Source organism: Calonectris borealis, chromosome 15 (genome assembly GCF_964195595.1).
Source record: "Calonectris borealis chromosome 15, bCalBor7.hap1.2, whole genome shotgun sequence".
Taxonomy (NCBI): domain Eukaryota; kingdom Metazoa; phylum Chordata; class Aves; order Procellariiformes; family Procellariidae; genus Calonectris; species Calonectris borealis.
Window position 1 is genome coordinate 230,684 of NC_134326.1, and position 72,089 is coordinate 302,772.

General features: G+C 45.3%; 3 protein-coding genes across 3 annotated transcripts; all 3 read right to left on the reverse strand.

The window, feature by feature from the left end:
- Positions 1-2,070: 2,070 nt before the first annotated feature.
- On the reverse strand, positions 2,071-3,127 carry LOC142088926 (E3 ubiquitin-protein ligase RBBP6-like; the record flags this gene model as incomplete). The annotated part of the gene is given in 2 exon segments (XM_075164800.1): positions 2,071-2,260; positions 2,262-3,127. Coding segments are annotated over 2 exon segments (1,056 nt in total), but the record flags the coding sequence as incomplete, so codon positions are not given.
- Positions 3,128-27,430: 24,303 nt separating this feature from the next.
- On the reverse strand, positions 27,431-32,438 carry LOC142088927 (E3 ubiquitin-protein ligase RBBP6-like; the record flags this gene model as incomplete). The annotated part of the gene is given in 5 exon segments (XM_075164801.1): positions 27,431-27,620; positions 27,622-28,485; positions 29,993-30,050; positions 31,518-31,655; positions 32,342-32,438. Coding segments are annotated over 4 exon segments (1,116 nt in total), but the record flags the coding sequence as incomplete, so codon positions are not given.
- Positions 32,439-53,322: 20,884 nt separating this feature from the next.
- Positions 53,323-54,379, reverse strand: LOC142088929 (E3 ubiquitin-protein ligase RBBP6-like; the record flags this gene model as incomplete). Its single annotated transcript, XM_075164802.1, is given in 2 exon segments — positions 53,323-53,512; positions 53,514-54,379. Coding segments are annotated over 2 exon segments (1,056 nt in total), but the record flags the coding sequence as incomplete, so codon positions are not given.
- Between the last annotated feature and the right edge of the window lie 17,710 nt (positions 54,380-72,089).

Sequence of the window (72,089 nt, forward strand, 5' to 3'; positions counted from 1 at the left end):
CTAAACGGAACCATAAAACTAACCCTCACATAACACCGAACCCCTAATTCTAACCGTAACCCTAATGCTAACTCAACCTCAAACCGTAATCTTAAGACATCACCACAACCCTACCCCTACCCCTACCCCTAACCCTAAAACTAAACCCTAACCCTATCCCCTAACCCAAACCCTAACCCTAACGCTAAGCCTATCCCTAACTGTAACCCTACGCCCTAACCCTAACGCTAACCCTAACCCTAAAACGAAACCATAACCCTATCCCTAACACTAAACCTGAAACATAATCCTAACCCCAACGATAACCCTAGGCCTAACCCTAACCCCAACCATAACCCTAACCTTAACCCCAACCATAACCCTAACCTTAACCCCTAATCCTAATTTTAAGCCCTAACCCTGATGCTAATCCTAACCCCGACCCCTAACCGTAATCCCGAACCCTAACCCTAACCCTGAACCCCAACCTGAACCCTAATGACCCTAACCCTAACTCTAACCCTAACCCTAATGCTACCCCAAACCTAATACCGTAACCATAACACCTCACCCTAAACCTAATGCGAAACCTAATCCTAAAATTAAACCGCAACTCTAAACCTAAACCCTAACCCTAAAAATTAATGCTACCCCTAACCCAAACTGAAATCCTAACCCATAAGCGTAAACCCAATGTAACCCCTAACCATAACACTAAGCCCTAACCCTAACGCTATCACAAACCTAATACCATAACCGTGAGACCTCACCCTAACCCTAATGCGAAACCTAAACCTAAAACTAAACTGCAACCCTAACCCTAAACCTAATCCTAATAATGCTAACCCTAACCCAAACTGAAATCCTAACCCATAAGCATAAACCCAACCATAACCCCTAACAATAACACTAATCCCTAACCCTAACCCTAACCCTAACCCTAACCCCAAACCCTAATCCGTATCCCAAACTCTAACCCTAACCCTGAAGCCCAGCCCTAACTCTAACCTTAACCCTAACCCTAACCCTAATGATAAGCCCTAACCCTAATGCTAACCCTAACCCCAAACCCTAACCCGTATCCCAAACTCTAACCCTAACCCTGAACCCCAGCCCTAACTCTAACCTTAACCCTAACCCTAACCCTAATAAGCCCTAGCCCTAATGCTAACCCTAACCCCAAACCCTAACCCGTATCCCAAACTCTAACTCTAACCCTAACCCTGAACCCCAGCCCTAACTCTAACCTTAAACCTAACACTAACCTTTACCCTAACCCTAACCTTAAAACTAAACCCTAACCCTAAACCCTAACCCAAACGCTAACCCTAACCCTAAACCTAACCATAACCCTAAGCCCTAACCCTAACCCTAACCCTAAAATGAATCCCTAACCTGATCCCTAACCCTAAACCCAAACCATAATCCTAACCCCAACCCTCTCCCTAACCCTAACGATAACCCTAAGCCTAACCCTAAACCTAACCCTAACCCTAACCCTAACCCCAACCCCTAACCATAACCCTAATGATAAGCCCTAACCCTAATTCTAACCCTAACCCTAACCCATATCCCGAACTCTAACCCTAACCCTGAACCCCAGCCCGAACCCCAGCCCTAACTCTAACCCTAAACCCTAACCCTAAACCCTAACCCAAACCCTAACCCTAACCGTAACCCCAAGCCCTAACCCTAACCCTAAACCTAACCCTAAAATGAAACCCTAACCCGATCCCTAACCCTAAACCCAAACCATAATCCTAACCGCAACCCTATCCCTAACCCTAACGATAACTCTAAGCCTAACCCTAAACCTAACCCTAACCCTAACCTTAAACCTAACCCCTGCCCCTAACCATAACCCTAATGATAAGCCCTAACCCTAATGTTAACCCTAACCCTAAACCTAACCCTCACCGTAACACTAAGCCCTAACCCTAACCCTAACCCTAAACTTAATCACAAACACTATAACTGATGTAAATGAGCAATATCAGGGCAGCAAGTCAGGTTCTTTAAATCCTTGCTTTCTCTCTTCCCTTCTCTCTTCTTGCTTTCTCTCTTCCGTTCGAGGAGAGTTCCGTTCGAGGAAGCTTTAGCTAGTTTTATTATATTGTCTGTCTTAGGAGGAACAGCCACTTCTACTTTCCGCTTTGTCTTGTCAATTTTTGCTTTTGGCTTATCCTTCTCTTTTTTCTCCTTTTCAGACATCGGTTTGAAAGCAATAGAATCTGCTTCCATAGGCTCATCTCTCACAGGGGTGGCATCATCTCTGCTTGGGCCATGAACAGGAGTCCATTTTAACGTCTTCTGCTGGAACTGGCTCTCTTGGTTTTCTCGCACCTGCTAACAACTCAGTATTGGGAAATCCTTCATCCTCATCCCTTTTTCTTCTCTTTTTATGCTTATTTCCTTGGCCATCTCCTAGTGGATTTTTCACCTCCTTCTCTTTTGATTTTGTAGGATCCTTGATGCCATGGCTCTCTCTTTCAGAAGGTTTTTCAGGGTAATTTCCAGCTAGATTGTGATTTTGGTGGCTCTGCCAAGCAGGATAATCCTCCCTACGTCCCCGAGCATATGGTGAATTCTCTTGTCTGGTCCCAGGTGGACCAAACCTACCTGGAGAAAAGTTCTCTCTGTTTACTGGAGGGTGAGGTTGAGCGCCAACAGCATAGCCCTTGTAAAACTTTCCATGCCATTCTCTGTAGTTCCTTTCCCATTCCCGGTACCTTGCCTTTTCAAATGGATCTCTAAAGTCAAGAGATCTGCCATAGTAAGCTTTCAGATCATATGGTGGAACTTCTCTGTATCTGTTAAAATACTCCCTTCCTCCTTCCCCTTGAGGTATAGTCTGTTTAGTGGGAGACTGGCCTCTAAATACTGGAGACCTTGACCGTGAATGGCATCTTCTGTATGGGGGTGACCTTGACCTTGAACGCTGATAACCGTGTGACCTTGACCTAGAACGATAGTTACGCCTCTTCCCTTTGCCTCTTCTTGGATACGGCAGCAATCGCGAGTAGGAACGAGAATGGGAAGGACTAAATGATGGAGAGTAGGAGCGAGTGCGGGAAGAACCTGATCTTGATGTGGAGCAGGTAGACGAACTTGTAGAGTAAGGTGAAGCACTATAAGGAGACTTGGACCTGGAAAAAACCACAACACACAGAAAAAGAAATGAAGTTAATTCAAAACAGTCATTCTCCCCAATTTTTTTCCTCCCAAATCTGGTTTGGGTTTTTTCTCCTCTCCATACGCTTATGTCAAAGCTTCTTTCAGCTGCTGACATAATGCTACTGCAAATTGAGGAATTTGATAACATTTTTCAATTCCATTTGTCTTGTTTTAGTTATGCATGCTTACTATCTGCAACGAAAAATTCTATTGGAAAAAACACTGTCATTTTTCCTTATGTCAGATGCACTTTAGTGTAACTGCAGTCCGATATGCTGTTGAAATACAAACGTGAAAAACAAGGCAACTTCATTGAGCCAAATACTTCCTCCTCTTTAAGTCTCCGTTGTTCTCTGTAAAACTCCTCCCTAGATAAGGGAGGCCAATGGCATCCTGCCAACTTAAGCATTTTTCTCCCTGCTTTCTGTTCTTTAGAGACTACGCTCATTTCCTGATCCTCATACTTGCCTTCCACATCCTCACCCCCAACAGTTCATTCAGTCTTCTCTCCTTATACTCAGCTTTGCACCTGTGGATGGAGGCTGCCCACACTTGAAAGAGACTCCCATCTCCCGTGGGCCAAGTGCCCACTGCTCCTCTGCCACTCCTTGATACACTTAATACATCACACTTCTGATCTTCCAAGTACTGCACAGATATTAACTAATCTTCTCTGGAACTTCTTTTAACTTCTTCCACATACGCTTCCTATGTTGTTGCCTCATCATGAGGTATTTGGCCTGGTCCTGTCCCTGAATTGTTGTTTTCTTGCTGACTGTATTGGAGATATCAGACAACCTGTGGGATGGATCCTGGTTTTTCTTTTGATTTACCTTTAAGATTTTATAAACACAATGCACTCTTACAATCTGTCTATAACAAACATATAGCGAAAGGAAGGACTAGCTTGACGCTGCAGTAATAGGTAAAACAGACTCCTCTCTCTCCAACTGAGAGAAAGCGTCTTGGCTATGTGAGATGACTAAATTGAAGAAATTCAAAATTGTCATAAAAGAACAGTGTTGACTTTTCCAACCATTTGCTCATGCAGTATCAACTAAGTTGTTAAAAAAAGAATGTTGGAGGCTGATTCCTATTGGGAAATCAATTTCTTCAGCCCTATTTAGCCAGTAATGGAAAAGGTGGCTTTCCATCTGATCCTTTAATTATCTTTAATTTTTATAGGCAATTATGGTTTCCTCAAAAAGCGTTCATTTCTCAGAGTCCTGTTTTCAGTCATGTACCGGAGTTTTATTTTAAATAACCTTAGTGGAAGCACAGATGCCCTTTGTAAAAGCCAATTCAAATGAAGCCATTTAAAAATTAATTACCACTTGGATTCTCCACAACTATCTGTGCATACTTGCTTCATTATAAATCAGCTGTTGTATAAGTTATGCGTTATACAGCCTCTTTTAACAGGTGACAGGAGTCATCTATTGAATTTCTGTAGAATACTTACACTTCCCAGCCTGGTCTGCCACCTGCTGAGCGAACTGGACTGGCTCTCATTGGATGACCTTTTGGAGTGGGGAGAGGAAAAAGAAAGAAATCCCATTCAGTTCCTCTGAAGGTAATTTTTTTAAAGAAATTCTGAAGTTACAGTTACTTACCAGTGTCGTGGTTTAACCTGGCAGGCAGCCAAATACCACGCAGCCGCTCACTCACTCCCCCCGCCCCCCCAGTGGGATGGGGAGAGAATCGGAAGGGTAAGAGTGAGAAACACTCGTGGGTTGAGATAAAGACAGTTTAATAGAACAGAAAAGGGAGAATAATGATAATAAATAATGATAGAATATACAAAATGAGTGATGCACAATGCAATTGCTCACCACCCGCGCTGACCGATAACCAAGTAGCGATCGGTACTTCCTGGATCACGCCTACCGTTCATATACTGAGCATGACGTCACATGGCATGGAATACCCCATTGGCCAGCTGGGCTGGCTGTCCTGATTATGTTCCCTCCCATCTTGTGTACCTAGCTCAGTCAGTAGGCACGGGAACTGTCCTTGGACTAGGAGGGCACTTAGCAACAACTGAAAACATCAGTGCGTTATCAACATTCTCCTCATACTAAATCCAAAACACAGCACTAGGAAGAAATTTAACCCTATCCCTGCCGAAACTAGGACACCAGTTGTGGGTATTGCTTGTCCTTGGGGGCCCAGAAGACTTGGTAATGCTGGTTGTCTTTGTACGGGAACCTGATAGACATCTCAAAAAACCATTAGTAGGCTTGAGTTCTGAAGGTTTTAACCAACTCTCCCGTGGAGAAGAATGTGGATTAAATGCCTAACTATCCGTTTGTTGCAGACCACAGTAAGTCACCAGAGTTGGCTATATCATTTTCTATGAGAGAAATGAATCCCACCTCTCCTTTGCCAGAGGGTAAATGTAAATTGCAGGCTCAGGGTAAAGTTCGTCTCCGAGTAACTACATTTTATAAATGGAAGAAGTCTATTTCCTACAAAACGAGATCCATGACAGAAACACAGAAGTGCTACCAAGTGCGTTTTAAAACAGCCACTCCTGTCAGCACACAGCAGTATTTTCTTAGTTTATAGCAACAGGAAAACTTCAGTCTGTTTCACACATGGGATTTGATAAAAGTCAGAGGGGGCGGAAATCTCAGTCCAACAGCTACTTGTTAAATTTTGCAAGAAGCCTTTGAAACATAAACCAAAAGCAAAACGAGCTTTCAGAGAGAACGACTCCACTGCAAACACTACTGAAATGTTTTGCAGAAATACAGATTCTTAGCATACCACACGTTTGACCAACTTCCAGGGGCACGAACAGCAGGACCACCCTATTTTAATATTCAAAAGTATCACAGATTCTATGGTTAAGCACAATGACAGTGCTTCCTGCCCCGTAATTACAGATGCTGGCCAACTTGGTTGCACAGCCACTCAGACATGCACGCGTGGTTTCTCTCGCTCACTTTTTGGCCAGTCCAATTAATTCCATACTTATGCATTAATAGTTGGTATTGCGTATTTTCCAGTGTTTGTCAGCATAGCACCCTTTGTATTGGGGTCTTTCACCTCCATCATGAAACTCCTTGGAATTCCTGTGCTCTTTAATTCTGGGAACAGGCTCAACATTTTTGTCCTGTTAAGAAAAGAAATGCAGACATATCTCCTTTTAAGACCCACACTTAAAATGACATTTCAATGATTATTTTAAGCAGCAAAAGCCTTTAATCCTCTCCTTTTACCCAGCATAAGGGTTGCTCGACTAAAATACTTATTTTCCTAAATGAATATAGCCAGGATGTTCCAAAGGCTTGAGCAGTGTTTTGAACTCATTCCATTCTTTGGCTTAAGTTCAGGTTCTTTAAGGGTGAAATATCCCTTAGCTCACCATCCACTCAGAAAAGAGATACAAACCCGCTCCTCCTCCAAAGCGCAATTCAGAGCACAAATATTCAATAGATGGGGTCAACAGAAACATCTTGGTTTTACATGAAATACTAAAAACTGTGAACTGTCATTAAACAGAGTTAAAACCAGAAACATTTCCAGTAATATTGAAATATATAAAAATATGCATGAAAGTTCACAGAGCAAGATCTGTGGACATACTTAATGTCTATGACCTACAAAAAAGAAAAGTTTACATTTATAATGCCAGGTTTCCCTTGGATTTTGAAGGGCTTTGCAACATTGCCCTATGAACCTCTGTCTTTCACCCCAAGAGAAACAATTCTTAATATGAGTATTCATGGATTTGTTACGTAACTGCCAAGGTAAACAAATGAAAAGCTAAGGAACACCAGAAGTCCCCCACAGTCTTACCCCATTTGTTGGGCAGTTCTTTATACAGTCGCCAGGTTTTCCGCAACGAAAGCAAGCAGATGATGGTGGAGGTGGACCCCAGGGTTTCTTCATGTAACTAAAAGGGTTTGGGGCAAAGAAGAAAAAGGTATGCACGTGTCTCTCTCGTTAAAACAAACTTCTCTACAATTTTTCCATAATCTTCAAAGAACAGATTTGACATTATCAACACTTACTTGATTGGATCATATTCCTGGCAAGACTGTAGCATCATAGCTTTTATTTTATCTTCTTCGGAAGCATTGGCTTCAGCCAGATTGGCAGTCTGTTTAACAGGTAATTATTTGACACATACATTAGAAACACATTTAAGCCCACACTGCCAAAGAGAACACCACTCACCCAACCCTGTAAAGAGCAGCACAACGCCAGCTGAGGTTGCATGAAAACAGCTGCTTATATGAAACAGAGTTGTCCAAAAGATGTTCTGGGGAGTCCTTACATCATCACAGGCTGTTTATGTGCCTGTTAACCAACTTGAAAAGAGCATTCCTGGGCACTCAAAACCTTAGGCTCTTCATGTTCCCCCCCACTAACTTCTTCATAGGAAGCAAGTTAACTACAATAAGCAAAACCTGCAGTTTTTTTCCAGTTGACCGTGTCCTTTTAACATACAAATTGTAATATAAATGTTATGCAGAACTGGATCTTCAAATTATTGAAGCCAGCTGATTTTTTTAAAGTAGTATTTGTTCAAATGTTTTTATTACACACTAGTACAGATACAAGCAGGGTCTAAGGGAGTGACTGTAAATGATTTGGACCCTCAAGCACCTATCATTCAGATCAACCACTCATGGTTTTGGTTTTAGATGCATTCATTCACAAAAGCAACCAACTTGTTTCAGCATTTTGTTAAAGGGCTGTTTCATATACACAGCCTTTTCTCAACTGTAACATAATCCAGATCGACATCTATGAAATCATTTCCATTAACATTTACAGAAGACTTTACAGATACTTGACTAATTTGTTTGAACCCAAGCCGTTTACAAAACACATCCAAAACCCACAAGACATTACTAGGAATAGACCAAAATTCAAGATGGCATTTAATGCATAATAAAACAGAAAACTTTTTACAACACATTGCCTCCATGCTAAGCCAGTCTGCACTGAGGAGGTTAGAGTAAGGAACTGTTTGGAGCTGCTTTATCCTATGTTCCTCTATTTTTCTGAAATACTTACATTTTCTCAAAAGCTTAAATGTGTACACCACTTGGACAGTTTTTCACATTTTAGAGTAAAACTTCACCTGAGTTTACAGAACCAAGGACATGTTTAGGGACAGCGCTAACAGAGACCAATTTCTCCTGGTGGCTACCTTCCAAACTATTTTTTTTTTCTTACCAAATGTCCACAATTTAATTTCTGCAGTGAGAGAGGGAAGAAGTTACCAGTGGGAAGAGATTTTTCTTTCTGGGAAAGGAACTCCAGCCTTTATTTTCAGAAGAAAGGACTAGCTCCTCTGCATTAGGCCCTGCCTTCTCTAATCTTTGTAACTTTAAAGACTAGTAATTTAATAGGCTAGCACTACGCCTTTTCATAAAGTGCAATCCCTAGTGATTTCCCAGACAAAGTTACATGTTGTTGAGCAAAAAATGCAAGCAGTTCCATAGCAAAACATGGCATTACAACAGTTTCAGAAGGTCACGTTTGCTAATATGCCACACATACGCATCAGTATTTTCCTGTAAACAATTAGGTGCATTTACACAATTTACACAGTCTGCGATCAAACAAATTAGATTGTGTTGTCCACTGTATATATACTACAGCGTATGAAATTGTGCAGCATTCAAAGCATGGATCTATAACTGTAGCGCCTAGAAATTCAAAAATAGCCATGCAGTTGTCCGTGTTCCAGAAACGCTTCTATTTTGGCTCTTGCAAACCCCCCTGAAATGTCCGTCACTTACAGCCAATTAAATTCTTCTGTGAAAATTGTGTTAGTTTCCAATGCAAAATGAACGAAAAGTATGAAAAACGGTAAACAGCTTCTGAAGTGCTTCTTCTTTGTGTCTTGAAGATGAGTAATACTGCAACATTACGTTGCGGCTGATAAGGTCCTCCCCCTTCTATCTTCCCGAACTGGCAACTACTCTTTACCAGGATAGTATCAAAATATACACACATTTTAAAGTTAAAAGAAATACTTTAAATTATTAAAAATTAAATTAAAGGTTTGTTCACATGACAACAGTTCTCCAGCTATAGATCACAGTATAAGATTTAAACATACAAAGCAAACACTTTTTTTTAGGAATATATATGTACCTTAGTCAGCTGGGCCAGAGAAATAGATGCAGAAGAGTCATCAATCTGTTCACAAAAAATTAAACTCACATTCAAGTTCTACAATCAAAAACAGAGCAATAGTTAACCTCTACTGTAGTCTGACAGTCTGCACTATATCCTCCGAGTGTCACTGAAAGAGCCATTTCCAACCTAGTGTAGTTGGTACTTGTTCAAAACAAAGTCCAAACCTGTGACAGCTTAAGAGTGCCTATGTGGTTAAGGAGAAGAAGCTAAACTAACCAAACCCGCTGGAGATCAACTTATTGCTCCAGAATATCTCAGAGAGGGACCCTTGTCAAATGCTCACAGCTGCTTAAAAGTCGAAGGGGTAAGGAAGCTATCAATTTTCAGCTAAAAAGGATTTTTAAAAAATATTTATTTGAAAAGGAAGCATCACTACAGGAAACTTCTTTTCAGTGTGGTTTGTAAACTAATCAGCCAAGTATTTCCTTGTGTTACTTATTTCTGTTTTAGCAGCAGAACGACAGTGACTTCAAACCTGAAGAAAAACGCTGCCCCTTTTCCAAATGTAAATTCAAAGTGGCAGTATCCTAAAGAAAAGCTTAGCCTTTGGGAAATTAAAGCAGCATCCCGCCCTGAAGTCACCCAGATCCAAAAACGTACTGCAGGCGGAGGTTAAGAAAAATGACAGGGATTTTACCCTTTACAAATGCACCAGGCTCTAACCTTGTGCCAAAATTTGTACACTGGGGTTTACGTATTTTCATTTGCAGACAAACTATTAAACTAAACTGCTTCATCTGATAAAGCGGAAAGGTCAAATGTAGAACTTTAGAATACCACTTTGTGTAGCAACGATATTTAAATTCACAGCAATCTATTAAAGACAGTTATGCACTCAGTTATGCACTCAAACAATATCGCTTCAATTATACAGTTTCAGGAACAAATACCCAAGTCTTTAAGGACATGAAAAGGAAGCATTTAGCTGCACAGAACTGTCCTCAAAACGTGTGGGACATGTTGGTTTTGGTATTTGTTTGAACCCCCAAGTCAAAAGTAAGAAACAGTACCATGTTTAACAATAATGGTTTCTCAGTGGTTTTTGATAACATTTTCAAAAACCATGTTCAGTTGTGCAAACCTTGAACCTACGTGATCTAAAAACGATTGTACATTATCTGTACAACACAAAGTCGTTCAGGAAATAGTCTAGCATATCCAGTATGAAATACAATGCATTACTAGGCACAAACACCAATATTCACATTAGATAGAACTGTGCAAATGATGGCATTACTCCGTTTCTACTAGGCTGAATCAAATACATTGTATTTACAACATATACTATGTTTTACTGGAAAATCTATTAAGTTAATGTTTGGAAAATTAATCCAAGACTACCTTAAGTGCAGCGTGCAGCAAAAAGTGTGAGATTGTGTTTTTACATACTGCTTTTGATGTTCCACTTACTGGCTCAGTTTGACTTCTAGAAGAAGAAATAAAGGTGATCAGAACTTCAAATACAGCACTTGTACCAAAAACATAAAGCACTGAAAACAGATTATAAAACCTGAACATCAAAACTTTATGTTCTGATAGTCGAGTGAATCTGGAAATTTACTCATATACATAAACCGTTGTCTCTTGGTACATTCAGTGCAACTAAAAAAACCCCCCAGAATCCCATTTCTACTTTGTCACAAATTACTCTAAGGCTTACAGATATAGAACACGACCGTGCAAGGGGAAGTCCTCAGATAGTTTGTCTCTGCTACATAAGTATCAAAACCAGGAAGTCTGTACTACAGTTTTGTGTTCATAAATAATCAACCATCAAAATACGAAGGTAACTTTAGCCAATCTGTGTATCGCTAGTATTACAAATAGGTACCAGATGGAGTCCTTTAGTTTCTAAGAAAGAACAGTGATAGTCTAGACACTTCCAAGTGCACCTTTACTTAAGTGAAAAAAATCAGTCATCTGACAAATGACAACAATGTCAGCAGCATCGTCTTTAGAACAGTGTTTCTCTGTGGAAGCCCAAGCACTGTGTTCAGATATCTTAGCCATGAAAGTGCCAAAACACTAAATGTGTTACATATGCTATATGGACTAAAAACAGTAGTAGAAATGTCACCTGAAAGCAGGTCCTAGGCCTTTGTGCGATTTAGGAGACCTGTGACAAAAAAAAAAGGTCTTGGTTGCCAGAATTTGCTTCAAGATAATCTTGAAAATGCTACGATATTTTAGGAAATATTTATTAAATTTGAAAACTTGCTGAGATTCCACATACTCATTGATCTGTATCTGCACGCTACTCATCATGAATCAGCCATGCAACCATTGATGTCGTTAACAAACAATTCACACATCATCCAAAGTGTCCCATGAGCAGAGGCAATTCAAAGGCTGCTGTGCAACTGGTGTACAAATAGAAAGGCGCACGCTCCCTGCCACTGCTAGAACACCACCAGGCTCGCAACGACAGCCACGTACCTCCTGAAGTTGAGGAAGGACAAGGACATCCTTTAGATTACCACAGCATGGATTCTTCATACATTTACCTTCAAGAGCGTACTAAAAGGAGAGTAACGCATTTTTGAAGGCCTCTCCACCATTACAGCATACATTCATCATTCCCAAACATCCACCACTCTACCAGTTGTTTCTGCAATGTTCACAGCTGAAAGACTAGAAAGCTAATCTGCCTGGTTAATTTTCAGCGCTAGAACAGCGGTGCCGTTCCTTCCTTATCCCCTTATACATACAGGTATGTATCTGACCTTTGATGCTAGCCGCATCTATCCTCTCATTTTAGGGCAGCATTACAATACCAGGAGAGGGTGCCCGAAACAGAGGATGCACTGACAAGACAGCACTAAGCAGACGTGTTTAAATTAACCCCCAAAACAAGGCCATGTTTATAAGCACAGTGCTGCGGTGTCCAGAATTACTAGAGGGTGCCTGAAAACACTGCAACAACTACTGCAGGAATACGCCCAAAGTTGAGATGCAGAGCCACATAAATTCAGGGGTTTTTGCTTGCAGATGCCTCGTGGGTACCGGGAGGCTGCTGTACTCTTTGTTCGAGACACAGTGTAACTCATCCGTCTACTTGATTTATTGAGAACCAACATTAGAAAGACATGGCAAAACCACAAGCTAATAATATCTACTAATTGTGGTGGAGAGACCTATCTTTAAGGCGGCTGGAAAACATGACCGTTCAAACAATGCTAATGTAGCTGATATAGAACTGGACTGTATGAATACATAAATGACAGCAGTAATCCTCTAGTCAGCACTGCATTGGAATAGCTGTAATTTTAATCAATACACCTGATTCTCTGTCCTCCGTAAATCTTAGGAATACAGAACCAAAACCCGGAGCACAGATACCAGCTTAGGGTAAAAACAGACGTAGCAAGATAACTAGTAACATTTGGTAATGTGCTAAACTGCTTACTGAGTTTCAAGTTTGGAAAGGATTAACTATTCCTTCATCGTACTTGCACAAAAGGCAATACACTTTAGGATACTGTTCTTTTTCTCTTGCCTGAAACGGACATTGTCTTGAGGAAACGCATAGGAATCGCTTACGAATGGAACTTCTTGTTTGCATCGTTCGCCAACTGGTAAACCTTGGTCTTTCCTCTATAGCTAGTATGCAAAAAACCCAGATTTGGGGCGTAAGAATACCTGCCATATCCCCCCCAAATGCCAGAAATAGTCAAACACTGAGAATCAGGCTCTTCTGAGACGGGAACAAAGTATGCGTTTACGCTACAATGCGTATCTGTCTTTACTATAAAAGCCATAAAAGCAAACACATATAATAAGGAATCTCTGCACGTCGAGGAAACAGGATCTACAACTTGGGTCTCAGAACAATCAACCCCAAGAACAAACCCAACAGAATAATCTTAAAAGTTACCATGGTTGGAGTTCGAACCCCATGTCCCAGCAGGCCTAAAAATGTAAGTCCACTTTCGGACAGACACATTAAAATCTACCCCATGCCAACAAAAATTAACAGGAGCTTTAACAAGAAAGAACGCCTCTGTAAACTAATATCCATAAAAAAAGTTAACACACTGAAACCCCTAACAAAGAATACAATGCTTTATGGATACTTACATAACATCGGTTTTGCCGGTAGCTTTAACTCCTCCGACAGGGATTCTTCTAACAATTACCGATGAGTTCTTAGGAATCAGGGCATTCTCATCTGTGTATTCTGAAAACAACGTAAATACAGAGAAAAACATCAGTCAATTCGTAAGAATGCATGCTCATATGTAATTACGTAGCACTTCGCAGAATCCCTTTACAGATACAAAAGCAAAATTTTATATGTAACATCACGCTTTCATCGTCTCAACACACTAACAGTATATTTCAAGAAATCTTGGGGTTTGAGAATCAAACACAAGCAGCAAAATCTTTTTCCTTTTTTTAAAACAGTTTGAATGCCAACAGCAAAATGGCCTCAAAGGTCACTAAAGGAGAGTCTGCTAATGCACGAGGTTCTTTCCTGACCTAGCTTAAAGTTGCTTTTGCTTCCGTTAGGCTACAAAACCCATAGATCTTTGGAGAAAAACAAACCACAGCAAAGTCTCACCTGCCTAAACCAGATTCTAAAGTCTGACTAGCTTGCCCTGCCACCAAACAGGCACTTAGCTAAAGCACGAGAACTCTGCGCCATTGCTTTCATAGCTGTTAACTAAAAACCAGTCACCTGTGCTGGCAGTGCTCAAGCCTGACAGAACACAGAAGAGAGCCTGCCGCCTCTGCCTGTTTCTTGGAGCTTAATCCATCAACAACCACACTTCTCAGCTGCTCAGGGCTTTACGTTTAAATGGAAACAGAACTGGCAGTGCTAGAATTTGGATCACAGACATTTTGGGGTTTTTTTGAGCTTGCTTTCACAAGTAGGGCAGAATTGGCTCAAACTCAAGTGGTATCTCCCCTCTTAAGCTAATCATCTAGTTTGAATTAACCAAAGGGACGTGAATTCGTTCGATCGATTCCCTTTTTGCAGAGCAGAGAGGCCCAAACGAAATTACTTAGGAAGACAGCCTTGAAAAGCCTTTCAGGAACAGCGTGTGCCTGAAGCTCTCCATGCTTTGCCTTGGCTTACACCCTGTTAGTCTTCTGAAGAGGAGGAAAGCCTTCTGACCTTTTACATAAGGCCCAAACAAAAAAAACCAACTACCTGAGACACTTGGACTGAGTAAGCTTAAAATGCAAAGATCTCTCCATGAGAATGCTTTTTCTATTGTACTTACACAAGCTGGATAGGACTGAATATTTTAAAGCACTATCAGCAGGCATCCCCTGTAATCTGCCTACAGTTTTAAATATTCAAAGCCCTTACCTTTGCAGAGCGAATCAGAACAATGGTCTGAAAACCAAAGATACTGTATACCTCGTCAAGCCCTGTCAGGTGGCATCCCTAAGACCCCTAACGTTGTGCTGTTAAGGCTCTTCACAGACACTCTCCTGAAAATAGTTTAAGTATCTGTAGACAAACAGCAAGCTTTAGGTCCAACCACTTTAAAGGCTAGGGCTGAAGTTACAGTTACCGCAGTGTACATACTACTCTGTTTAAGTTTTAACACATGAAACAGGAAGAGGAAAAAAAACACTAGTACACATTTTAAAGAAAAGCCTGTTGTAAGAGTGTCACAGAACCACAGGGGGAAAAAAAAAAAAAGAAATGTAATGTTTAAGGAATGAAAACACTTTACAAGTCTTTTGATTTCTGAAAAGTCACATCCCAAAGTCTTTAATCACATTCAAACTTATCGAGATGGCAGATTACCAAACTGAAATATCCTACTAAGTAATACGAAACCATTATCATCTCTAAGAATCAAGCACCATTTGTTAGATTTAAAAGAATTTATGATGTCTCTAAGAACATTTCTTACGTATATCCACCATAAACGTTCTGCCATAAAACTTCAGTACTGCCCTGATACGGTTAACATGTAGTACAGGAAAAAAAACCACCGTTAGAAACGAATGATGAAATGATGCTCAATAGCATCTGAATGACCATGTCTTTGGTGTGGAAAAGAAGTTATATTAACAAGAAATTCCAAAGTATAATTTAGATACGGAGAACACTCATGCGCAAGACGGCTTTCAAGGGTCTGCACAGATTTTAACTCACAGATACGCTCCTGATCCAAAATGTTGCTAGTGGGCAGTTTCTGCAACAGCCGCAAAACCCATTTTCCAATGCAGTGGAGTAAAACAAGTTGAAGTCAAAATTAAGTCACGAAATTCACCAAATCCAGGTGGTTTCTTTTCTTCAAATTAGCCATCTCTTTTATTTCTATCACTTTCAGCTTTCTCCACCACATTTCAAAGAAATCTGGCAAGTTGGTTATTACAAGATATGCTCCCACATTTCCTTCTCATTTTACCTAGAAGAATTCCAGGAAACCAAAGCTTTTGTAAGCGCCGTATGTCACACATCAACCACGTACTCTTCTACGCCTAGCTCCATGTCTACAACACAGATCTGAAGGTAGTTGTCAGAACAGCAACTACAAAAGAACAGCTCTGTGAGGCCCCCAACACAAGTCACAGCTACTGATGGTGGCCGAATCGCATTATGGCTTCCCACCCCACTTAATGCCCAGCGCCGCTTGCCCTCCCGGTCCTGCCGCATGCTGGCGGCATGGGCCCCAGCCTGACTCACGCTACGTGGGGATGACCCACAAAGAGCAGAGCGCGGCTCCCACAGGCCACGGCCGACGCAGGGTGGTCTGCGACGCCGCCAGCCGGGCGGTGCCCGAGGCCCCGCGCCCGCCGCCCCCGCGCACCTTCTTTGGTCTGGGCGTTGGTGATCTGCAGGTCGCAGCTGGCCGCCTTCAGCTCCTCGCGGCCCATGATCTGGTGCTTGAGGTCACACAGGGAGATGTGGAGGCCGTTGAAGGTGACCATGTCATGGTTCAGCTTGGAGGCGAACTTGTAGTTGGGGCCAGGAGGTGCCTGCTCCGTGATGGCGTCTACCGCGGCAGACAGCGTCGCGGCCGCTGTGCCAGGTGAGGGCCCGCGGCGGTTCCTCCTCCACCGAGGAGGCCAGGGCAAGCAGCGCGGGCTGAGCTCAAGCGGGCCGGCGGCGGTCAGAGGCTGCGGCGCTCCGCCATGGCCTTCCTGGCCGACAACCGCACGGGCCGCTGCGAGCGTGTCACTGTGCACACGCAACGGCACACTGCACCCACCCCCCGCGCCTCACGTGACCCAGCGCATTATGACAAAAGGCCCGCGTCACGTGGGCGTGGCGGCCCCGCGCTCTTCATCCTAACACCAAGCGCCCCCGAGGGGAGGGGGGGCCCGTCAGCCCCGGGCCTGTCACCACCCCGGGCCGCTGGTCTCCCTGCTGTCCCCTGGCCTGTCACCACCCGGTGTCCTGCCACCCCCCAGGCCTGTCACTGCCTGGTGTCCCTCCTGTCACCCCCCAGGCCTGTCCCTGCCCAGTGTCCCTCCTGTCACCCCCCTAGGCTGTCACCACCTGATGTCCCTCCTGTCACCCCCCAGGCCTGTCACTGCCCGGTGTCCCTCCTGTCACCGCCCGGGCCCATCACCGCCTGGTGTCCTGTCACCCCCCAGGCTGTCACCACCTGGTGTCCCTCCTGTCACCCCCCAGGCGATCACCACCTGGTGTCCCCTCCTGTCAGCAGCCAGCCAGGGCAAGACAGCCTGGGGCAGATGCAGCGGGCTTGGCCGTGTGGCGCTCGGCTGCCCGCGGTGCAGGGCCGGCAAAGGGAGGGGACATCTCAGGGTGCTTGAGTGTATCTTGTGGCATTCATGGAAAGTTCAGTCAAAGAAGCCAATGACCATTTATGTTTATGGCCACAGACCAGTCCCCTGCCCCCATTTTTTAACTCCTCCCTCTCTGCCTTTAGCCCATCACTATTTTTTGCTTTCTCTTTCTCTGTCTCTCTCCCTGTCTGTAGTTTCTAATTCCTCCCTGTCTGTCCTATAGCCTGCTGCTATTTTTTCCTTTCTCTCCATCTCTTTCTCCTGCTCCCTCTCCTTCTCTTTTTTCTATCGCCGTGTCCTGCTTCCTGGCCTTATCTTAATGTTAGGGTTAGGGGCTAGGGTTAGGGTTAGGCTTAGGGTATCGTTAGGGTTAGGGTTAGGGTCGGGGTTAGGATTATGGTTCGGGTTTAGGGTTAGGGATAGGCTTAGGGTTTCGTTTTAGGGTTAGGCTTAGGGCTTAGGGCTTAGAAGTAAAACTGTCCCAAGCACTTACGCCTCCATCAAGGACCACGTGCCCTGAGGCTTGTGATGACTGTTGGATGGCTTTCCCGCCCCCCGATGGAAACACCTCTCAGTTCTCTGTGCTCACACCAGGGAAGGAAAGGCAATACACCCCCATATCTAAAGGCATGGCACTCCAAGCAAAGGTAACGTTTCGTTTCTTTAGATGAACTGCCTGGCCAGTTACAACACCTGCTTATACTGACTTCATCCACCCTTACCCGCAAAACATTGTGACAGGCTGAGTCAGCGTGGAGAGTCAGGTGAACTTTGACGCACACACTGCTACCATAGGACTGGATTTTTAACCTATTTACATTTATCCGTCGCTTTGAAGCTGCCCAAGGGTCAGCATGCCCTTGCTACTGGAGGTTCTTGCTCTGTGCAGGCACTAAGGAAGACATTTCTGGTGACAGATTATTTCTAACGGGTAAAGCACAGCAGAACACACTGTTCATGAGCTGCTGAGAATCGTCCCCCAGGCATAGCAGGAACAACGGCAAAGCTTGTATATTGAAGATGCATTTGAGTTACCTTACCATTAAAATACACCACCACCAGACAGTGCTCTAGACGGAAGGCTGACATCAGTGTACAAGGACAGTCCCTTCTGGACATCTCGCTCCTGGCTAGAAATCCTAGAGACTTCCTTTAAGGACAGAAATCCAAAGAGCTACAATAAGCCTTTGAAATTCAGCACAGCAAACAAAAAGCAAACAAACAAAAAATGACAGGAAACCCCTGAGGCACTGATGAGGAACACAAGGTCTCCCCTTGAGTCCACTACCCCTCACAAGACTTACTCAAAATTACTCAGTTGCTTACTCAAAAGCAATAACCAACAAGCCATGTACCCTTGGGGAAGCCCTTGTCCTTCTGTGCCGCTGGTGGCATCCCACCATTTCTTTGGGAGTCCACACAAATTCAGAAGTACACTTAGTCCTCCGGCAGTCATTACCTATGGACCCGAACTCCTCCCACACCCCAGAAGTGGCTGTCGGTCGTCTGGCAGTCATTCTCCACAAACTGCAAGCCCTCCATACCTAACCACCTACCTAGTGACTCAGTGGAAATGAGCTGGACCACAACAGAAGTGACACTGCCCGGCCCGGTCACACAGATTAGACCACAAACGGTGGTTACAAGACAGAAAATGCAACACAAACCACAAGGACGGCAAAAAAACAAGCAGAAGACACATCACACAAAAACCAAAGACCCCTATCCAAACCCTAAAAACGCAAACAAGCTACAAAAGGACTTTCCAAAAAAAAGACCACACAGAACACAACATAAGGCAAAACCAACCTAACCCCAGGAACCCAGCGCTTGCAAACCCAGATCCTGACCATAACAATAACATGCTTTAATCCTAAGTCGCGTAAACTCCCATAACCCTCAAACCCCATAACCCTAGCACGCTGGAACCCTAGCGCCCCATATCCCTAGCACATTGTAGCCCCAAGATATCAAAACATTGAACACAAACTCCCTGGAGGTCTCTCTCTTCAGGTGGCCCCAGATCTCAGACACCACAACTCTGAAGTGGGGGTGCCCACCGTGCCCAAGTGGAAGATCCACCAGGACAGCACCAGCATCCATCTTCACATCATCCGTCACGCCCTGAAAAAGTGCCCAGGCTGGACACTCCTGGGGAGAAAGGCGGAGGCACTCGGAGACTTTGAACTGGCCAGCCATGGCCACAGGGCTTCAGCTCATCATGTCTGTGTCAGAGCCACCAGGCAGGTGACCCCGTCCCCCCTGCGAAGACCCCTTGGGGTAGCCGTACCCAGCACCAGCTGGCTGGATACGGCCTTTGCTCTATGGGGAGGTGCTCCCTGGGAGCAGGGTCTCTCACGGGGGAACTCACAGCTCACCTGGGCTGCTCTGCGGCCACCGGACGCCTTTGCTGTCAGGTGGCTCTCAGCACCTCTCTGCCAACGGCTGTCACCTCCCTGCGGGACGCTCTCCAGCGCATGGTCCGTCTCCACTGGGTCTCCCTGGGGACAAAGATCGGAAGGGAGGGATGGGGTTTGCTCTGTCCCCGTTCCCAGGGTGCTTCAGGAGAGACCTGCCACCCCCAAATGAGCTGTCTGACGTGGACACCACAGACGAGCTGCAGACGGGGGTCAGCACGGTGGCGGGGAGTGGGCAAGATGTCCTGCGGAGCCCCCGGCGCTGGCGGAAAGCAGAGCTGGAGACAACGGGGAGAAGCCCCAGGCAGCCGGCAGCTGGCGGTGGGGCCTGGCAGGGAGCAGCGCCCGCAGAAATGCCCGGCTCCTGGAGCCTCGGCCCCAGGGCTGCAGCCTCGGCACCTCCTGGGGCTTCGCTGGGAAAAACCAGGCAGGGGTGACCCTGACAGCCCGCACACGTACCTGGCCCCGGGATCTGGCAGCCTGTCCCTGTGCCCATCACTGCCACGGGATCCAGGAAGCAGCGCCCCAGCCCTGGCGTGGCCCTGAGCCGTCTCTCAGGCCAGGCAGCAGGAAGCCGCGCCCCATGGCATGCTGGGAGCTGTAGGCTCGGGGCACGGGCTGCCGGGCAGCCATGTTGGTTCCCGGGGCATGCCGGGAGCTGTAGGCCTGGGGCACGGGGCTGCTGGGCAGCCATGTTGGTCTTGGGAGGTGCGGGCTCTGCTCCAGCTGCGGCCCAGCTGAGGTGAGGACAGGCACGCAGGTGGAGCTACCGAAGAGGAAGGGAGGAGAGCACAGACGGACAGAGAAAGAAGTGCTTGAACTGTAACATTTGCCTGGCAGTGCAGAGAGCGGGAGCTGCGGTGAGTCCCAGCCCCTCGGGGCCGTGTCACCCCTCTTCTGCATCGCAGTCCCTCCCAGCCCCCCCCCTCCCATTTCCCTCTGTGTCATTTTTTTCACTTCCCCATACCTCTCTTCTTCTGTTGCTGTGTTCTGCTCCCCGTCCTCTCTTCTCCAAGTCCCTCTTTCCCTGTCGCTCTACCTGCCCCTGTCTTTTTCTTGCTGCCCCTCCCTCCTGCTCCCTGTCCCTCTTTTTGCCTTCCTCTGTCTCTGCCCTGCAGCACATTGCTGTTGTTTCTTCTCTGTCTCTTTGTCCTGGTCTGCATCCCGCTCTGTTTTTCACAGTCTCTCTGGCCTGTTCCCTGTCGTGATTTGTCTCTCTCTGCCTGTATGTCCCGCTCCCTGTCCTTGTCTTCCCTTCTCCCTCCTTCTGCTTCTCTCTCCCGCTGCCTCCCCCCACGCCCTGCTCACTGTCACTGCGGTTTTCCATGCTGTATCCCACTGTCCCTGTCCTTCTTCCTGTTCATCTCTCTTCTGTCTCTCTCTGCTGCTCCCTGACCCTTCCCCTCCCCGCTTCCTCCATCTCTCTGCAGGGCTTCTGAGACCTCTCTTTCTTTCCCCATCCCTCTGTGCTGCTCACTGTCCCTGTTTCTCTCTTTCTCTTCGTTGTTATTCTTGTCTGTCACTCTGTCCTTCTCCCTGCCCCTATTCCTTTTTCCTCCCTCTCCTTTCTTCTGCCCACCGCAGGTTTTCTTGCGATCTCTATCCTGCCCCTAGCCCTTAGTTCTCTCTCTCTTCCTGCCTCCGTCTCCCTCTTTCTGCCTCTCTTCCTCTTTTCCTGCTGCTTCTTTCTCCATCTTTGTCCAGATCCCTGTCCTCTTTTTTCTCTTGCTGTCCTTCGGTCCTTTTTCTCTTTTCTCTCTTTCTCTCTGTCCCATTCCCTGCCCCACCCTTTCTCACTAAACCCCCCTGTCCAGCTGGCTGTGCCTTCTTTCCTCTCTCTCTCGCTCTCTAGTTCTCCTTTCTTCGTCTCTCTGTCCCACTGCCCATCACAGCTGGTTTTGTCCTCCAGTGGTGTCCTGCCCCCTCTTCCTTTTTTCTCTCGCTGTCATTCTGGCCTCTTCTTTTAAATTCCTCCATCTCGGTCCTGCACCCGTCACTGTTTTTTTCCTCTCCTGTCCCTTTGTCTTGCTCCCTGTTTCCCGTTCTTGTCTCTCCTTCTCTTTGTTCTGCCGCCCATCTCTGTTCCCCTTCTTGCTCCATCTCTCTGCCCTGCTCCCTGGCCCTCTAAGTCTCTCTCTGCTTCTCTCTCCCGCTCCCTGTCTCTCCCCCACCCTATTTTTCTGTCCTACTCCCTTTTCAGGTTCCCCCCGCCCTCACTTTGTCCTGCTCTCTGCCGCGGCTATTTCTCACTCCATCTCTGTCCTGCAGCCCAGTGCTGTTTTTTCCTTCCATCTCTCTGTCCTGCTGCCCAGTGCTGTTTTTTCCTTCCATCTCTCTGTCCTGCTGCCCAGCCCAGGCTCTTTTACCTCCTTCTGTGTCCTGCTCCCCGTCCCTTAGTTTTGCCTGTCTTTCCCTTTGTCCTGCCTCCCTGTGCCTTTCTTCTCTCTCTGTATCGCCCTGTCCTGCTCCCTGTCCTTGCCTTTCCCTGACAATCTGTGTCCTACTCCCTTTCCTTGTCTTTCCCTCTCTGCCCCCATCCTTCTTCCTACCTTTCTTTTTCTTCTCTCTCCCCCTCTGTTCCTGCAGCTTCTTCTTCTACCTCTGTCCTGCTCCCTGCCCCTTTTTTCCTCTCGCTGTCCCTCTGCCCTGCTTCCTGTCCCCATCGTTTCTTCTTTATTTCTCTGTCCCGCTGCCTGTCCCATCGTTTCTTGTTGTACTCCCCTGCCCCGTCCAGCTGGCTCTCCCTTTTATTTGTTCTCTCTTCCTCTTTTCTGCTTCTCGGTCCTCTTTTCCTCTTCCCCTGTCTCTGTCCTCCAGCCCGTTGCTGGCTTTTCCCCCCCTTCTTGGTCTCCATCAGGATCTGACCCTCTCTTTATTTCTCAGTCCCTTTGTCCTGCTCCCTGTCCTTCCTTCTCTTTCTCCATCTGGACGTCCTGCTCCCTGTCCCTGTCTTTCCCTAGCCCTGCCTTCCTTCTTCCTCTCCTTCCCCACGCCCGTCTCTGCCTCTCTGTCCTGCTCCTTGACTCTACTTTTTCTTCCTCCATCTCTCTGCAGGGCTCCTCATCCCTATTTCTCTTGATTTCTCCAGCTCTCTAGCCTTTTCCCCATACCTTTCTTTCTCTCTCAGCTCCTCTCTCTTTTCTCTCATCATATTTTTCTCTTTCTAGTCCACTGTCCTTCTCCCCGTCAACTGAAGCTGAGTGACCAGGTGTCCCTGGGCTCTGGTATTTCCTTAGCATTGCCCTAGGGAAGATCTGTGGTTTTAGGGCTAGGGATCATTTAGGAGCTGGTCTCCTTACGTAGGCAGCGGAGCTAGGCATAGTTAAAGCAGAGGTTGTTCTCAGCTGGTGCTCTGTGCGTCCTGTTGAAAGAGCAGGCTGTGGGCCTTATTTTGAAGGAAGGTTTCTTGTTCTGCGCTTCTTGCTCCTCGGGACGCTGCACAGAAGTGGTGGTGGGGTCTGGAGAGACAGATGGGACCTGCTGTGATTCCTAGTAAATGTGAACTTGAACGAGACCAGACTGACTGCGTATGGTTTTCTTCTCAGCTCCAATTCCAACCTACGTGCTCGGCGCTAATGAAAAAAGAGACCCTGAGCTGCAAATGAGCAGACAACGTCACTCACTTAGGTCACCGTGCAGTTGGTCTGTGATAAGGGATGTGTACTTCCATGACGGTGCTTTCGTGAATGTTCTCTGGTCTTGCCGCTTCAAAGCCCTCCCTTTTTCCAGAAATTTTAAGATGGCATTTCTTATTCTGGGGTTCAGGCTGGAGTTGGACTTAATGTTGAACAGCTGATATCATGGGCTCCGTAAAATGTGAGAGAGAACCCTGCTTTGTTGTTGTTGTTGTTGTTTTCTAACACGCCCTAAACTTTGCTAAGCAAAGGGAGGAGTGGTTGCAAGAGTCTGTTCTTTGAGAGTGACGTATTCCTGTAGCGTGCCTGTCTTTGTATGGTGAAGGTTTCCTACCTGCAGTATGATTTTGCTGAGCTGTGAGGCTGTATTGGCGTAGCAAAGGTAAGAAGTGGCGTCTTTAAAGGTCATGCAACTGTAGCAAAACTAGCGGGAGAAGCTAGTTCCTTCCCTGACAAAACTAGTAGCAAGTAAAAGCATTTGCAATTGGCTTTTTTATGCAATGTTCACACAGAGCTTTTGGTATTGATTGATTTTTGGGAAGCAAGACAGCAGTGAGGAAAGAAAACTGGGGCTTCTTCACCGTAGGCGGGGTTCAAGCCTTTGCGCTAGAACAGGTCTTCACTACAGTTTACAAAAAGAGAAGATGAGCTGTCTGTAAGGAAAGTTTCAGTAGAAGTAAGGCTAGATTTGCAGAATTTGGTCCTCCGTATCTGTTGCAAATAAGAGATGACTTGGCAGTGTTTACATCTGAAGTGCATGCCGGTGTGTTAATGCAGGCCGTCGAGGTCTTTTCAGGGGTACTTCTGGACTGCAGGTTGCGTGCGTGGGGGGCACCATGTCCCAGGATGAGCCAGTTTTAGCTCAGAGGATGTGACAGAATGGCAACCATCTTTGTGGTGGACCCCTGTCATGGTTTAACCCCAGTCGGCAACTAAGCACCACACAGCCGCTCACTCGCCCTCCCCCCAGCAATGGGATGGGGGAGAGAATCAGAAGAGCAAAAGCAAGAAAACTCACGGGTAGAGATAAGAAGAGTTTAATACTTGAAATAAAATAATAATAGCAATAATAGTAATACTAGTAACAGTAATAATAGTAACACCAATAATACCATAATATTACCAATAATAACACCAATAATAACAATAATAACAATAATAATAATAATAATAACAACAATAATAACAGCAATAATAATAATAATAATAGTAATAATAACAATAATAACACCAATAAAAATAAAAATAAAAATAATAATAATAATAATAATAATAATAATAAATAATAATAATTTGTAATTAAAACGAGAGAGAGAAAGAGAGGGAGAGAGGATCAAGAATAAGAACCCCAATCCTAACACTAACACCAAACCCTCACCCTAACTCGAACCCCTAACGCTACCCGTAAACCCTATGCATAACACTAAGACCTCACCCTTACCCTAAGCCTAACACCGAAACCTAACCCTAAACCTGAACCCCAACCCTAACCCGAACTCTAACCCAAATGCTAACCCTAACCGTAAACCTAACCCTAACTCTAACCCTAACCCTATCCCTAACCCTAAACCCGAACCATCCTAAACCCAACCCTAACCCTAAACCTAACCCTAACCCTAACCCTAACCCTAACCCCTAACCATAACCCTAACCTTAACGCCTAACCCTAACGTTAACCCCTAACCCTAATGCTAACCCTAACCCCGAACTCTAGCCCTAATCCTGAACCCTAACCCTAACCCTGAACCCCAACCTAACCCTAAGCCCTAAACCTAACCCTAATGCTACCCGTAAACCGTACGCATAACACTACGACCTCACCCTAATACTAACTCTAACCCCAATACCGAACCCTAACTCTAACCCTGAACCCCAATCCTAACCCTAAACCCTAACCCTAAACTTAACCCTAACACTAACCCTAAACCTAACCCTAATGCTACCCGGAAACCCTAAGCGTAACATTAAGACCTCACCCTAAACCTAACACTGGACCCTAACTCTAACCCTTAACTCCAGTCCTAAGCCTAACTCTAACCTTAACCCTAACCCTAACACTTAACCCTAAATTGAACACTTAACCCTAACCCTAACCGTAACCTAACCTTAAGCCTAACCTGAATCATAAAGCTAACCCTAGCCCTAACCCTAACCCTAAGGCGAAACCTCACCCTAAAACAAAATCCTAACGCTAACCCTAACCCCAAACCGTAACCCTAACCCTAACGTCAAACCGTAACACTAACACTTTGGCATAACCCTAACGTTAAACCTAAACGGAACCATAAAACTAACCCTCACATAACACCGAACCCCTAATTCTAACCGTAACCCTAATGCTAACTCAACCTCAAACCGTAATCTTAAGACATCACCACAACCCTACCCCTACCCCTACCCCTACCCCTAACCCTAAAACTAAACCCTAACCCTATCCCCTAACCCAAACCCTAACCCTAACGCTAAGCCTATCCCTAACTGTAACCCTACGCCCTAACCCTAACGCTAACCCTAACCCTAAAACGAAACCATAACCCTATCCCTAACACTAAACCTGAACCATAATCCTAACCCCAACGATAACCCTAGGCCTAACCCTAACCCCAACCATAACCCTAACCTTAACCCCAACCATAACCCTAACCTTAACCCCTAATCCTAATTTTAAGCCCTAACCCTGATGCTAATCCTAACCCCGACCCCTAACCGTAATCCTGAACCCTAACCCTAACCCTGAACCCCAACCTTAACCCTAATGACCCTAACCCTAACTCTAACCCTAACCCTAATGCTACCGCAAACCTAATACCGTAACCATAACACCTCACCCTAAACCTAATGCGAAACCTAATCCTAAAATTAAACCGCAACTCTAAACCTAAACCCTAACCCTAATAATTAATGCTACCCCTAACCCAAACTGAAATCCTAACCCATAAGCGTAAACCCAATGTAACCCCTAACCATAACACTAAGCCCTAACCCTAACGCTATCACAAACCTAATACCATAACCGTGAGACCTCACCCTAACCCTAATGCGAAACCTAACCCTAAAACTAAACTGCAACCCTAACCCTAAACCTAATCCTAATACTTAATGCTAACCCTAACACAAACTGAAATCCTAACCCATAAGCATAAACCCAACCATAACCACTAACCATAACACTAATCCCTAACCCTAACCCTAACCCTAACCCCAAACCCTAACCCGTATCCCAAACTCTAACCCTAACCCTGAACCCCAGCCCTAACTCTAACCTTAAACCTAACACTAACCTTTACCCTAACCCTAACCTTAAAACTAAACCCTAACCCTAAACCCTAACCCAAACGCTAACCCTAACCCTAAACCTAACCATAACCCTAAGCCCTAACCCTAACCCTAACCCTAAAATGAATCCCTAACCTGATCCCTAACCCTAAACCCAAACCATAATCCTAACCCCAACCTTCTCCCTAACCCTAACGATAACCCTAAGCCTAACCCTAAACCTAACCCTAACCCTAACCCTAACCCCAACCCCTAACCATAACCCTAATGATAAGCCCTAACCCTAATTCTAACCCTAACCCTAACCCATATCCCGAACTCTAACCCTAACCCTGAACCCCAGCCCGAACCCCAGCCCTAACTCTAACCCTAAACCCTAACCCGAACCCTAACCCTAACCCTAACCCTAAAATGAATCCCTAACCTGATCCCTAACCCTAAACCCAAACCATAATCCTAACCCCAACCTTCTCCCTAACCCTAACGATAACCCTAAGCCTAACCCTAAACCTAACCCTAACCCTAACCCTAACCCCAACCCCTAACCATAACCCTAATGATAAGCCCTAACCCTAATTCTAACCCTAACCCTAACCCATATCCCGAACTCTAACCCTAACCCTGAACCCCAGCCCGAACCCCAGCCCTAACTCTAACCCTAAACCCTAACCCTAACCCTAACCCTAACCGTAACCCCAAGCCCTAACCCTAACCCTAAACCTAACCCTAAAATGAAACCCTAACCCGATCCCTAACCCTAAACCCAAACCATAATCCTAACCCTAAACCTAACCCTAACCCTAACCTTAAACCTAACCCCTGCCCCTAACCATAACCCTAATGATAAGCCCTAACCCTAATGTTAACCCTAACCCTAAACCTAACCCTCACCGTAACACTAAGCCCTAACCCTAACCCTAACCCTAAACTTAATCACAAACACTATAACTGATGTAAATGAGCAATATCAGGGCAGCAAGTCAGGTTCTTTAAATCCTTGCTTTCTCTCTTCCCTTCTCTCTTCTTGCTTTCTCTCTTCCGTTCGAGGAGAGTTCCGTTCGAGGAAGCTTTAGCTAGTTTTATTATATTGTCTGTCTTAGGAGGAACAGCCACTTCTACTTTCCGCTTTGTCTTGTCAATTTTTGCTTTTGGCTTATCCTTCTCTTTTTTCTCCTTTTCAGACATCGGCTTGAAAACAATAGAATCTGCTTCCATAGGCTCATCTCTCACAGGGGTGGCATCATCTCTGCTTGGGCCATGAACAGGAGTCCATTTTAACGTCTTCTGCTGGAACTGGCTCTCTTGGTTTTCTCGCACCTGCTAACAACTCAGTATTGGGAAATCCTTCATCCTCATCCCTTTTTCTTCTCTTTTTATGCTTATTTCCTTGGCCATCTCCTAGTGGATTTTTCACCTCCTTCTCTTTTGATTTTGTAGGATCCTTGATGCCATGGCTCTCTCTTTCAGAAGGTTTTTCAGGGTAATTTCCAGCTATATTGTGATTTTGGTGGCTCTGCCAAGCAGGATAATCCTCCCTACGTCCCCGAGCATATGGTGAATTCTCTTGTCTGGTCCCAGGTGGACCAAACCTACCTGGAGAAAAGTTCTCTCTGTTTACTGGAGGGTGAGGTTGAGCGCCAACAGCATAGCCCTTGTAAAACTTTCCATGCCATTCTCTGTAGTTCCTTTCCCATTCCCGGTACCTTGCCTTTTCAAATGGATCTCTAAAGTCAAGAGATCTGCCATAGTAAGCTTTCAGATCATATGGTGGAACTTCTCTGTATCTGTTAAAATACTCCCTTCCTCCTTCCCCTTGAGGTATAGTCTGTTTAGTGGGAGACTGGCCTCTAAATACTGGAGACCTTGACCGTGAATGGCATCTTCTGTATGGGGGTGACCTTGACCTTGAACGCTGATAACCGTGTGACCTTGACCTAGAACGATAGTTACGCCTCTTCCCTTTGCCTCTTCTTGGATACGGCAGCAATCGCGAGTAGGAACGAGAATGGGAAGGACTAAATGAGCGAGAGTAGGAGCGAGTGCGGGAAGAACCTGATCTTGATGTGGAGCAGGTAGACGAACTTGTAGAGTAAGGTGAAGCACTATAAGGAGACTTGGACCTGGAAAAAACCACAACACACAGAAAAAGAAATGAAGTTAATTCAAAACAGTCATTCTCCCCAATTTTTTTCCTCCCAAATTTGGTTTGGGTTTTTTCTCCTCTCCATACGCTTATGTCAAAGCTTCTTTCAGCTGCTGACATAATGCTACTGCAAATTGAGGAATTTGATAACATTTTTCAATTCCATTTGTCTTGTTTTAGTTATGCATGCTTACTATCTGCAACGAAAAATTCTATTGGAAAAAACACCGTCATTTTTCCTTATGTCAGATGCACTTTAGTGTAACTGCAGTCCGATATGCTGTTGAAATACAAACGTGAAAAACAAGGCAACTTCATTGAGCCAAATACTTCCTCCTCTTTAAGTCTCCGTTGTTCTCTGTAAAACTCCTCCCTAGATAAGGGAGGCCAATGGCATCCTGCCAACTTAAGCATTTTTCTCCCTGCTTTCTGTTCTTTAGAGACTACGCTCATTTCCTGATCCTCATACTTGCCTTCCACATCCTCACCCCCAACAGTTCATTCAGTCTTCTCTCCTTATACTCAGCTTTGCACCTGTGGATGGAGGCTGCCCACACTTGAAAGAGACTCCCATCTCCCGTGGGCCAAGTGCCCACTGCTCCTCTGCCACTCCTTGATACACTTAATACATCACACTTCTGATCTTCCAAGTACTGCACAGATATTAACTAATCTTCTCTGGAACTTCTTTTAACTTCTTCCACATACGCTTCCTATGTTGTTGCCTCATCATGAGGTATTAGAGACTACGCTCATTTGGCCTGGTCCTGTCCCTGAATTGTTGTTTTCTTGCTGACTGAATTGGAGATATCAGACAACCTGTGGGATGGATCCTGGTTTTTCTTTTGATTTACCTTTAAGATTTTATAAACACAATGCACTCTTACAATCTGTCTATAACAAACATATAGCGAAAGGAAGGACTAGCTTGACGCTGCAGTAATAGGTAAAACAGACTCCTCTCTCTCCAACTGAGAGAAAGCGTCTTGGCTATGTGAGATGACTAAATTGAAGAAATTCAAAATTGTCATAAAAGAACAGTGTTGACTTTTCCAACCATTTGCTCATGCAGTATCAACTAAGTTGTTAAAAAAAGAATGTTGGAGGCTGATTCCTATTGGGAAATCAATTTCTTCAGCCCTATTTAGCCAGTAATGGAAAAGGTGGCTTTCCATCTGATCCTTTAATTATCTTTAATTTTTATAGGCAATTATGGTTTCCTCAAAAAGCGTTCATTTCTCAGAGTCCTGTTTTCAGTCATGTACCGGAGTTTTATTTTAAATAACCTTAGTGGAAGCACAGATGCCCTTTGTAAAAGCCAATTCAAATGAAGCCATTTAAAAATTAATTACCACTTGGATTCTCCACAACTATCTGTGCATACTTGCTTCATTATAAATCAGCTGTTGTATAAGTTATGCGTTATACAGCCTCTTTTAACAGGTGACAAGGAGTCATCTATTGAATTTCTGTAGAATACTTACACTTCCCAGCCTGGTCTGCCACCTGCTGAGCGAACTGGACTGGCTCTCATTGGATGACCTTTTGGAGTGGGGAGAGGAAAAAGAAAGAAATCCCATTCAGTTCCTCTGAAGGTAATTTTTTTAAAGAAATTCTGAAGTTACAGTTACTTACCAGTGTCGTGGTTTAACCTGGCAGGCAGCCAAATACCACGCAGCCGCTCACTCACTCCCCCCGCCCCCCCAGTGGGACGGGGAGAGAATCGGAAGGGTAAGAGTGAGAAACACTCGTGGGTTGAGATAAAGACAGTTTAATAGAACAGAAAAGGGAGAATAATGATAATAAATAATGATAGAATATACAAAATGAGTGATGCACAATGCAATTGCTCACCACCCGCGCTGACCGATAACCAAGTAGCGATCGGTACTTCCTGGATCACGCCTACCGTTCATATACTGAGCATGACGTCACATGGCATGGAATACCCCATTGGCCAGCTGGGCTGGCTGTCCTGATTATGTTCCCTCCCATCTTGTGTACCTAGCTCAGTCAGTAGGCACGGGAACTGTCCTTGGACTAGGAGGGCACTTAGCAACAACTGAAAACATCAGTGCGTTATCAACATTCTCCTCATACTAAATCCAAAACACAGCACTAGGAAGAAATTTAACCCTATCCCTGCCGAAACTAGGACACCAGTTGTGGGTATTGCTTGTCCTTGGGGGCCCAGAAGACTTGGTAATGCTGGTTGTCTTTGTACGGGAACCTGATAGACATCTCAAAAAACCATTAGTAGGCTTGAGTTCTGAAGGTTTTAACCAACTCTCCCGTGGAGAAGAATGTGGATTAAATGCCTAACTATCCGTTTGTTGCAGACCACAGTAAGTCACCAGAGTTGCCTATATCATTTTCTATGAGAGAAATGAATCCCACCTCTCCTTTGCCAGAGGGTAAATGTAAATTGCAGGCTCAGGGTAAAGTTCGTCTCCGAGTAACTACATTTTATAAATGGAAGAAGTCTATGTTACAGCTCCTACAAAACGAGATCCATGACAGAAACACAGAAGTGCTACCAAGTGCATTTTAAAACAGCCACTCCTGTCAGCACACAGCAGTATTTTCTTAGTTTATAGCAACAGGAAAACTTCAGTCTGTTTCACACATGGGATTTGATAAAAGTCAGAGGGGGCGGAAATCTCAGTCCAACAGCTACTTGTTAAATTTTGCAAGAAGCCTTTGAAACATAAACCAAAAGCAAAACGAGCTTTCAGAGAGAACGACTCCACTGCAAACACTACTGAAATGTTTTGCAGAAATACAGATTCTTAGCATACCACACGTTTGACCAACTTCCAGGGGCACGAACAGCAGGACCACCCTATTTTAATATTCAAAAGTATCACAGATTCTATGGTTAAGCACAATGACAGTGCTTCCTGCCCCGTAATTACAGATGCTGGCCAACTTGGTTGCACAGCCACTCAGACATGCACGCGTGGTTTCTCTCGCTCACTTTTTGGCCAGTCCAATTAATTCCATACTTACGCATTAATAGTTGGTATTGCGTATTTTCCAGTGTTTGTCAGCATAGCACCCTTTGTATTGGGGTCTTTCACCTCCATCATGAAACTCCTTGGAATTCCTGTGCTCTTTAATTCTGGGAACAGGCTCAACATTTTTGTCCTGTTAAGAAAAGAAATGCAGACATATCTCCTTTTAAGACCCACACTTAAAATGACATTTCAATGATTATTTTAAGCAGCAAAAGCCTTTAATCCTCTCCTTTTACCCAGCATAAGGGTTGCTCGACTAAAATACTTATTTTCCTAAATGAATATAGCCAGGATGTTCCAAAGGCTTGAGCAGTGTTTTGAACTCATTCCATTCTTTGGCTTAAGTTCAGGTTCTTTAAGGGTGAAATATCCCTTAGCTCACCATCCACTCAGAAAAGAGATACAAACCCGCTCCTCCTCCAAAGCGCAATTCAGAGCACAAATATTCAATAGATGGGGTCAACAGAAACATCTTGGTTTTACATGAAATACTAAAAACTGTGAACTGTCATTAAACAGAGTTAAAACCAGAAACATTTCCAGTAATATTGAAATATATAAAAATATGCATGAAAGTTCACAGAGCAAGATCTGTGGACATACTTAATGTCTATGACCTACAAAAAAGAAAACTTTACATTTATAATGCCAGGTTTCCCTTGGATTTTGAAGGGCTTTGCAACATTGCCCTATGAACCTCTGTCTTTCACCCCAAGAGAAACAATTCTTAATATGAGTATTCATGGATTTGTTACGTAACTGCCAAGGTAAACAAATGAAAAGCTAAGGAACACCAGAAGTCCCCCACAGTCTTACCCCATTTGTTGGGCAGTTCTTTATACAGTCGCCAGGTTTTCCGCAACGAAAGCAAGCAGATGATGGTGGAGGTGGACCCCAGGGTTTCTTCATGTAACTAAAAGGGTTTGGGGCAAAGAAGAAAAAGGTATGCACGTGTCTCTCTCGTTAAAACAAACTTCTCTACAATTTTTCCATAATCTTCAAAGAACAGATTTGACATTATCAACACTTACTTGATTGGATCATATTCCTGGCAAGACTGTAGCATCATAGCTTTTATTTTATCTTCTTCGGAAGCATTGGCTTCAGCCAGATTGGCAGTCTGTTTAACAGGTAATTATTTGACACATACATTAGAAACACATTTAAGCCCACACTGCCAAAGAGAACACCACTCACCCAACCCTGTAAAGAGCAGCACAACGCCAGCTGAGGTTGCATGAAAACAGCTGCTTATATGAAACAGAGTTGTCCAAAAGATGTTCTGGGGAGTCCTTACATCATCACAGGCTGTTTATGTGCCTGTTAACCTACTTGAAAAGAGCATTCCTGGGCACTCAAAACCTTAGGCTCTTCATGTTCCCCCCCACTAACTTCTTCATAGGAAGCAAGTTAACTACAATAAGCAAAACCTGCAGTTTTTTTCCAGTTGACCGTGTCCTTTTAACATACAAATTGTAATATAAATGTTATGCAGAACTGGATCTTCAAATTATTGAAGCCAGCTGATTTTTTTAAAGTAGTATTTGTTCAAATGTTTTTATTACACACTAGTACAGATACAAGCAGGGTCTAAGGGAGTGACTGTAAATGATTTGGACCCTCAAGCACCTATCATTCAGATCAACCACTCATGGTTTTGGTTTTAGATGCATTCATTCACAAAAGCAACCAACTTGTTTCAGCATTTTGTTAAAGGGCTGTTTCATATACACAGCTTTTTCTCAACTGTAACATAATCCAGATCGACATCTATGAAGTCATTTCCATTAACATTTACAGAAGACTTTACAGATACTTGACTAATTTGTTTGAACCCAAGCGGTTTACAAAACACATCCAAAACCCACAAGACATTACTAGGAATAGACCAAAATTCAAGATGGCATTTAATGCATAATAAAACAGAAAACTTTTTACAACACATTGCCTCCATGCTAAGCCAGTCTGCACTGAGGAGGTTAGAGTAAGGAACCGTCTGGAGCTGCTTTATCTTATGTTCCTCTATTTTTCTGAAATACTTACATTTTCTCAAAAGCTTAAATGTGTACACCACTTGGACAGTTTTTCACATTTTAGAGTAAAACTTCACCTGAGTTTACAGAACCAAGGACATGTTTAGGGACAGCGCTAACAGAGACCAATTTCTCCTGGTGGCTACCTTCCAAACTATTTTTTTTTTCTTACCAAATGTCCACAATTTAATTTCTGCAGTGAGAGAGGGAAGAAGTTACCAGTGGGAAGAGATTTTTCTTTCTGGGAAAGGAACTCCAGCCTTTATTTTCAGAAGAAAGGACTAGCTCCTCTGCATTAGGCCCTGCCTTCTCTAATCTTTGTAACTTTAAAGACTAGTAATTTAATTGGCTAGCACTACGCCTTTTCACAAAGTGCAATCCCTAGTGCTTTCCCAGACAAAGTTACATGTTGTTGAGCAAAAAATGCAAGCAGTTCCATAGCAAAACATGGCATTACAACAGTTTCAGAAGGTCACGTTTGCTAATATGCCACACATACGCATCAGTATTTTCCTGTAAACAATTAGGTGCATTTACACAATTTACACAGTCTGCGATCAAACAAATTAGATTGTGTTGTCCACTGTATATATACTACAGTGTATGAAATTGTGCAGCATTCAAAGCATGGATCTATAACTGTAGCGCCTAGAAATTCAAAAATAGCCATGCAGTTGTCCGTGTTCCAGAAACGCTTCTATTTTGGCTCTTGCAAACCCCCCTGAAATGTCCGTCACTTACAGCCAATTAAATTCTTCTGTGAAAATTGTGTTAGTTTCCAATGCAAAATGAACGAAAAGTATGAAAAACGGTAAACAGCTTCTGAAGTGCTTCTTCTTTGTGTCTTGAAGATGAGTAATACTGCAACATTACGTTGCGGCTGATAAGGTCCTCCCCCTTCTATCTTCCCAAACTGGCAACTACTCTTTACCAGGATAGTATCAAAATATACACACATTTTAAAGTTAAAAGAAATACTTTAAATTATTAAAAATTAAATTAAAGGTTTGTTCACATGACAACAGTTCTCCAGCTATAGATCACAGTATAAGATTTAAAAATACAAAGCAAACACTTTTTTTTAGGAATATATATGTACCTTAGTCAGCTGGGCCAGAGAAATAGATGCAGAAGAGTCATCAATCTGTTCACAAAAAATTAAACTCACATTCAAGTTCTACAATCGAAAACAGAGCAATAGTTAACCTCTACTGTAGTCTGACAGTCTGCACTATATCCTCCGAGTGTCACTGAAAGAGCCATTTCCAACCTAGTGTAGTTGGTATTTGTTCAAAACAAAGTCCAAACCTGTGACAGCTTAAGAGTGCCTATGTGGTTAAGGAGAAGAAGCTAAACTAACCAAACCCGCTGGAGATCAACTTATTGCTCCAGAATATCTCAGAGAGGGACCCTTGTCAAATGCTCACAGCTGCTTAAAAGTCGAAGGGGTAAGGAAGCTATCAATTTTCAGCTAAAAAGGATTTTTAAAAAATATTTATTTGAAAAGGAAGCATCACTACAGGAAACTTCTTTTCAGTGTGGTTTGTAAACTAATCAGCCAAGTATTTCCTTGTGTTACTTATTTCTGTTTTAGCAGCAGAACGACAGTGTCTTCAAACCTGAAGAAAAACGCTGCCCCTTTTCCAAATGTAAATTCAAAGTGGCAGTATCCTAAAGAAAAGCTTAGCCTTTGGGAAATTAAAGCAGCATCCAGCCCTGAAGTCACCCAGATCCAAAAACGTACTGCAGGCGGAGGTTAAGAAAAATGACAGGGATTTTACCCTTTACAAATGCACCAGGCTCTAACCTTGTGCCAAAATTTGTACACTGGGTTTTACGTATTTTCATTTGCAGACAAACTATTAAACTAAACTGCTTCATCTGATAAAGCGGAAAGGTCAAATGTAGAACTTTAGAATACCACTTTGTGTAGCAACGATATTTAAATTCACAGCAATCTATTAAAGACAGTTATGCACTCAGTTATGCACTCAAACAATATCGCTTCAATTATACAGTTTCAGGAACAAATACCCAAGTCTTTAAGGACATGAAAAGGAAGCATTTAGCTGCACAGAACTGTCCTCAAAACGTGTGGGACATGTTGGTTTTGGTATTTGTTTGAACCCCCAAGTCAAAAGTAAGAAACAGTACCATGTTTAACAATAATGGTTTCTCAGTGGTTTTTGATAACATTTTCAAAAACCATGTTCAGTTGTGCAAACCTTGAACCTACGTGATCTAAAAACGATTGTACATTATCTGTACAACACAAAGTCGTTCAGGAAATAGTCTAGCATATCCAGTATGAAATACAATGCATTACTAGGCACAAACACCAATATTCACATTAGATAGAACTGTGCAAATGATGGCATTACTCCGTTTCTACTAGGCTGAATCAAATACATTGTATTTACAACATATACTATGTTTTACTGGAAAATCTATTAAGTTAATGTTTGGAAAATTAATCCAAGACTACCTTAAGTGCAGCGTGCAGCAAAAAGTGTGAGATTGTGTTTTTACATACTGCTTTTGATGTTCCACTTACTGGCTCAGTTTGACTTCTAGAAGAAGAAATAAAGGTGATCAGAACTTCAAATACAGCACTTGTACCAAAAACATAAAGCACTGAAAACAGATTATAAAACCTGAACATCAAAACTTTATGTTCTGATAGTCGAGTGAATCTGGAAATTTACTCATATACATAAACCGTTGTCTCTTGGTACATTCAGTGCAACTAAAAAAACCCCCCAGAATCCCATTTCTACTTTGTCACAAATTACTCTAAGGCTTACAGATATAGAACACGACCGTGCAAGGGGAAGTCCTCAGATAGTTTGTCTCTGCTACATAAGTATCAAAACCAGGAAGTCTGTACTACAGTTTTGTGTTCATAAATAATCAACCATCAAAATACGAAGGTAACTTTAGCCAATCTGTGTATCGCTAGTATTACAAATAGGTACCAGATGGAGTCCTTTAGTTTCTAAGAAAGAACAGTGATAGTCTAGACACTTCCAAGTGCACCTTTACTTAAGTGAAAAAAATCAGTCATCTGACAAATGACAACAATGTCAGCAGCATCGTCTTTAGAACAGTGTTTCTCTGTGGAAGCCCAAGCACTGTGTTCAGATATCTTAGCCATGAAAGTGCCAAAACACTAAACGTGTTACATATGCTATATGGACTAAAAACAGTAGTAGAAATGTCACCTGAAAGCAGGTCCTAGGCCTTTGTGCGATTTAGGAGACCTGTGACAAAAAAAAAAGGTCTTGGTTGCCAGAATTTGCTTCAAGATAATCTTGAAAATGCTACGATATTTTAGGAAATATTTATTAAATTTGAAAACTTGCTGAGATTCCACATACTCATTGATCTGTATCTGCACGCTACTCATCATGAATCAGCCATGCAACCATTGATGTCGTTAACAAACAATTCACACATCATCCAAAGTGTCCCATGAGCAGAGGCAATTCAAAGGCTGCTGTGCAACTGGTGTACAAATAGAAAGGCGCACGCTCCCTGCCACTGCTAGAACACCACCAGGCTCGCAACGACAGCCACGTACCTCCTGAAGTTGAGGAAGGACAAGGACATCCTTTAGATTACCACAGCATGGATTCTTCATACATTTACCTTCAAGAGCGTACTAAAAGGAGAGTAACGCATTTTTGAAGGCCTCTCCACCATTACAGCATACATTCATCATTCCCAAACATCCACCACTCTACCAGTTGTTTCTGCAATGTTCACAGCTGAAAGACTAGAAAGCTAATCTGCCTGGTTAATTTTCAACGCTAGAACAGCGGTGCCGTTCCTTCCTTATCCCCTTATACATACAGGTATGTATCTGACCTTTGATGCTAGCCGCATCTATCCTCTCATTTTAGGGCAGCATTACAATACCAGGAGAGGGTGCCCGAAACAGAGGATGCACTGACAAGACAGCACTAAGCAGACGTGTTTAAATTAACCCCCAAAACAAGGCCATGTTTATAAGCACAGTGCTGCGGTGTCCAGAATTACTAGAGGGTGCCTGAAAACACTGCAACAACTACTGCAGGAATATGCCCAAAGTTGAGATGCAGAGCCACATAAATTCAGGGGTTTTTGCTTGCAGATGCCTCGTGGGTACCGGGAGGCTGCTGTACTCTTTGTTCGAGACACAGTGTAACTCATCCGTCTACTTGATTTATTGAGAACCAACATTAGAAAGACATGGCAAAACCACAAGCTAATAATATCTACTAATTGTGGTGGAGAGACCTATCTTTAAGGCGGCTGGAAAACATGACCGTTCAAACAATGCTAATGTAGCTGATATAGAACTGGACTGTATGAATACATAAATGACAGCAGTAATCCTCTAGTCAGCATTGCATTGGAATAGCTGTAATTTTAATCAATACACCTGATTCTCTGTCCTCCGTAAATCTTAGGAATACAGAACCAAAACCCGGAGCACAGATACCAGCTTAGGGTAAAAACAGACGTAGCAAGATAACTAGTAACATTTGGTAATGTGCTAAACTGCTTACTGAGTTTCAAGTTTGGAAAGGATTAACTATTCCTTCATCGTACTTGCACAAAAGGCAATACACTTTAGGATACTGTTCTTTTTCTCTTGCCTGAAACGGACATTGTCTTGAGGAAACGCATAGGAATCGCTTACAAATGGAACTTCTTGTTTGCATCGTTCGCCAACTGGTAAACCTTGGTCTTTCCTCTATAGCTAGTATGCAAAAAAACCAGATTCGGGGCGTAAGAATACCTGCCATATCCCCCCCAAATGCCAGAAATAGTCAAACACTGAGAATCAGGCTCTTCTGAGACGGGAACAAAGTATGCGTTTACGCTACAATGCGTATCTGTCTTTACTATAAAAGCCATAAAAGCCAACACATATAATAAGGAATCTCTGCACGTCGAGGAAACAGGATCTACAACTTGGGTCTCAGAACAATCAACCCCAAGAACAAATCCAATAGAATAATCTTAAAAGTTACCATGGTTGGAGTTCGAACCCCATGTCCCAGCAGGCCTAAAAATGTAAGTCCACTTTCGGACAGACACATTAAAATCTACCCCATGCCAACAAAAATTAACAGCGGCTTTAACAAGAAAGAACGCCTCTGTAAACTAATATCCATAAAAAAAGTTAACACACTGAAACCACTAACAAAGAATACAATGCTTTATGGATACTTACATAACATCGGTTTTGCCGGTAGCTTTAACTCCTCCGACAGGGATTCTTCTAACAATTACCGAAGAGTTCTTAGGAATCAGGGCATTCTCATCTGTGTATTCTGAAAACAACGTAAATACAGAGAAAAACATCAGTCAATTCGTAAGAATGCATGCTCATATGTAATTACGTAGCACTTCGCAGAATCCCTTTACAGATACAAAAGCAAAATTTTATATGTAACATCACGCTTTCATCGTCTCAACACACTAACAGTATATTTCAAGAAATCTTGGGGTTTGAGAATCAAACACAAGCAGCAAAATCTTTTTCCTTTTTTTAAAACAGTTTGAATGCCAACAGCAAAATGGACTCAAAGGTCACTAAAGGAGAGTCTGCTAATGCACGAGGTTCTTTCCTGACCTAGCTTAAAGTTGCTTTTGCTTCCGTTAGGCTACAAAACCCATAGATCTTTGGAGAAAAACAAACCACAGCAAAGTCTCACCTGCCTAAACCAGATTCTAAAGTCTGACTAGCTTGCCCTGCCACCAAACAGGCACTTAGCTAAAGCACGAGAACTCTGCGCCATTGCTTTCATAGCTGTTAACTAAAAACCAGTCACCTGTGCTGGCAGTGCTCAAGCCTGACAGAACACAGAAGAGAGCCTGCCGCCTCTGCCTGTTTCTTGGAGCTTAATCCATCAACAACCACACTTCTCAGCTGCTCAGGGCTTTACGTTTAAATGGAAACAGAACTGGCAGTGCTAGAATTTGGATCACAGACATTTTGGGGTTTTTTTGAGCTTGCTTTCACAAGTAGGGCAGAATTGGCTCAAACTCAAGTGGTATCTCCCCTCTTAAGCTAATCATCTAGTTTGAATTAACCAAAGGGACGTGAATTCGTTCGATCGATTCCCTTTTTGCAGAGCAGAGAGGCCCAAACGAAACTACTTAGGAAGACAGCCTTGAAAAGCCTTTCAGGAACAGCGTGTGCCTGAAGCTCTCCATGCTTTGCCTTGGCTTACACCCTGTTAAGTCTTCTGAAGAGGAGGAAAGCCTTCTGACCTTTTACATAAGGCCCAAACAAAAAAAAACAACTACCTGAGACACTTGGACTGAGTAAGCTTAAAATGCAAAGATCTCTCCATGAGAATGCTTTTTCTATTGTACTTACACAAGCTGGATAGGACTGAATATTTTAAAGCACTATCAGCAGGCATCCCCTGTAATCTGCCTACAGTTTTAAATATTCAAAGCCCTTACCTTTGCAGAGCGAATCAGAACAATGGTCTGAAAACCAAAGATACTGTATACCTCGTCAAGCCCTGTCAGGTGGCATCCCTAAGACCCCTAACGTTGTGCTGTTAAGGCTCTTCACAGACACTCTCCTGAAAATAGTTTAAGTATCTGTAGACAAACAGCAAGCTTTAGGTCCAACCACTTTAAAGGCTAGGGCTGAAGTTACAGTTACCGCAGTGTACATACTACTCTGTTTAAGTTTTAACACATGAAACAGGAAGAGGAAAAAAAACACTAGTACACATTTTAAAGAAAAGCCTGTTGTAAGAGTGTCACAGAACCACAGGGGGAAAAAAAAAAAAGAAATGTAATGTTTAAGGAATGAAAACACTTTACAAGTCTTTTGATTTCTGAAAAGTCACATCCCAAAGTCTTTAATCACATTCAAACTTATCGAGATGGCAGATTACCAAACTGAAATATCCTACTAAGTAATACGAAACCATTATCATCTCTAAGAATCAAGCACCATTTGTTAGATTTAAAAGAATTTATGATGTCTCTAAGAACATTTCTTACGTATATCCACCATAAACGTTCTGCCATAAAACTTCAGTACTGCCCTGATACGGTTAACATGTAGTACAGGAAAAAAAACCACCGTTAGAAACGAATGATGAAATGATGCTCAATAGCATCTGAATGACCATGTCTTTGGTGTGGAAAAGAAGTTATATTAACAAGAAATTCCAAAGTATAATTTAGATACGGAGAACACTCATGCGCAAGACGGCTTTCAAGGGTCTGCACAGATTTTAACTCACAGATACGCTCCTGATCCAAAATGTTGCTAGTGGGCAGTTTCTGCAACAGCCGCAAAACCCATTTTCCAATGCAGTGGAGTAAAACAAGTTGAAGTCAAAATTAAGTCACGAAATTCACCAAATCCAGGTGGTTTCTTTTCTTCAAATTAGCCATCTCTTTTATTTCTATCACTTTCAGCTTTCTCCACCACATTTCAAAGAAATCTGGCAAGTTGGTTATTACAAGATATGCTCCCACATTTCCTTCTCATTTTACCTAGAAGAATTCCAGGAAACCAAAGCTTTTGTAAGCGCCGTATGTCACACATCAACCACGTACTCTTCTACGCCTAGCTCCATGTCTACAACACAGATCTGAAGGTAGTTGTCAGAACAGCAACTACAAAAGAACAGCTCTGTGAGGCCCCCAACACAAGTCACAGCTACTGATGGTGGCCGAATCGCATTATGGCTTCCCACCCCACTTAATGCCCAGCGCCGCTTGCCCTCCCGGTCCTGCCGCATGCTGGCGGCATGGGCCCCAGCCTGACTCACGCTACGTGGGGATGACCCACAAAGAGCAGAGCGCGGCTCCCGCAGGCCACGGCCGACGCAGGGTGGTCTGCGACGCCGCCAGCCGGGCGGTGCCCGAGGCCCCGCGCCCGCCGCCCCCGCGCACCTTCTTTGGTCTGGGCGTTGGTGATCTGCAGGTCGCAGCTGGCCGCCTTCAGCTCCTCGCGGCCCATGATCTGGTGCTTGAGGTCACACAGGGAGATGTGGAGGCCGTTGAAGGTGACCATGTCATGGTTCAGCTTGGAGGCGAACTTGTAGTGGACGCACGACGTGGTTGGGGCCAGGAGGTGCCTGCTCCGTGATGGCGTCTACCGCGGCAGACAGCGTCGCGGCCGCTGTGCCAGGTGAGGGCCCGCGGCGGTTCCTCCTCCACCGAGGAGGCCAGGGCAAGCAGCGCGGGCTGAGCTCGAGCGGGCCGGCGGCGCTCAGAGGCTGCGGCGCTCCGCCATGGCCTTCCTGGCCGACAACCGCACGGGCCGCTGCGAGCGTGTCACTGTGCACACGCAACGGCACACTGCACCCACCCCCCGCGCCTCACGTGACCCAGCGCATTATGACAAAAGGCCCGCGTCACGTGGGCGTGGCGGCCCCGCGCTCTTCATCCTAACACCAAGCGCCCCCGAGGGGAGGGGGGGCCCGTCAGCCCCGGGCCTGTCACCACCCCGGGCCGCTGGTCTCCCTGCTGTCCCCTGGCCTGTCACCACCCGGTGTCCTGCCACCCCCCAGGCCTGTCACTGCCTGGTGTCCCTCCTGTCACCCCCCAGGCCTGTCCCTGCCCAGTGTCCCTCCTGTCACCCCCCTAGGCTGTCACCACCTGATGTCCCTCCTGTCACCCCCCAGGCCTGTCACTGCCCGGTGTCCCTCCTGTCACCGCCCGGGCCCATCACCGCCTGGTGTCCTGTCACCCCCCAGGCTGTCACCACCTGGTGTCCCTCCTGTCACCCCCCAGGCGGTCACCACCTGGTGTCCCCTCCTGTCAGCAGCCAGCCAGGGCAAGACAGCCTGGGGCAGATGCAGCGGGCTTGGCCGTGTGGCGCTCGGCTGCCCGCGGTGCAGGGCCGGCAAAGGGAGGGGACATCTCAGGGTGCTTGAGTGTATCTTGTGGCATTCATGGAAAGTTCAGTCAAAGAAGCCAATGACCATTTATGTTTATGGCCACAGACCAGTCCCCTGCCCCCATTTTTTAACTCCTCCCTCTCTGCCTTTAGCCCATCACTATTTTTTGCTTTCTCTTTCTCTGCCTCTCTCCCTGTCTGTAGTTTCTAATTCCTCCCTGTCTGTCCTATAGCCTGCTGCTATTTTTTCCTTTCTCTCCATCTCTTTCTCCTGCTCCCTCTCCTTCTCTTTTTTCTATCGCCGTGTCCTGCTTCCTGGCCTTATCTTAATGTTAGGGTTAGGGGCTAGGGTTAGGGTTAGGCTTAGGGTATCGTTAGGGTTAGGGTTAGGGTCGGGGTTAGGATTATGGTTCGGGTTTAGGGTTAGGGATAGGCTTAGGGTTTCGTTTTAGGGTTAGGCTTAGGGCTTAGGGCTTAGAAGTAAAACTGTCCCAAGCACTTACGCCTCCATCAAGGACCACGTGCCCTGAGGCTTGTGATGACTGTTGGATGGCTTTCCCGCCCCCTGATGGAAACACCTCTCAGTTCTCTGTGCTCACACCAGGGAAGGAAAGGCAATACACCCCCATATCTAAAGGCATGGCACTCCAAGCAAAGGTAACGTTTCGTTTCTTTAGATGAACTGCCTGGCCAGTTACAACACCTGCTTATACTGACTTCATCCACCCTTACCCGCAAAACATTGTGACAGGCTGAGTCAGCGTGGAGAGTCAGGTGAACTTTGACGCACACACTGCTACCATAGGACTGGATTTTTAACCTATTTACATTTATCCGTCGCTTTGAAGCTGCCCAAGGGTCAGCATGCCCTTGCTACTGGAGGTTCTTGCTCTGTGCAGGCACTAAGGAAGACATTTCTGGTGACAGATTATTTCTAACGGGTAAAGCACAGCAGAACACACTGTTCATGAGCTGCTGAGAATCGTCCCCCAGGCATAGCAGGAACAACGGCAAAGCTTGTATATTTAAGATGCATTTGAGTTACCTTACCATTAAAATACACCACCACCAGACAGTGCTCTAGACGGAAGGCTGACATCAGTGTACAAGGACAGTCCCTTCTGGACATCTCGCTCCTGGCTAGAAATCCTAGAGACTTCCTTTAAGGACAGAAATCCAAAGAGCTACAATAAGCCTTTGAAATTCAGCACAGCAAACAAAAAGCAAACAAACAAAAAATGACAGGAAACCCCTGAGGCACTGATGAGGAACACAAGCTCTCCCCTTGAGTCCACTACCCCTCACAAGACTTACTCAAAATTACTCAGTTGCTTACTCAAAAGCAATAACCAACAAGCCATGTACCCTTGGGGAAGCCCTTGTCCTTCTGTGCTGCTGGTGGCATCCCACCATTTCTTTGGGAGTCCACACAAATTCAGAAGTACACTTAGTCCTCCGGCAGTCATTACCTATGGACCCGAACTCCTCCCACACCCCAGAAGTGGCTGTCGGTCGTCTGGCAGTCATTCTCCACAAACTGCAAGCCCTCCATACCTAACCACCTACCTAGTGACTCAGTGGAAATGAGCTGGACCACAACAGAAGTGACACTGCCCGGCCCGGTCACACAGATTAGACCACAAACGGTGGTTACAAGACAGAAAATGCAACACAAACCACAAGGACGGCAAAAAAACAAGCAGAAGACACATCACACAAAAACCAAAGACCCCTATCCAAACCCTAAAAACGCAAGCAAGCTACAAAAGGACTTTCCAAAAAAAAGACCACCCAGAACACAACATAAGGCAAAACCAACCTAACCCCAGGAACCCAGCGCTTGCAAACCCAGATCCTGACCATAACAATAACATGCTTTAATCCTAAGTCGCGTAAACTCCCATAACCCTCAAACCCCATAACCCTAGCAGGCTGGAACCCTAGCGCCCCATATCCCTAGCACATTGTAGCCCCAAGATATCAAAACATTGAACACAAACTCCCTGGAGGTCTCTCTCTTCAGGTGGCCCCAGATCTCAGACACCACAACTCTGAAGTGGGGGTGCCCACCGTGCCCAAGTGGAAGATCCACCAGGACAGCACCAGCATCCATCTTCACATCATCCGTCACGCCCTGAAAAAGTGCCCAGGCTGGACACTCCTGGGGAGAAAGGCGGAGGCACTCGGAGACTTTGAACTGGCCAGCCATGGCCACAGGGCTTCAGCTCATCATGTCTGTGTCAGAGCCACCAGGCAGGTGACCCCGTCCCCCCTGCGAAGACCCCTTGGGGTAGCCGTACCCAGCACCAGCTGGCTGGATACGGCCTTTGCTCTATGGGGAGGTGCTCCCTGGGAGCAGGGTCTCTCACGGGGGAACTCACAGCTCACCTGGGCTGCTCTGCGGCCACCGGACGCCTTTGCTGTCAGGTGGCTCTCAGCACCTCTCTGCCAACGGCTGTCACCTCCCTGCGGGACGCTCTCCAGCGCATGGTCCGTCTCCACTGGGTCTCCCTGGGGACAAAGATCGGAAGGGAGGGATGGGGTTTGCTCTGTCCCCGTTCCCAGGGTGCTTCAGGAGAGACCTGCCACCCCCAAATGAGCTGTCTGACGTGGACACCACAGACGAGCTGCAGACGGGGGTCAGCACGGTGGCGGGGAGTGGGCAAGATGTCCTGCGGAGCCCCCGGCGCTGGCGGAAAGCAGAGCTGGAGACAACGGGGAGAAGCCCCAGGCAGCCGGCAGCTGGCGGTGGGGCCTGGCAGGGAGCAGCGCCCGCAGAAATGCCCGGCTCCTGGAGCCTCGGCCCCAGGGCTGCAGCCTCGGCACCTCCTGGGGCTTCGCTGGGAAAAACCAGGCAGGGGTGACCCTGACAGCGCGCACACGTACCTGGCCCCGGGATCTGGCAGCCTGTCCCTGTGCCCATCGCTGCCACGGGATCCAGGAAGCAGCGCCCCAGCCCTGGCGTGGCCCTGAGCCGCCTCTCAGGCCAGGCAGCAGGAAGCCGCGCCCCATGGCATGCTGGGAGCTGTAGGCCCGGGGCACGGGCTGCTGGGCAGCCATGTTGGTTCCCGGGGCATGCCGGGAGCTGTAGGCCTGGGGCACGGGGCTGCTGGGCAGCCATGTTGGTCTTGGGAGGTGCGGGCTCTGCTCCAGCTGCGGCCCAGCTGAGGTGAGGACAGGCACGCAGGTGGAGCTACCGAAGAGGAAGGGAGGAGAGCACAGACGGACAGAGAAAGAAGTGCTTGAACTGTAACATTTGCCTGGCCGTGCAGAGAGTGGGAGCTGCGGTGAGTCCCAGCCCCTCGGGGCCGTGTCACCCCTCTTCTGCATCGCAGTCCCTCCCAGCCCCCCCCTCCCATTTCCCTCTGTGTCATTTTTTTCACTTCCCCATACCTCTCTTCTTCTGTTGCTGTGTTCTGCTCCCCGTCCTCTCTTCTCCAAGTCCCTCTTTCCCTGTCGCTCTACCTGCCCCTGTCTTTTTCTTGCTGCCCCTCCCTCCTGCTCCCTGTCCCTCTTTTTGCCTTCCTCTGTCTCTGCCCTGCAGCACATTGCTGTTGTTTCTTCTCTGTCTCTTTGTCCTGGTCTGCATCCCGCTCTGTTTTTCACAGTCTCTCTGGCCTGTTCCCTGTCGTGATTTGTCTCTCTCTGCCTGTATGTCCCGCTCCCTGTCCTTGTCTTCCCTTCTCCCTCCTTCTGCTTCTCTCTCCCGCTGCCTCCCCCCACGCCCTGCTCACTGTCACTGCGGTTTTCCATGCTGTATCCCACTGTCCCTGTCCTTCTTCCTGTTCATCTCTCTTCTGTCTCTCTCTGCTGCTCCCTGACCCTTCCCCTCCCCGCTTCCTCCATCTCTCTGCAGGGCTTCTGAGACCTCTCTTTCTTTCCCCATCCCTCTGTGCTGCTCACTGTCCCTGTTTCTCTCTTTCTCTTCGTTGTTATTCTTGTCTGTCACTCTGTCCTTCTCCCTGCCCCTATTCCTTTTTCCTCCCTCTCCTTTCTTCTGCCCACCGCAGGTTTTCTTGCGATCTCTATCCTGCCCCTAGCCCTTAGTTCTCTCTCTCTTCCTGCCTCCCTCTCCCTCTTTCTGCCTCTCTTCCTCTTTTCCTGCTGCTTCTTTCTCCATCTTTGTCCAGATCCCTGTCCTCTTTTTTCTCTTGCTGTCCTTCGGTCCTTTTTCTCTTTTCTCTCTTTCTCTCTGTCCCATTCCCTGCCCCACCCTTTCTCACTAAACCCCCCTGTCCAGCTGGCTGTGCCTTCTTTCCTCTCTCTCTCGCTCTCTAGTTCTCCTTTCTTCGTCTCTCTGTCCCACTGCCCATCACAGCTGGTTTTGTCCTCCAGTGGTGTCCTGCCCCCTCTTCCTTTTTTCTCTCGCTGTCATTCTGGCCTCTTCTTTTAAATTCCTCCATCTCGGTCCTGCACCCGTCACTGTTTTTTTCCTCTCCTGTCCCTTTGTCTTGCTCCCTGTTTCCCGTTCTTGTCTCTCCTTCTCTTTGTTCTGCCGCCCATCTCTGTTCCCCTTCTTGCTCCATCTCTCTGCCCTGCTCCCTGGCCCTCTAAGTCTCTCTCTGCTTCTCTCTCCCGCTCCCTGTCTCTCCCCCACCCTATTTTTCTGTCCTACTCCCTTTTCAGGTTCCCCCCGCCCTCACTTTGTCCTGCTCTCTGCCGCGGCTATTTCTCACTCCATCTCTGTCCTGCAGCCCAGTGCTGTATTTTCCTTCCATCTCTCTGTCCTGCTGCCCAGCCCAGGCTCTTTTACCTCCTTCTGTGTCCTGCTCCCCGTCCCTTAGTTTTGCCTGTCTTTCCCTTTGTCCTGCCTCCCTGTGCCTTTCTTCTCTCTCTGTATCGCCCTGTCCTGCTCCCTGTCCTTGCCTTTCCCTGACAATCTGTGTCCTACTCCCTTTCCTTGTCTTTCCCTCTCTGCCCCCATCCTTCTTCCTACCTTTCTTTTTCTTCTCTCTCCCCCTCTGTTCCTGCAGCTTCTTCTTCTACCTCTGTCCTGCTCCCTGCCCCTTTTTTCCTCTCGCTGTCCCTCTGCCCTGCTTCCTGTCCCCATCGTTTCTTCTTTATTTCTCTGTCCCGCTGCCTGTCCCATCGTTTCTTGTTGTACTCCCCTGCCCCGTCCAGCTGGCTCTCCCTTTTATTTGTTCTCTCTTCCTCTTTTCTGCTTCTCGGTCCTCTTTTCCTCTTCCCCTGTCTCTGTCCTCCAGCCCGTTGCTGGCTTTTCCCCCCCTTCTTGGTCTCCATCAGGATCTGACCCTCTCTTTATTTCTCAGTCCCTTTGTCCTGCTCCCTGTCCTTCCTTCTCTTTCTCCATCTGGACGTCCTGCTCCCTGTCCCTGTCTTTCCCTAGCCCCCCCTTCCTTCTTCCTCTCCTTCCCCACGCCCATCTCTGCCTCTCTGTCCTGCTCCTTGACCCTACTTTTTCTTCCTCCATCTCTCTGCAGGGCTCCTCATCCCTATTTCTCTTGATTTCTCCAGCTCTCTAGCCTTTTCCCCATACCTTTCTTTCTCTCTCTGCTCCTCTCTCTTTTCTCTCATCATATTTTTCTCTTTCTAGCCCACTGTCCTTCTCCCCGTCAACTGAAGCTGAGTGACCAGGTGTCCCTGGGCTCTGGTATTTCCTTAGCATTGCCCTAGGGAAGATCTGTGGTTTTAGGGCTAGGGATCATTTAGGAGCTGGTCTCCTTACGTAGGCAGCGGAGCTAGGCATAGTTAAAGCAGAGGTTGTTCTCAGCTGGTGCTCTGTGCGTCCTGTTGAAAGAGCAGGCTGTGGGCCTTATTTTGAAGGAAGGTTTCTTGTTCTGCGCTTCTTGCTCCTCGGGACGCTGCACAGAAGTGGTGGTGGGGTCTGGAGAGACAGATGGGACCTGCTGTGATTCCTAGTAAATGTGAACTTGAACGAGACCAGACTGACTGCGTATGGTTTTCTTCTCAGCTCCAATTCCAACCTACGTGCTCGGCGCTAATGAAAAAAGAGACCCTGAGCTGCAAATGAGCAGACAACGTCACTCACTTAGGTCACCGTGCAGTTGGTCTGTGATAAGGGATGTGTACTTCCATGACGGTGCTTTCGTGAACGTTCTCTGGTCTTGCCGCTTCAAAGCCCTCCCTTTTTCCAGAAATTTTAAGATGGCATTTCTTATTCTGGGGTTCAGGCTGGAGTTGGACTTAATGTTGAACAGCTGATATCATGGGCTCCGTAAAATGTGAGAGAGAACCCTGCTTTGTTGTTGTTGTTGTTGTTTTCTAACACGCCCTAAACTTTGCTAAGCAAAGGGAGGAGTGGTTGCAAGAGTCTGTTCTTTGAGAGTGACGTATTCCTGTAGCGTGCCTGTCTTTGTATGGTGAAGGTTTCCTACCTGCAGTATGATTTTGCTGAGCTGTGAGGCTGTATTGGCGTAGCAAAGGTAAGAAGTGGCGTCTTTAAAGGTCATGCAACTGTAGCAAAACTAGCGGGAGAAGCTAGTTCCTTCCCTGACAAAACTAGTAGCAAGTAAAAGCATTTGCTATTGGCTTTTTTATGCAATGTTCATACAGAGCTTTTGGTATTGATTGATTTTTGGGAAGCAAGACAGCAGTGAGGAAAGAAAACTGGGGCTTCTTCACCGTAGGCGGGGTTCAAGCCTTTGCGCTAGAACAGGTCTTCACTAGAGTTTACAAAAAGAGAAGATGAGCTGTCTGTAAGGAAAGTTTCAGTAGAAGTAAGGCTAGATTTGCAGAATTTGGTCCTCCGTATCTGTTGCAAATAAGAGATGACTTGGCAGTGTTTACATCTGAAGTGCATGCCGGTGTGTTAATGCAGGCCGTCGAGGTCTTTTCAGGGGTACTTCTGGACTGCAGGTTGCGTGCGTGGGGGGCACCATGTCCCAGGATGAGCCAGTTTTAGCTCAGAGGATGTGACAGAATGGCAACCATCTTTGTGGTGGACCCCTGTCATGGTTTAACCCCAGTCGGCAACTAAGCACCACACAGCCGCTCACTCGCCCTCCCCCCAGCAATGGGATGGGGGAGAGAATCAGAAGAGCAAAAGCAAGAAAACTCACGGGTAGAGATAAGAAGAGTTTAATACTTGAAATAAAATAATAATAGCAATAATAGTAATACTAGTAACAGTAATAATAGTAACACCAATAATACCATAATATTACCAATAATAACACCAATAATAACACCAATAATAACAATAATAATAATAATAACAACAACAATAATAACACCAATAATAATAATAATAATAGTAATAATAACAATAATAACACCAATAAAAATAAAAATAAAAATAATAATAATAATGATAATAATAATAAATAATAATAATTTGTAATTAAAACGAGAGAGAGAAAGAGAGGGAGAGGATCAAGAATAAGAACCCCAATCCTAACACTAACACCAAACCCTCACCCTAACTCGAACCCCTAACGCTACCCGTAAACCCTATGCATAACACTAAGACCTCACCCTTACCCTAAGCCTAACACCGAAACCTAACCCTAAACCTGAACCCCAACCCTAACCCGAACCCTAACCCAAATGCTAACCCTAACCGTAAACCTAACCCTAACTCTAACCCTAACCCTATCCCTAACCCTAAACCCGAACCATCCTAAACCCAACCGTAAAACTAATGCTAACCCTAAGCCTAACCCTAACCCTAAACATAACCCTAACCTTAACCCTAAACCTAACCCCTAACCATAACCCTAACCTTAACGCCTAACCCTAACGTTAACCCCTAACCCTAATGCTAACCCTAACCCCGAACTCTAGCCCTAATCCTGAACCCTAACCCTAACCCTGAACCCCAAGCTAACCCTAACCCCTAAACCTAACCCTAATGCTACCCGTAAACCCTACGCATAACACTACGACCTCACCCTAATACTAACTCTAACCCCAATACCGAACCCTAACTCTAACCCTAAACCCCAATCCTAACCCTAAACCCTAACCCTAAACTTAACTCTAACACTAACCCTAAACCTAACCCTAATGCTACCCGGAAACCCTAAGCGTAACATTAAGACCTCACCCTAAACCTAACACTGGACCCTAACTCTAACCCTTAACTCCAGTCCTAAGCCTAACTCTAACCTTAACCCTAACCCTAACACTTAACCCTAAATTGAACACTTAACCCTAACCCTAACCCTAACCTAACCTTAAGCCTAACCTGAATCATAAAGCTCTAACCCTAATGTTAACCCTAACCCCGAACCCTAACCCTAATCCCAAACCCTAACCCTAACCCTGAACCCCAACCCTAACCTTAACGTAATGACAATAACCCTAACTCTAACCTTAACCCTAATTCTACCCGTAAACCCTAACTGTAACACTAAGACCTCACCCTTATACTAACGCTAACCCCAATACCGAACCCTATCTCTAACCCTGAACCCAATCTTAAACCCTAACTCTAACCTTAACGCTAACACTAATCCTAAACCTAACCCTAACGCTACCTGTAAACCCTAAGCGTAACATTAAGACCTCACCCTAACCCTAACACTGAATCCTAACTCTAACCCTTAACTCTAATCCTAACCCTAACTCTAACCTTAACCCTAACCCTACCCCTAAACCTAACACTTAAACCTAACCCTAAGCCTAACACTTAACCCTAAACCGAACACTTAACCCTAACCGTAACCTAACCTTAAGCCTAACCTGAATCATAAAGCTAACCCTAGCCCTAACCCTAACCCTAAGGCGAAACCTCACCCTAAAACAAAATCCTAACGCTAACCCTAACCCCAAACCGTAACCCTAACCCTAACATCAAACGGTAACACTAACACTTTGGCATAACCCTAACGTTAAACCTAAACGGAACCATAAAACTAACCCTCACATAACACCGAACCCCTAATTCTAACCGTAACCCTAATGCTAACTCAACCTCAAACCGTAATCTTAAGACATCACCACAACCCTACCCCTACCCCTACCCCTAACCCTAAAACTAAACCCTAACCCTATCCCCTAACCCAAACCCTAACCCTAACGCTAAGCCTATCCCTAACTGTAACCCTACGCCCTAACCCTAACGCTAACCCTAACCCTAAAACGAAACCATAACCCTATCCCTAACACTAAACCTGAACCATAATCCTAACCCCAACGATAACCCTAGGCCTAACCCTAACCCCAACCATAACCCTAACCTTAACCCCAACCATAACCCTAACCTTAACCCCTAATCCTAATTTTAAGCCCTAACCCTGATGCTAATCCTAACCCCGACCCCTAACCGTAATCCCGAACCCTAACCCTAACCCTGAACCCCAACCTGAACCCTAATGACCCTAACCCTAACTCTAACCCTAACCCTAATGCTACCCCAAACCTAATACCGTAACCATAACACCTCACCCTAAACCTAATGCGAAACCTAATCCTAAAATTAAACCGCAACTCTAAACCTAAACCCTAACCCTAAAAATTAATGCTACCCCTAACCCAAACTGAAATCCTAACCCATAAGCGTAAACCCAATGTAACCCCTAACCATAACACTAAGCCCTAACCCTAACGCTATCACAAACCTAATACCATAACCGTGAGACCTCACCCTAACCCTAATGCGAAACCTAAACCTAAAACTAAACTGCAACCCTAACCCTAAACCTAATCCTAATAATGCTAACCCTAACCCAAACTGAAATCCTAACCCATAAGCATAAACGCAACCATAACCCCTAACAATAACACTAATCCCTAACCCTAACCCTAACCCTAACCCTAACCCTAACCCCAAACCCTAATCCGTATCCCAAACTCTAACCCTAACCCTGAAGCCCAGCCCTAACTCTAACCTTAACCCTAACCCTAACCCTAATGATAAGCCCTAACCCTAATGCTAACCCTAACCCCAAACCCTAACCCGTATCCCAAACTCTAACCCTAACCCTGAACCCCAGCCCTAACTCTAACCTTAACCCTAACCCTAACCCTAATAAGCCCTAGCCCTAATGCTAACCCTAACCCCAAACCCTAACCCGTATCCCAAACTCTAACTCTAACCCTAACCCTGAACCCCAGCCCTAACTCTAACCTTAAACCTAACACTAACCTTTACCCTAACCCTAACCTTAAAACTAAACCCTAACCCTAAACCCTAACCCAAACGCTAACCCTAACCCTAAACCTAACCATAACCCTAAGCCCTAACCCTAACCCTAACCCTAAAATGAATCCCTAACCTGATCCCTAACCCTAAACCCAAACCATAATCCTAACCCCAACCCTCTCCCTAACCCTAACGATAACCCTAAGCCTAACCCTAAACCTAACCCTAACCCTAACCCTAACCCCAACCCCTAACCATAACCCTAATGATAAGCCCTAACCCTAATTCTAACCCTAACCCTAACCCATATTCCGAACTCTAACCCTAACCCTGAATCCCAGCCCGAACCCCAGCCCTAACCCTAACCCTAAACCCTAACCCTAAACCCTAACCCAAACCCTAACCCTAACCGTAACCCCAAGCCCTAACCCTAACCCTAAACCTAACCCTAAAATGAAACCCTAACCCGATCCCTAACCCTAAACCCAAACCATAATCCTAACCGCAACCCTATCCCTAACCCTAACGATAACCCTAAGCCTAACCCTAAACCTAACCCTAACCCTAACCTTAAACCTAACCCCTGCCCCTAACCATAACCCTAATGATAAGCCCTAACCCTAATGTTAACCCTAACCCTAAACCTAACCCTCACCGTAACACTGAGCCCTAACCCTAACCCTAACCCTAAACTTAATCACAAACACTATAACTGATGTAAATGAGCAATATCAGGGCAGCAAGTCAGGTTCTTTAAATCCTTGCTTTCTCTCTTCCCTTCTCTCTTCTTGCTTTCTCTCTTCCGTTCGAGGAGAGTTCCGTTCGAGGAAGCTTTAGCTAGTTTTATTATATTGTCTGTCTTAGGAGGAACAGCCACTTCTACTTTCCGCTTTGTCTTGTCAATTTTTGCTTTTGGCTTATCCTTCTCTTTTTTCTCCTTTTCAGACATCGGTTTGAAAGCAATAGAATCTGCTTCCATAGGCTCATCTCTCACAGGGGTGGCATCATCTCTGCTTGGGCCATGAACAGGAGTCCATTTTAACGTCTTCTGCTGGAACTGGCTCTCTTGGTTTTCTCGCACCTGCTAACAACTCAGTATTGGGAAATCCTTCATCCTCATCCCTTTTTCTTCTCTTTTTATGCTTATTTCCTTGGCCATCTCCTAGTGGATTTTTCACCTCCTTCTCTTTTGATTTTGTAGGATCCTTGATGCCATGGCTCTCTCTTTCAGAAGGTTTTTCAGGGTAATTTCCAGCTATATTGTGATTTTGGTGGCTCTGCCAAGCAGGATAATCCTCCCTACGTCCCCGAGCATATGGTGAATTCTCTTGTCTGGTCCCAGGTGGACCAAACCTACCTGGAGAAAAGTTCTCTCTGTTTACTGGAGGGTGAGGTTGAGCGCCAACAGCATAGCCCTTGTAAAACTTTCCATGCCATTCTCTGTAGTTCCTTTCCCATTCCCGGTACCTTGTCTTTTCAAATGGATCTCTAAAGTCAAGAGATCTGCCATAGTAAGCTTTCAGATCATATGGTGGAACTTCTCTGTATCTGTTAAAATACTCCCTTCCTCCTTCCCCTTGAGGTATAGTCTGTTTAGTGGGAGACTGGCCTCTAAATACTGGAGACCTTGACCGTGAATGGCATCTTCTGTATGGGGGTGACCTTGACCTTGAACGCTGATAACCGTGTGACCTTGACCTAGAACGATAGTTACGCCTCTTCCCTTTGCCTCTTCTTGGATACGGCAGCAATCGCGAGTAGGAACGAGAATGGGAAGGACTAAATGATGGAGAGTAGGAGCGAGTGCGGGAAGAACCTGATCTTGATGTGGAGCAGGTAGACGAACTTGTAGAGTAAGGTGAAGCACTATAAGGAGACTTGGACCTGGAAAAAACCACAACACACAGAAAAAGAAATGAAGTTAATTCAAAACAGTCATTCTCCCCAATTTTTTTCCTCCCAAATCTGGTTTGGGTTTTTTCTCCTCTCCATACGCTTATGTCAAAGCTTCTTTCAGCTGCTGACATAATGCTACTGCAAATTGAGGAATTTGATAACATTTTTCAATTCCATTTGTCTTGTTTTAGTTATGCATGCTTACTATCTGCAACGAAAAATTCTATTGGAAAAAACACTGTCATTTTTCCTTATGTCAGATGCACTTTAGTGTAACTGCAGTCCGATATGCTGTTGAAATACAAACGTGAAAAACAAGGCAACTTCATTGAGCCAAATACTTCCTCCTCTTTAAGTCTCCGTTGTTCTCTGTAAAACTCCTCCCTAGATAAGGGAGGCCAATGGCATCCTGCCAACTTAAGCATTTTTCTCCCTGCTTTCTGTTCTTTAGAGACTACGCTCATTTCCTGATCCTCATACTTGCCTTCCACATCCTCACCCCCAACAGTTCATTCAGTCTTCTCTCCTTATACTCAGCTTTGCACCTGTGGATGGAGGCTGCCCACACTTGAAAGAGACTCCCATCTCCCGTGGGCCAAGTGCCCACTGCTCCTCTGCCACTCCTTGATACACTTAATACATCACACTTCTGATCTTCCAAGTACTGCACAGATATTAACTAATCTTCTCTGGAACTTCTTTTAACTTCTTCCACATCCGCTTCCTATGTTGTTGCCTCATCATGAGGTATTTGGCCTGGTCCTGTCCCTGAATTGTTGTTTTCTTGCTGACTGTATTGGAGATATCAGACAACCTGTGGGATGGATCCTGGTTTTTCTTTTGATTTACCTTTAAGATTTTATAAACACAATGCACTCTTACAATCTGTCTATAACAAACATATAGCGAAAGGAAGGACTAGCTTGACGCTGCAGTAATAGGTAAAACAGACTCCTCTCTCTCCAACTGAGAGAAAGCGTCTTGGCTATGTGAGATGACTAAATTGAAGAAATTCAAAATTGTCATAAAAGAACAGTGTTGACTTTTCCAACCATTTGCTCATGCAGTATCAACTAAGTTGTTAAAAAAAGAATGTTGGAGGCTGATTCCTATTGGGAAATCAATTTCTTCAGCCCTATTTAGCCAGTAATGGAAAAGGTGGCTTTCCATCTGATCCTTTAATTATCTTTAATTTTTATAGGCAATTATGGTTTCCTCAAAAAGCGTTCATTTCTCAGAGTCCTGTTTTCAGTCATGTACCGGAGTTTTATTTTAAATAACCTTAGTGGAAGCACAGATGCCCTTTGTAAAAGCCAATTCAAATGAAGCCATTTAAAAATTAATTACCACTTGGATTCTCCACAACTATCTGTGCATACTTGCTTCATTATAAATCAGCTGTTGTATAAGTTATGCGTTATACAGCCTCTTTTAACAGGTGACAAGGAGTCATCTATTGAATTTCTGTAGAATACTTACACTTCCCAGCCTGGTCTGCCACCTGCTGAGCGAACTGGACTGGCTCTCATTGGATGACCTTTTGGAGTGGGGAGAGGAAAAAGAAAGAAATCCCATTCAGTTCCTCTGAAGGTAATTTTTTTAAAGAAATTCTGAAGTTACAGTTACTTACCAGTGTCGTGGTTTAACCTGGCAGGCAGCCAAATACCACGCAGCCGCTCACTCACTCCCCCCGCCCCCCCAGTGGGATGGGGAGAGAATCGGAAGGGTAAGAGTGAGAAACACTCGTGGGTTGAGATAAAGACAGTTTAATAGAACAGAAAAGGGAGAATAATGATAATAAATAATGATAGAATATACAAAATGAGTGATGCACAATGCAATTGCTCACCACCCGCGCTGACCGATAACCAAGTAGCGATCGGTACTTCCTGGATCACGCCTACCGTTCATATACTGAGCATGACGTCACATGGCATGGAATACCCCATTGGCCAGCTGGGCTGGCTGTCCTGATTATGTTCCCTCCCATCTTGTGTACCTAGTTCAGTCAGTAGGCACGGGAACTGTCCTTGGACTAGGAGGGCACTTAGCAACAACTGAAAACATCAGTGCGTTATCAACATTCTCCTCATACTAAATCCAAAACACAGCACTAGGAAGAAATTTAACCCTATCCCTGCCGAAACTAGGACACCAGTTGTGGGTATTGCTTGTCCTTGGGGGCCCAGAAGACTTGGTAATGCTGGTTGTCTTTGTACGGGAACCTGATAGACATCTCAAAAAACCATTAGTAGGCTTGAGTTCTGAAGGTTTTAACCAACTCTCCCGTGGAGAAGAATGTGGATTAAATGCCTAACTATCCGTTTGTTGCAGACCACAGTAAGTCACCAGAGTTGCCTATATCATTTTCTATGAGAGAAATGAATCCCACCTCTCCTTTGCCAGAGGGTAAATGTAAATTGCAGGCTCAGGGTAAAGTTCGTCTCCGAGTAACTACATTTTATAAATGGAAGAAGTCTATGTTACAGCTCCTACAAAACGAGATCCATGACAGAAACACAGAAGTGCTACCAAGTGCATTTTAAAACAGCCACTCCTGTCAGCACACAGCAGTATTTTCTTAGTTTATAGCAACAGGAAAACTTCAGTCTGTTTCACACATGGGATTTGATAAAAGTCAGAGGGGGTGGAAATCTCAGTCCAACAGCTACTTGTTAAATTTTGCAAGAAGCCTTTGAAACATAAACCAAAAGCAAAACGAGCTTTCAGAGAGAACGACTCCACTGCAAACACTACTGAAATGTTTTGCAGAAATACAGATTCTTAGCATACCACACGTTTGACCAACTTCCAGGGGCACGAACAGCAGGACCACCCTATTTTAATATTCAAAAGTATCACAGATTCTATGGTTAAGCACAATGACAGTGCTTCCTGCCCCGTAATTACAGATGCTGGCCAACTTGGTTGCACAGCCACTCAGACATGCACGCGTGGTTTCTCTCGCTCACTTTTTGGCCAGTCCAATTAATTCCATACTTACGCATTAATAGTTGGTATTGCGTATTTTCCAGTGTTTGTCAGCATAGCACCCTTTGTATTGGGGTCTTTCACCTCCATCATGAAACTCCTTGGAATTCCTGTGCTCTTTAATTCTGGGAACAGGCTCAACATTTTTGTCCTGTTAAGAAAAGAAATGCAGACATATCTCCTTTTAAGACCCACACTTAAAATGACATTTCAATGATTATTTTAAGCAGCAAAAGCCTTTAATCCTCTCCTTTTACCCAGCATAAGGGTTGCTCGACTAAAATACTTATTTTCCTAAATGAATATAGCCAGGATGTTCCAAAGGCTTGAGCAGTGTTTTGAACTCATTCCATTCTTTGGCTTAAGTTCAGGTTCTTTAAGGGTGAAATATCCCTTAGCTCACCATCCACTCAGAAAAGAGATACAAACCCGCTCCTCCTCCAAAGCGCAATTCAGAGCACAAATATTCAATAGATGGGGTCAACAGAAACATCTTGGTTTTACATGAAATACTAAAAACTGTGAACTGTCATTAAACAGAGTTAAAACCAGAAACATTTCCAGTAATATTGAAATATATAAAAATATGCATGAAAGTTCACAGAGCAAGATCTGTGGACATACTTAATGTCTATGACCTACAAAAAAGAAAACTTTACATTTATAATGCCAGGTTTCCCTTGGATTTTGAAGGGCTTTGCAACATTGCCCTATGAACCTCTGTCTTTCACCCCAAGAGAAACAATTCTTAATATGAGTATTCATGGATTTGTTACGTAACTGCCAAGGTAAACAAATGAAAAGCTAAGGAACACCAGAAGTCCCCCACAGTCTTACCCCATTTGTTGGGCAGTTCTTTATACAGTCGCCAGGTTTTCCGCAACGAAAGCAAGCAGATGATGGTGGAGGTGGACCCCAGGGTTTCTTCATGTAACTAAAAGGGTTTGGGGCAAAGAAGAAAAAGGTATGCACGTGTCTCTCTCGTTAAAACAAACTTCTCTACAATTTTTCCATAATCTTCAAAGAACAGATTTGACATTATCAACACTTACTTGATTGGATCATATTCCTGGCAAGACTGTAGCATCATAGCTTTTATTTTATCTTCTTCGGAAGCATTGGCTTCAGCCAGATTGGCAGTCTGTTTAACAGGTAATTATTTGACACATACATTAGAAACACATTTAAGCCCACACTGCCAAAGAGAACACCACTCACCCAACCCTGTAAAGAGCAGCACAACGCCAGCTGAGGTTGCATGAAAACAGCTGCTTATATGAAACAGAGTTGTCCAAAAGATGTTCTGGGGAGTCCTTACATCATCACAGGCTGTTTATGTGCCTGTTAACCAACTTGAAAAGAGCATTCCTGGGCACTCAAAACCTTAGGCTCTTCATGTTCCCCCCCACTAACTTCTTCATAGGAAGCAAGTTAACTACAATAAGCAAAACCTGCAGTTTTTTTCCAGTTGACCGTGTCCTTTTAACATACAAATTGTAATATAAATGTTATGCAGAACTGGATCTTCAAATTATTGAAGCCAGCTGATTTTTTTAAAGTAGTATTTGTTCAAATGTTTTTATTACACACTAGTACAGATACAAGCAGGGTCTAAGGGAGTGACTGTAAATGATTTGGACCCTCAAGCACCTATCATTCAGATCAACCACTCATGGTTTTGGTTTTAGATGCATTCATTCACAAAAGCAACCAACTTGTTTCAGCATTTTGTTAAAGGGCTGTTTCATATACACAGCTTTTTCTCAACTGTAACATAATCCAGATCGACATCTATGAAGTCATTTCCATTAACATTTACAGAAGACTTTACAGATACTTGACTAATTTGTTTGAACCCAAGCAGTTTACAAAACACATCCAAAACCCACAAGACATTACTAGGAATAGACCAAAATTCAATATGGCATTTAATGCATAATAAAACAGAAAACTTTTTACAACACATTGCCTCCATGCTAAGCCAGTCTGCACTGAGGAGGTTAGAGTAAGGAACCGTCTGGAGCTGCTTTATCTTATGTTCCTCTATTTTTCTGAAATACTTACATTTTCTCAAAAGCTTAAATGTGTACACCACTTGGACAGTTTTTCACATTTTAGAGTAAAACTTCACCTGAGTTTACAGAACCAAGGACATGTTTAGGGACAGCGCTAACAGAGACCAATTTCTCCTGGTGCCTACCTTCCAAACTATTTTTTTTTTCTTACCAAATGTCCACAATTTAATTTCTGCAGTGAGAGAGGGAAGAAGTTACCAGTGGGAAGAGATTTTTCTTTCTGGGAAAGGAACTCCAGCCTTTATTTTCAGAAGAAAGAACTAGCTCCTCTGCATTAGGCCCTGCCTTCTCTAATCTTTGTAACTTTAAAGACTAGTAATTTAATTGGCTAGCACTACGCCTTTTCACAAAGTGCAATCCCTAGTGCTTTCCCAGACAAAGTTACATGTTGTTGAGCAAAAAATGCAAGCAGTTCCATAGCAAAACATGGCATTACAACAGTTTCAGAAGGTCACGTTTGCTAATATGCCACACATACGCATCAGTATTTTCCTGTAAACAATTAGGTGCATTTACACAATTTACACAGTCTGCGATCAAACAAATTAGATTGTGTTGTCCACTGTATATATACTACAGCGTATGAAATTGTGCAGCATTCAAAGCATGGATCTATAACTGTAGCGCCTAGAAATTCAAAAATAGCCATGCAGTTGTCCGTGTTCCAGAAACGCTTCTATTTTGGCTCTTGCAAACCCCCCTGAAATGTCCGTCACTTACAGCCAATTAAATTCTTCTGTGAAAATTGTGTTAGTTTCCAATGCAAAATGAACGAAAAGTATGAAAAACAGTAAACAGCTTCTGAAGTGCTTCTTCTTTGTGTCTTGAAGATGAGTAATACTGCAACATTACGTTGCGGCTGATAAGGTCCTCCCCCTTCTATCTTCCCAAACTGGCAACTACTCTTTACCAGGATAGTATCAAAATATACACACATTTTAAAGTTAAAAGAAATACTTTAAATTATTAAAAATTAAATTAAAGGTTTGTTCACATGACAACAGTTCTCCAGCTATACATCACAGTATAAGATTTAAAAATACAAAGCAAACACTTTTTTTTAGGAATATATATGTACCTTAGTCAGCTGGGCCAGAGAAATAGATGCAGAAGAGTCATCAATCTGTTCACAAAAAATTAAACTCACATTCAAGTTCTACAATCAAAAACAGAGCAATAGTTAACCTCTACTGTAGTCTGACAGTCTGCACTATATCCTCCGAGTGTCACTGAAAGAGCCATTTCCAACCTAGTGTAGTTGGTATTTGTTCAAAACAAAGTCCAAACCTGTGACAGCTTAAGAGTGCCTATGTGGTTAAGGAGAAGAAGCTAAACTAACCAAACCCGCTGGAGATCAACTTATTGCTCCAGAATATCTCAGAGAGGGACCCTTGTCAAATGCTCACAGCTGCTTAAAAGTCGAAGGGGTAAGGAAGCTATCAATTTTCAGCTAAAAAGGATTTTAAAAAAATATTTATTTGAAAAGGAAGCATCACTACAGGAAACTTCTTTTCAGTGTGGTTTGTAAACTAATCAGCCAAGTATTTCCTTGTGTTACTTATTTCTGTTTTAGCAGCAGAACGACAGTGTCTTCAAACCTGAAGAAAAACGCTGCCCCTTTTCCAAATGTAAATTCAAAGTGGCAGTATCCTAAAGAAAAGCTTAGCCTTTGGGAAATTAAAGCAGCATCCAGCCCTGAAGTCACCCAGATCCAAAAACGTACTGCAGGCAGAGGTTGAGAAAAATGACAGGGATTTTACCCTTTACAAATGCACCAGGCTCTAACCTTGTGCCAAAATTTGTACACTGGGTTTTACGTATTTTCATTTGCAGACAAACTATTAAACTAAACTGCTTCATCTGATAAAGCGGAAAGGTCAAATGTAGAACTTTAGAATACCACTTTGTGTAGCAACGATATTTAAATTCACAGCAATCTATTAAAGACAGTTATGCACTCAGTTATGCACTCAAACAATATCGCTTCAATTATACAGTTTCAGGAACAAATACCCAAGTCTTTAAGGACATGAAAAGGAAGCATTTAGCTGCACAGAACTGTCCTCAAAACGTGTGGGACATGTTGGTTTTGGTATTTGTTTGAACCCCCAAGTCAAAAGTAAGAAACAGTACCATGTTTAACAATAATGGTTTCTCAGTGGTTTTTGATAACATTTTCAAAAACCATGTTCAGTTGTGCAAACCTTGAACCTACGTGATCTAAAAACGATTGTACATTATCTGTACAACACAAAGTCGTTCAGGAAATAGTCTAGCATATCCAGTATGAAATACAATGCATTACTAGGCACAAACACCAATATTCACATTAGATAGAACTGTGCAAATGATGGCATTACTCCGTTTCTACTAGGCTGAATCAAATACATTGTATTTACAACATATACTATGTTTTACTGGAAAATCTATTAAGTTAATGTTTGGAAAATTAATCCAAGACTACCTTAAGTGCAGCGTGCAGCAAAAAGTGTGAGATTGTGTTTTTACATACTGCTTTTGATGTTCCACTTACTGGCTCAGTTTGACTTCTAGAAGAAGAAATAAAGGTGATCAGAACTTCAAATACAGCACTTGTACCAAAAACATAAAGCACTGAAAACAGATTATAAAACCTGAACATCAAAACTTTATGTTCTGATAGTCGAGTGAATCTGGAAATTTACTCATATACATAAACCGTTGTCTCTTGGTACATTCAGTGCAACTAAAAAAACCCCCCAGAATCCCATTTCTACTTTGTCACAAATTACTCTAAGGCTTACAGATATAGAACACGACCGTGCAAGGGGAAGTCCTCAGATAGTTTGTCTCTGCTACATAAGTATCAAAACCAGGAAGTCTGTACTACAGTTTTGTGTTCATAAATAATCAACCATCAAAATACGAAGGTAACTTTAGCCAATCTGTGTATCGCTAGTATTACAAATAGGTACCAGATGGAGTCCTTTAGTTTCTAAGAAAGAACAGTGATAGTCTAGACACTTCCAAGTGCACCTTTACTTAAGTGAAAAAAATCAGTCATCTGACAAATGACAACAATGTCAGCAGCATCGTCTTTAGAACAGTGTTTCTCTGTGGAAGCCCAAGCACTGTGTTCAGATATCTTAGCCATGAAAGTGCCAAAACACTAAACGTGTTACATATGCTATATGGACTAAAAACAGTAGTAGAAATGTCACCTGAAAGCAGGTCCTAGGCCTTTGTGCGATTTAGGAGACCTGTGACAAAAAAAAAAGGTCTTGGTTGCCAGAATTTGCTTCAAGATAATCTTGAAAATGCTACGATATTTTAGGAAATATTTATTAAATTTGAAAACTTGCTGAGATTCCACATACTCATTGATCTGTATCTGCACGCTACTCATCATGAATCAGCCATGCAACCATTGATGTCGTTAACAAACAATTCACACATCATCCAAAGTGTCCCATGAGCAGAGGCAATTCAAAGGCTGCTGTGCAACTGGTGTACAAATAGAAAGGCGCACGCTCCCTGCCACTGCTAGAACACCACCAGGCTCGCAACGACAGCCACGTACCTCCTGAAGTTGAGGAAGGACAAGGACATCCTTTAGATTACCACAGCATGGATTCTTCATACATTTACCTTCAAGAGCGTACTAAAAGGAGAGTAACGCATTTTTGAAGGCCTCTCCACCATTACAGCATACATTCATCATTCCCAAACATCCACCACTCTACCAGTTGTTTCTGCAATGTTCACAGCTGAAAGACTAGAAAGCTAATCTGCCTGGTTAATTTTCAGCGCTAGAACAGCGGTGCCGTTCCTTCCTTATCCCCTTATACATACAGGTATGTATCTGACCTTTGATGCTAGCCGCATCTATCCTCTCATTTTAGGGCAGCATTACAATACCAGGAGAGGGTGCCCGAAACAGAGGATGCACTGACAAGACAGCACTAAGCAGACGTGTTTAAATTAACCCCCAAAACAAGGCCATGTTTATAAGCACAGTGCTGCGGTGTCCAGAATTACTAGAGGGTGCCTGAAAACACTGCAACAACTACTGCAGGAATACGCCCAAAGTTGAGATGCAGAGCCACATAAATTCAGGGTTTTTTGCTTGCAGATGCCTCGTGGGTACCGGGAGGCTGCTGTACTCTTTGTTCGAGACACAGTGTAACTCATCCATCTACTTGATTTATTGAGAACCAACATTAGAAAGACATGGCAAAACCACAAGCTAATAATATCTACTAATTGTGGTGGAGAGACCTATCTTTAAGGCGGCTGGAAAACATGACCGTTCAAACAATGCTAATGTAGCTGATATAGAACTGGACTGTATGAATACATAAATGACAGCAGTAATCCTCTAGTCAGCATTGCATTGGAATAGCTGTAATTTTAATCAATACACCTGATTCTCTGTCCTCCGTAAATCTTAGGAATACAGAACCAAAACCCGGAGCACAGATACCAGCTTAGGGTAAAAACAGACGTAGCAAGATAACTAGTAACATTTGGTAATGTGCTAAACTGCTTACTGAGTTTCAAGTTTGGAAAGGATTAACTATTCCTTCATCGTACTTGCACAAAAGGCAATACACTTTAGGATACTGTTCTTTTTCTCTTGCCTGAAACGGACATTGTCTTGAGGAAACGCATAGGAATCGCTTACGAATGGAACTTCTTGTTTGCATCGTTCGCCAACTGGTAAACCTTGGTCTTTCCTCTATAGCTAGTATGCAAAAAACCCAGATTCGGGGCGTAAGAATACCTGCCATATCCCCCCCAAATGCCAGAAATAGTCAAACACTGAGAATCAGGCTCTTCTGAGACGGGAACAAAGTATGCGTTTACGCTACAATGCGTATCTGTCTTTACTATAAAAGCCATAAAAGCAAACACATATAATAAGGAATCTCTGCACGTCGAGGAAACAGGATCTACAACTTGGGTCTCAGAACAATCAACCCCAAGAACAAACCCAATAGAATAATCTTAAAAGTTACCATGGTTGGAGTTCGAACCCCATGTCCCAGCAGGCCTAAAAATGTAAGTCCACTTTCGGACAGACACATTAAAATCTACCCCATGCCAACAAAAATTAACAGCGGCTTTAACAAGAAAGAACGCCTCTGTAAACTAATATCCATAAAAAAAGTTAACACACTGAAACCCCTAACAAAGAATACAATGCTTTATGGATACTTACATAACATCGGTTTTGCCGGTAGCTTTAACTCCTCCGACAGGGATTCTTCTAACAATTACCGATGAGTTCTTAGGAATCAGGGCATTCTCATCTGTGTATTCTGAAAACAACGTAAATACAGAGAAAAACATCAGTCAATTCGTAAGAATGCATGCTCATATGTAATTACGTAGCACTTCGCAGAATCCCTTTACAGATACAAAAGCAAAATTTTATATGTAACATCACGCTTTCATCGTCTCAACACACTAACAGTATATTTCAAGAAATCTTGGGGTTTGAGAATCAAACACAAGCAGCAAAATCTTTTTCCTTTTTTTAAAACAGTTTGAATGCCAACAGCAAAATGGACTCAAAGGTCACTAAAGGAGAGTCCGCTAATGCACGAGGTTCTTTCCTGACCTAGCTTAAAGTTGCTTTTGCTTCCGTTAGGCTACAAAACCCATAGATCTTTGGAGAAAAACAAACCACAGCAAAGTCTCACCTGCCTAAACCAGATTCTAAAGTCTGACTAGCTTGCCCTGCCACCAAACAGGCACTTAGCTAAAGCACGAGAACTCTGCGCCATTGCTTTCATAGCTGTTAACTAAAAACCAGTCACCTGTGCTGCCAGTGCTCAAGCCTGACAGAACACAGAAGAGAGCCTGCCGCCTCTGCCTGTTTCTTGGAGCTTAATCCATCAACAACCACACTTCTCAGCTGCTCAGGGCTTTACGTTTAAATGGAAACAGAACTGGCAGTGCTAGAATTTGGATCACAGACATTTTGGGGTTTTTTTGAGCTTGCTTTCACAAGTAGGGCAGAATTGGCTCAAACTCAAGTGGTATCTCTCCTCTTAAGCTAATCATCTAGTTTGAATTAACCAAAGGGACGTGAATTCGTTCGATCGATTCCCTTTTTGCAGAGCAGAGAGGCCCAAACGAAATTACTTAGGAAGACAGCCTTGAAAAGCCTTTCAGGAACAGCGTGTGCCTGAAGCTCTCCATGCTTTGCCTTGGCTTACACCCTGTTAAGTCTTCTGAAGAGGAGGAAAGCCTTCTGACCTTTTACATAAGGCCCAAACAAAAAAAACCAACTACCTGAGACACTTGGACTGAGTAAGCTTAAAATGCAAAGATCTCTCCATGAGAATGCTTTTTCTATTGTACTTACACAAGCTGGATAGGACTGAATATTTTAAAGCACTATCAGCAGGCATCCCCTGTAATCTGCCTACAGTTTTAAATATTCAAAGCCCTTACCTTTGCAGAGCGAATCAGAACAATGGTCTGAAAACCAAAGATACTGTATACCTCGTCAAGCCCTGTCAGGTGGCATCCCTAAGACCCCTAACGTTGTGCTGTTAAGGCTCTTCACAGACACTCTCCTGAAAATAGTTTAAGTATCTGTAGACAAACAGCAAGCTTTAGGTCCAACCACTTTAAAGGCTAGGGCTGAAGTTACAGTTACCGCAGTGTACATACTACTCTCTTTAAGTTTTAACACATGAAACAGGAAGAGGAAAAAAAACACTAGTACACATTTTAAAGAAAAGCCTGTTGTAAGAGTGTCACAGAACCACAGGGGGAAAAAAAAAAAAAGAAATGTAATGTTTAAGGAATGAAAACACTTTACAAGTCTTTTGATTTCTGAAAAGCCACATCCCAAAGTCTTTAATCACATTCAAACTTATCGAGATGGCAGATTACCAAACTGAAATATCCTACTAAGTAATACGAAACCATTATCATCTCTAAGAATCAAGCACCATTTGTTAGATTTAAAAGAATTTATGATGTCTCTAAGAACATTTCTTACGTATATCCACCATAAACGTTCTGCCATAAAACTTCAGTACTGCCCTGATACGGTTAACATGTAGTACAGGAAAAAAAACCACCGTTAGAAACGAATGATGAAATGATGCTCAATAGCATCTGAATGACCATGTCTTTGGTGTGGAAAAGAAGTTATATTAACAAGAAATTCCAAAGTATAATTTAGATACGGAGAACACTCATGCGCAAGACGGCTTTCAAGGGTCTGCACAGATTTTAACTCACAGATACGCTCCTGATCCAAAATGTTGCTAGTGGGCAGTTTCTGCAACAGCCGCAAAACCCATTTTCCAATGCAGTGGAGTAAAACAAGTTGAAGTCAAAATTAAGTCACGAAATTCACCAAATCCAGGTGGTTTCTTTTCTTCAAATTAGCCATCTCTTTTATTTCTATCACTTTCAGCTTTCTCCACCACATTTCAAAGAAATCTGGCAAGTCGGTTATTACAAGATATGCTGCCACATTTCCTTCTCATTTTACCTAGAAGAATTCCAGGAAACCAAAGCTTTTGTAAGCGCCGTATGTCACACATCAACCACGTACTCTTCTACGCCTAGCTCCATGTCTACAACACAGATCTGAAGGTAGTTGTCAGAACAGCAACTACAAAAGAACAGCTCTGTGAGGCCCCCAACACAAGTCACAGCTACCGATGGTGGCCGAATCGCATTATGGCTTCCCACCCCACTTAATGCCCAGCGCCGCTTGCCCTCCCGGTCCCGCCGCATGCTGGCGGCATGGGCCCCAGCCTGACTCACGCTACGTGGGGATGACCCACAAAGAGCAGAGCGCGGCTCCCGCAGGCCACGGCCGACGCAGGGTGGTCTGCGACGCCGCCAGCCGGGCGGTGCCCGAGGCCCCGCGCCCGCCGCCCCCGCGCATCTTCTTTGGTCTGGGCGTTGGTGATCTGCAGGTCGCAGTTGGCCGCCTTCAGCTCCTCGCGGCCCATGATCTGGTGCCTGAGGTCACACAGGGAGATGTGGAGGCCGTTGAAGGTGACCATGTCATGGTTCAGCTTGGAGGCGAACTTGTAGTTGGGGCCAGGAGGTGCCTGCTCCGCGATGGCGTCTACCGCGGCAGACAGCGTCGCGGCCGCTGTGCCAGGTGAGGGCCCGCGGCGGTTCCTCCTCCACCGAGGAGGCCAGGGCAAGCAGCGCGGGCTGAGCTCGAGCGGGCCGGCGGCGCTCAGAGGCTGCGGCGCTCCGCCATGGCCTTCCTGGCCGACAACCGCACGGGCTGCTGCGAGCGTGTCACTGTGCACACGCAACGGCACACTGCACCCACCCCCCGCGCCTCACGTGACCCAGCGCATTATGACAAAAGGCCCGCGTCACGTGGGCGTGGCGGCCCCGCGCTCTTCATCCTAACACCAAGCGCCCCCGAGGGGAGGGGGGGCCCGTCAGCCCCGGGCCTGTCACCACCCCGGGCCGCTGGTCTCCCTGCTGTCCCCTGGCCTGTCACCACCCGGTGTCCTGCCACCCCCCAGGCCTGTCACTGCCTGGTGTCCCTCCTGTCACCCCCCAGGCCTGTCCCTGCCCGGTGTCCCTCCTGTCACCCCCCTAGGCTGTCACCACCTGATGTCCCTCCTGTCACCCCCCAGGCCTGTCACTGCCCGGTGTCCCTCCTGTCACCCCCCGGGCCCATCACCGCCTGGTGTCCTGTCACCCCCCAGGCTGTCACCACCTGGTGTCCCTCCTGTCACCCCCCAGGCGGTCACCACCTGGTGTCCCCTCCTGTCAGCAGCCAGCCAGGGCAAGACAGCCTGGGGCAGATGCAGCGGGCTTGGCCGTGTGGCGCTCGGCTGCCCGCGGTGCAGGGCCGGCAAAGGGAGGGGACATCTCAGGGTGCTTGAGTGTATCTTGTGGCATTCATGGAAAGTTCAGTCAAAGAAGCCAATGACCATTTATGTTTATGGCCACAGACCAGTCCCCTGCCCCCATTTTTTAACTCCTCCCTCTCTGCCTTTAGCCCATCACTATTTTTTGCTTTCTCTTTCTCTGTCTCTCTCCCTGTCTGTAGTTTCTAATTCCTCCCTGTCTGTCCTATAGCCTGCTGCTATTTTTTCCTTTCTCTCCATCTCTTTCTCCTGCTCCCTCTCCTTCTCTTGTTTCTATCGCCGTGTCCTGCTTCCTGGCCTTATCTTAATGTTAGGGTTAGGGGCTAGGGTTAGGGTTAGGCTTAGGGTATCGTTAGGGTTAGGGTTAGGGTCGGGGTTAGGATTATGGTTCGGGTTTAGGGTTAGGGATAGGCTTAGGGTTTCGTTTTAGGGTTAGGCTTAGGGCTTAGGGCTTAGAAGTAAAACTGTCCCAAGCACTTACGCCTCCATCAAGGACCACATGCCCTGAGGCTTGTGATGACTGTTGGATGGCTTTCCCTCCCCCCGATGGAAACACCTCTCAGTTCTCTGTGCTCACACCAGGGAAGGAAAGGCAATACACCCCCATATCTAAAGGCATGGCACTCCAAGCAAAGGTAACGTTTCGTTTCTTTAGATGAACTGCCTGGCCAGTTACAACACCTGCTTATACTGACTTCATCCACCCTTACCCGCAAAACATTGTGACAGGCTGAGTCAGCGTGGAGAGTCAGGTGAACTTTGACGCACACACTGCTACCATAGGACTGGATTTTTAACCTATTTACATTTATCCGTCGCTTTGAAGCTGCCCAAGGGTCAGCATGCCCTTGCTACTGGAGGTTCTTGCTCTGTGCAGGCACTAAGGAAGACATTTCTGGTGACAGATTATTTCTAACGGGTAAAGCACAGCAGAACACACTGTTCATGAGCTGCTGAGAATCGTCCCCCAGGCATAGCAGGAACAACGGCAAAGCTTGTATATTTAAGATGCATTTGAGTTACCTTACCATTAAAATACACCACCACCAGACAGTGCTCTAGACGGAAGGCTGACATCAGTGTACAAGGACAGTCCCTTCTGGACATCTCGCTCCTGGCTAGAAATCCTAGAGACTTCCTTTAAGGACAGAAATCCAAAGAGCTACAATAAGCCTTTGAAATTCAGCACAGCAAACAAAAAGCAAACAAACAAAAAATGACAGGAAACCCCTGAGGCACTGATGAGGAACACAAGCTCTCCCCTTGAGTCCACTACCCCTCACAAGACTTACTCAAAATTACTCAGTTGCTTACTCAAAAGCAATAACCAACAAGCCATGTACCCTTGGGGAAGCCCTTGTCCTTCTGTGCCGCTGGTGGCATCCCACCATTTCTTTGGGAGTCCACACAAATTCAGAAGTACACTTAGTCCTCCGGCAGTCATTACCTATGGACCCGAACTCCTCCCACACCCCAGAAGTGGCTGTCGGTCGTCTGGCAGTCATTCTCCACAAACTGCAAGCCCTCCATACCTAACCACCTACCTAGTGACTCAGTGGAAATGAGCTGGACCACAACAGAAGTGACACTGCCCGGCCCGGTCACACAGATTAGACCACAAACGGTGGTTACAAGACAGAAAATGCAACACAAACCACAAGGACGGCAAAAAAACAAGCAGAAGACACATCACACAAAAACCAAAGACCCCTATCCAAACCCTAAAAACGCAAGCAAGCTACAAAAGGACTTTCCAAAAAAAAGACCACCCAGAACACAACATAAGGCAAAACCAACCTAACCCCAGGAACCCAGCGCTTGCAAACCCAGATCCTGACCATAACAATAACATGCTTTAATCCTAAGTCGCGTAAACTCCCATAACCCTCAAACCCCATAACCCTAGCACGCTGGAACCCTAGCGCCCCATATCCCTAGCACATTGTAGCCCCAAGATATCAAAACATTGAACACAAACTCCCTGGAGGTCTCTCTCTTCAGGTGGCCCCAGATCTCAGACACCACAACTCTGAAGTGGGGGTGCCCACCGTGCCCAAGTGGAAGATCCACCAGGACAGCACCAGCATCCATCTTCACATCATCTGTCACGCCCTGAAAAAGTGCCCAGGCTGGACACTCCTGGGGAGAAAGGCGGAGGCACTCGGAGACTTTGAACTGGCCAGCCATGGCCACAGGGCTTCAGCTCATCATGTCTGTGTCAGAGCCACCAGGCAGGTGACCCCGTCCCCCCTGCGAAGACCCCTTGGGGTAGCCGTACCCAGCACCAGCTGGCTGGATACGGCCTTTGCTCTATGGGGAGGTGCTCCCTGGGAGCAGGGTCTCTCACGGGGGAACTCACAGCTCACCTGGGCTGCTCTGCGGCCACCGGACACCTTTGCTGTCAGGTGGCTCTCAGCACCTCTCTGCCAACGGCTGTCACCTCCCTGCAGGACGCTCTCCAGCGCATGGTCCGTCTCCACTGGGTCTCCCTGGGGACAAAGATCGGAAGGGAGGGATGGGGTTTGCTCTGTCCCCGTTCCCAGGGTGCTTCAGGAGAGACCTGCCACCCCCAAATGAGCTGTCTGACGTGGACACCACAGACGAGCTGCAGACGGGGGTCAGCACGGTGGTGGGGAGTGGGCAAGATGTCCTGCGGAGCCCCCGGCGCTGGCGGAAAGCAGAGCTGGAGACAACGGGGAGAAGCCCCAGGCAGCCGGCAGCTGGCGGTGGGGCCTGGCAGGGAGCAGCGCCCGCAGAAATGCCCGGCTCCTGGAGCCTCGGCCCCAGGGCTGCAGCCTCGGCACCTCCTGGGGCTTCGCTGGGAAAAACCAGGCAGGGGTGACCCTGACAGCCCGCACACGTACCTGGCCCCGGGATCTGGCAGCCTGTCCCTGTGCCCATCGCTGCCACGGGATCCAGGAAGCAGCGCCCCAGCCCTGGCGTGGCCCTGAGCCGCCTCTCAGGCCAGGCAGCAGGAAGCCGCGCCCCATGGCATGCTGGGAGCTGTAGGCCTGGGGCACGGGCTGCCGGGCGGCCATGTTGGTTCCCGGGGCATGCCGGGAGCTGTAGGCCTGGGGCACAGGGCTGCCGGGCGGCCATGTTGGTTCCCGGGGCATGCCGGGAGCTGTAGGCCTGGGGCACGGGGCTGCTGGGCAGCCATGTTGGTCTTGGGAGGTGCGGGCTCTGCTCCAGCTGCGGCCCAGCTGAGCTGAGGACAGGCACGCAGGTGGAGCTACCGAAGAGGAAGGGAGGAGAGCACAGACGGACAGAGAAAGAAGTGCTTGAACTGTAACATTTGCCTGGCAGTGCAGAGAGCGGGAGCTGCGGTGAGTCCCAGCCCCTCGGGGCCGTGTCACCCCTCTTCTGCATCGCAGTCCCTCCCAGCCCCCCCCTCCCATTTCAGCCCCCCCCTCCCATTTCCCTCTGTGTCATTTTTTTCACTTCCCCATACCTCTCTTCTTCTGTTGCTGTGTTCTGCTCCCCATCCTCTCTTCTCCAAGTCCCTCTTTCCCTGTCGCTCTACCTGCCCCTGTCTTTTTCTTGCTGCCCCTCCCTCCTGCTCCCTGTCCCTCTTTTTGCCTTCCTCTGTCTCTGCCCTGCAGCACATTGCTGTTGTTTCTTCTCTGTCTCTTTGTCCTGGTCTGCATCCCGCTCTGTTTTTCACAGTCTCTCTGGCCTGTTCCCTGTCGTGATTTGTCTCTCTCTGCCTGTATGTCCCGCTCCCTGTCCTTGTCTTCCCTTCTCCCTCCTTCTGCTTCTCTCTCTCTCTGCCTCCCCCC